Raw genomic sequence first — 72,089 nt, forward strand, 5'->3', positions numbered from 1 at the left:
TTACAAAGTCAATAGTTTTCCTATATACCAAATGGGAGAGGCACGTTCCCATTTGGAAAAACCTCCAAAACTCAATCCAAACTAACCGTCTGAATCCTCCAATTGCCTCTGGAATCAAAATTTTAAAGTATAGGAGACAGAGATTAAAGAAGGCTCTAGAAGATATACCTTACCAGCCCATCTTAATCTGTGCCAGCATATTACAGATTACTGCACCTCCATGTTTATTGCAGGACTACTCACAGTAATTAAGTTAAAGAATCAGACTTGATACCCATCAAAGGATGTAGGAAAATGTATTCATCATTAAAAAAAGTCATCTGAAGGAAAGTGGATGGATCATCCTCTAAAGGAAAATAGCAGGCCCATTTTAACATGTTATCTTTCCCATGTGGAACATATAGTTGTGTGTATACATATACATACATACATACATATATTATAAGCATGTTTTTGACATAAAGTAGAAGGGTATATTTAGGAGATAGAAGACTAAAAGGAAGTAGAGAGATAATGGGAGAGGAAATGGGGGAGTTAATGTAGTCAAAATACATGCTATACGTCAATGGGAATATCTTCATGAAATCTATCACTTTGTATGTACAATGAGTATATATGGATATAGATTGTTTTTAAAGACAGGTACAGGAACGAAGAGATAGGTAAGCAGAAAAAAGTACTTCCCCCACAAGCTTGAGGTAGTTAAGCTGGAATTTTAGCATGTGAAATGTAGAGACAGGATAGTTGGAACAAGCTGGTTAACTAGATTTGTCCAATATGCTGGGTCTGGTTCAAATTAACCTGCTTGCCTCAGTATATAAGGCAGAAAATAATCAGTGAAACACAACGACTGTCTGAGAATTACACACCTACACTCACATGCACACAAGTGCTGTTATATTTTCTTTTCTGCCAGCCTGGTCCCGCAGCTACCTCAACCCCAAAGACATGGACACTATATAGTTATAACACTGTTGGCCAATGACTAGGGCTTCTTATTGGCTAGCTCTGTTTTAATTATTAACACATTTCTATAAATCTATGTATTTCTATGTGATCTTTTATTACAGGAGAATGCTTCCCGGACCTTACTTGATGACTGTCTTGGTGGGCTCCTTCTGTCTACCTTTTCCAGAATTCTCTTTGTTGTAGCCCCACATATCTTCCTGTCTCATTGGCCAGACAGTGTTCTATTCATCAACCAATATGAGAAAAACATATTCAGAAGGATATCCCCCATCACACAAGTCCACATGTACTCGTTCAACATTTTCATATATCACATGCAAACATGCATACATGCATGTGCACTACACACATACTCACCGCACCAAAAAACTAAAATAAATGAAACATATCACACCTCAATTGCTAGCAATGTTTCCTATCCCTAGCAATAGACATTTATTGTTATGTTTTGCCATTTACTTTATGCCCTTTATCTTGTTGATTTTGACAACCTATCCCATAGCTGTTATCATCATTTCCTTTGTGTAATTTATAGTTGATGTTTCATGGGATTATTTTTGTAACAATTAATCAAATTCCTATATGAAAGAGTGATATATTTAAGTATGTGTCATCTTCAAATAACTTATATGTGTAAACATATTTTTTGGCGATTGGCAATATAGTTGAAGATGCTTATAGAAAGAGTTATTCTTTAACACAAAATAAATATAAAATTCCAAGGGCCTTTTGTTCGTATTTCCTGCCTCCAGAGACACTGAGTTAGTGAGTTGGTTGTGATCTAGCCTGTATATGTCTGAAAGAGAGCCAGTACCATCTCAGGATGAATAAATAAGATTAAGGAATGAAGAAATATATTTAACAGTGCCTGTCACAGTTAAAAAGAAAAAGTATAAAAATGTCCCAAGTCCTAATGTCTTTTGTTTAAAATTACATTATTTTCAAGAAATAAACACAACAAAGGAATATACAAACTTCTTTTCTTCTCCAGAAATTTTCCAGACCATATTTGTATGTATTTATGGGACAACTTCCCACAGCCTTCTCAAGATGCCCAGACTCAACAACTTCTTCAGTAAAAATTTATTTATTTAGCAGACTATTTTTATGTATTTTAGTGTGTGTGTGTGTGTGTGTGTGTGTGTGTGTGTGTATGACTGCTTGTGTATATGGATTTAACATGTGGGCAAAGGTGGGTGTGAGTGCACACATATATGCAGGCATTTAGAGACCAGAAGACAACCTCTGGTGCCATCCTCCAGGTGTTGTCTCATTTTGCTTTTGAGCCAAGGTCTCTCACTCAGCTGGCCAGCAAACTCCAGTGACCCCCATGTCTCTGCCTCCCCAGTGATAGGCTTACAGGCATATACCTCACTTGTTTTCTACATAGCTTCTGGATTAAAACCCAAGTCCTTAGTCCTTGTACTTACAAGGCCTTCCCTTTGCCAAATGAATGATATTTTAGCCCTCCATTTTGAAGTAAACTTAAAAGGCAATAACTAAACACTCACCTAAGATAAATCCTTAATGAATAACTACCCAGGTACATGGACCAACTCCATCATCTTATGAAAGAAAAAGCAATAACCAACTGAACAAATGAAAAGGTTTCTACAGAGAGAGGGTGTATGGGAAGTAAAGGTAGTTTTCAGTTATAGATAATGTAGGCATTAAAGTTGCGTTGTAATGGTGGAGTAAGGACTAGGATTTCTCGATTTCCATCACTCTCCTTTTATACTTGGCTGTTTATAAAACCATTGTAGGTTCTTACTTCTTGTCACATTCATGCCTTAGCCTTTGTCTGACAGGCAGGACAAATTCAGGACCATGGAGCTAGAAATAGTCTCAGGAGAGAGACACTCAGGAGTTTTAGGCAAAGGACCAGTGTGATAGAAGAGATATTCTATAAATGAGCAGGAATTGGTAAAAGGAGGCAAACTTCTGTGATGCATAATGTCAACATTTCCAAAGCATTGTGGAACAAAGGTTGCTTCTCTTGGTGTGTGTGTAACATGAGTGTGTGGTGGTATATTGGGAGCCACCCTGCCTATTGTCCCTTACCCCTTCAGTCAAGTCAAGGAATTAAGTATTGCTCCAAGGGACTCCCCAGAGCATACAAGTGGGAATTCTCTAGAAAATTCTCTTCACTCTCCAGAACCATAAACAATGAAAGAACGTGGAAGACTGTGTGGAAAACGTTAGGGGTTAGAGCCAAGCCTCTCCTTCCTGTCTCCTTCTCCTCCTCCTTTCCCCCTCCCTTTCTTCCTCTCTCTCTCCCGTCCTTCTTTTTCAAATTCTGTTAGCCAATATCAGATTTGTGGCCATACCCCACAACAAGGGGGAAATGGAATATAGTTCTAATCAGGTACACAGCTCATGCCTTCACCATAGGGCAATATTGTCAAAAAGCTACTTGAGACAGGTACTGTGTTCCGAAATTTCAGATCAAAATGTCTGTTTCAGGAGGTCACAGGTAACTGATCTTTCCTTGTGATTTAATTAGTTTTGGTATTTGTGCTAAGAAAAAGAGTCTACACTGTGATTTTGTTTGTACATTCATGGCAACTATGAAGACAAATATAGTCTCTTCAGAATGCTCTGAGACTCCAATGACTATGTGTAACTACACAATCCCTGGAAAAGGTCAGCTGGACAATGAGGCCTAGAGCCAGGAACCCAGGTGTCGGGGAGGCAGTACATAGGGAATCCCCAATGGCATCTTTGACAATGACTCCAGGACAAACTATGAGAATCAGCTTCGAGTTCTATCTATTTTTACTGTTTGGGGTCAGTGACAGAATCTGAGGAGATGCTAAGCCAGTTGTGTATACTTCCATTTGACTGGTTGTAACACTTAAGTGACATGAGAAAGATCTCAGTAGGATCTTAAAGCTAGTCCACAATCCCAGATGGCTAGATTTTATGCCAGACTGTGGCCTAGCCCTGGTTTCTTCCGACTGACTGCAAGTGGCTTGAAGTGTCATGCATAGCCTTTGATGGTGGGGGTGGGAGGTGACAGGAGTCAGTGACTCTGAGGCTGTGCCCTCTTTGCTGTGTGCTGCTGAGAATACCTCAGCTTGCCTTTTCTCAGAAGCCCATATAGATAGACTTGTGCTGTGAGCTTGAATGTGGTTACAGAGTCTCTATGGGAACATGGGGTAAACTTTGTAAGTGTGACTTCCTGACAATACCCAAAAGGGAGAATCTAAGAGCTGTCTGTGTGCATGGATACATGTCTGTAAGAGGACTTGCAGGAATCTAACTTCACAAAAGTTCTCTCTTGAGAAGCATATATCACATGTAGATTGAAATGAGTTACAAGGTTCTGTTCTGGGTACCTGAATGGAGAATTAAAACATCATATTGAAACTCAGGCCACTTATGTCCTACTTTTACTTACCTCATTACCACCTTCTTTGGTAGAAGAACCACAAGTAGCATCCAGTATGTGGTAAGGCAAAGAAAATGTGATTCTGCTCCTTAAATATACTTTCTTAATTCTTAATTCCATAGTAGGTCTTATCTCTACTGCCAGCCGGTCACGAACACACATTCACACCTACATGCCTGCAGTTAAATAGAGAGACGAGACAAGTGTGTGTGTGTGTGTGTGTGTGTGTGTGTGTGTGTGTGTGTAGTGTAGTGTATATGTGTGTATGTGTGTGTGGTGCCTACAGGACATTCGCTGGGTTCTTTTGTCTATTTTCATTTATATTCTTTTGGGTTTGTCTTTTTGTTTGAAATGGATGTTTGAAATGGATGTTTCTTGCAATAGTTTCTTATATAGTTTTGGTTCTGAGGAAGGAAGTTGCTTCTTTTTGCCCAAGTCAACCAACATGTGAAAAAGAATGGAGAGATTTTCTACTTAGCTTTCATTATATATGTTTACACATGCACACATGTGGATACACAGATATATGTACAAAAGCACACACACAAGCACTTGTATGCTACAACACATATCCACATATGTACACATACATACATACACATACAGAAACTCCAGATACTCCTCAAGATACCTATTAGAAATGCATTTGTCATCTTTTGTCATGAGCTGGGACCAGGGGAATTAGAAATGTCCAGTGAAATCACTTAGCCAATATTTTTTCTTCCAATAATTCCTTGTAAATCTTTTCCCAGGCTTTCACTTTCTCTGTGTGACAGAGTGATCCTGCTGGGAAAAAGAGCCATACAGGCTACTGGAATGACTCTCCCAGCAGGCCTCAGGATTTACGCCCCTCCCTAATAATATATAAGGAAGATTGGGCTGACTTCAAAGATAGGGAATCTTTGAAGTCAATCCTGGATAACACACATTTTTTTTTTTTTTTTTGATGGTGTGAGGAGTCAGGAATGTGTGACATGATGTTTAGGGCAAACACATGAGATATGGATGGGGTTGTTGAAAGACAGGCCCCTCCCATTACACATTAACCATTCATTTTCTCCAGGGCAAATGGGTAATGTGCCCTGTGAGCAAGGCTATAACCCACTGTTCTGGCAGAAGGGTGAGGAAAGAAACATCTCCAGACATGTCTACTTGTGGGATTATGGGATATGAAGATCCCAGAGCATGGTCAAAGGTGCAGAGGAGTTAGAAAGTCAAAGATTCTAAGTTGTGTTCCCAAAATCATAGAAGAGAAAGTGCCCTCTCCCTTAAGAACCATGGTCTTCTTGCCCTGTTCCTGCCACCCTGCCTAGCCTGCCTCCTTGTCTTTGAGGCCTTGATGGTCATTTGCTCTAAAATGAAAAATGTTAATGGTCACTGGTTCTGCACTCTTCCTGGGGGAAAGCATTTTTACATCATAACGTTTTGCATCAGACTTTACATTCGTTCTTCTGGAAATGTGTTTGGATTGTGTCTTTAATGCTTAGCCCATGCCTGGCATAAAAGAAGGCATCAAATTCATGTTCACTCTATGAATCAGTAATGCAGCAGGTCTTTCAGAACTCCAGGAGATGCTGAAACATGAGGTCTTTGGAGTGCTTTGGCCTCCAGTTTCCATGGAAACACTCTGCTGTGTTTCACTTAATGTGGAACATCTGAGACCAGGCCAGTGGGAGGAGTCCTGGACTTCAAGACAATGAATAGCTCATTAGTGTCAGTGAAACTTCCCTGCATGTGCAAATGCACACACCATTAGCATCTGGTCCTGAATAAGTGGGAGACTCAAACAGATGTTGTCAAGTTACCATGGCTAGCTTTCTCTTCATTCACAAATATGTGTTTCTTGCTCTTCTTTTAAGTGACTATGCGAACAGGAAGTGATCCTTTCAATGACCTATCTCTGTGTCCCTTAAAATAAACCCTTTCTATTACTTACTGCAGCTTCTAGAACAAGAAATGATCCTTATAATGACCTAACTCTGTGTCCCTTAAAAGAAACCCTATCTGTTACTTACTGCAGCTCCTGGAAGTAAAAAGAAAAAGAGATGAAAGGGGGAAATGAACAGATGAGCATTGGTGATGTGTGTGTGTGTGTGTGTGTGTGTGGTGTGGTAGCTGTGTATGTTATGGTGTGTGTATGGTGTGGTTTGTGTTTGTATGTGTGTGTTTGTGGTTTGTGTGTGTGGTGTCTGTGTGTGTTGTGGTGTATGTTTATGTATATGTATGTATGGTTTGTGTGTCTGTGTTGTGTGTGAGTGTATGTGAGTGGTGTATGTGTATATATGTTGGGCACAGATTTGCTGTATATTCTTGTGCATCTGTATGTTTTATGGTTTGTTGGTGTGTCGGGTTTGCTGTAACACATGAACATGAACTCTGTGGCTTAAACAAAAGGAATTTTTTCTTTCGTTTTAGAGCCAGGAAATCCAAGATCAGAGCCCAGAATTAATTCCTGCTGAAGGCTACAAAAAAGATCAAGGAATTTCTCTAGGTTTTTGAAATCCCCGTATTCCTTGGTTTGTATAGGACTGTCTTGTTTCTGTACCTTTACAGCATTTTCTTTGCACAAATTTTCTCCTTGTGTCCAAATTTTTCTGCTTTAAAAGAACATCAATCATATTTGATTTGGGCTATTCCTAATGACCTCATTTCAACTTGATGATCTGCAAAGACCTACTTACAAATAAGATGCACATGCAATCCCTGGGGATTAGGATAGCACAGTTCAATGCATAACCCATGTTAAGTTACTTCATGGAAGCCAAGGCACAGAGGAAATAACAGGTTTGTTGTATTACACAGGCCAGCTCACTACTCATCTCCTGCAGGTTATACTAGTTCTTGTTTGCTGGAAGAGAGTGAGAAGATGTGCTGTGCTACTGTCACTTAGAAGCCTCTGCATTCTTTTGGACTCACCCCAGCAGAAATCACAGTTCTTGTGCTCCTGAGAGAGAAGTCAGAGGGGACACAGCAATGGGGCAAGTGGGTAAGAGCTTAATTAGAGGAAGCAACACACCCCAGCAAAAAGAACAAGTTGCACCAAGCAGCATCTTTGGTGCGGGTATGCAAGTATGGGGACTAGATTTGTCCTCTCACTGCTATCTCTCCCCTGTGCATAGCACAGGGGGAACCCTATCTGAAAAGGGGTTTTATTGGAAGCCTATTCCCAGAAATCAGTATGTTGTAGGTAGATATATGACACAGGAAAAGTTTGCTAGGGGAAATTAAACAGTTGAAGCCAGTTTGAACTAACTCAGCTACTTGGTCAACACTCTGTTCATAACACCATCCTGTTTTGGGGACCCTGAGCTGGTCCATCTGTAGCCACCTCTATCATTCTTTTTATGTTTTGTTTGGGGTGAGGGCTGTACTGGCAAAGCTAAAGAAACAATCATTACATAGTATTATTTTCTTATGTTTAAACAAATTTTTAAGTTTAAAAAAATGTGTGAATGAGTACCTTGCTTTTTTTGATAATTTTTTTAGTTTAAATTTGAAACAAGCTTGATTTACATGTCAATCCCAGTTCCAGTACCCTCCTGTCCTCCCCTGCCCTCCCCCAACCCCCACTCCATCTTTCTGACTACTCTGCTTTAATGAATATATGTGCATGCCTAGTGTTCTCAGAGGTTAGACAAGGCCCTTAGATCCCTAGATTTATAGATGGTTGTGAGCCACAATGTGGGCACTGAGAACAAAACTCAGGTCATGGGCAAGAACAGTAAGTGTTCTTAACTCCTGAGCCATTCCAGTTCCCCAGTTACTGGGCTTTATGTCCTGTATGGGGCCCATTGGCCACTCCTTCCTGACCTAACTTTCTTGATAACACTACAAAGAGGTTTGTCTGTTCACACAAATGACAAACAAAGACTAATCACTGTCACCTGAAAATGGAAGAAGTCATCTCTCTTTTCAGGTTGCTTTCTGTTCAAGATTTATTTCAACATAAAATGAACACTACCAATCATATCCAGAACTGAGTCATGCTACAAAATCTAACACACAACTAAACAGTCTTAGGAATATTCTAGAAGGAAGAAGTACTTCAGTGAACAGTACACATGGGACTTACACTCCAGTGTGCAAAAATAGTCAGTATAAAATGATAGCATTCTTTGGTATTTATGTAACTTGTATATATTTTCAATGAAAATGAACAAAATAGAATCTTCAAGTTCCTGGGAGTAATGAGGTAGCCTGGCCAGAGAAGAGATGTTTGATGAGAGGCACCTCAAGAAATTGTGTTAACAAATGTTATAGGTATGCAATTACAGATTTCTTCATTGTAAATGACAGCAACTAAGAAAACTAGCCCTAGATACCTGTTTTGTTTGGTTTGTTTGAAGAGTCTAGAAGTAAGGCAGGATGTATTTTAAAGATTGACTTATTTTAGTGGTGATTATGTCTTTAAGGTAGCTTGTTTCTTGCAAAAGGAGAAGAAATCACATATGTAGTGCACCGGCTGAGCAGCAAAGAATGTGTCAGTCAATACAGGTGAGCATGTTCAGTCTATGAGAATGCAATAGCGAAGTTATCTTTGTGCTTTCCTGCCTTTGATCTTATAAAACAATAGAGCCACCAAATTTCATTCTGTTTTTTCTAGACTTCTTTTATCCATCTTCTTCTTCTGACCCCATGACTCTGTTCTCTTTAGCTCTTCTCAGATCATTGGTCTGATATCCATCTGACCCCTTACACTTTCCCCATGCATTTCCTTAATTATGGTTCAGTCAAGAAATGCCACAATCTGCCACTGCCAACCCCAGATTACAGTCAAACTCCTTCCTTTTTCAAAAACGTGTGTGTGACGTGTGTGTGTGTGTGTGTGTGTGTGTGTGTGTGTTCATGTGTGTATGCATGCCATGATGTAATGGAATCAGAGGAAAACTTTCTGGAGTCAGTTCTTTTTTTTCCTCCTACCATGTGAATTTAGGGAAATCAAACTGAGGTCTTCAGTTTGGCTGCAAGTGCATTTACCTGTTGAATCATCTGACTGGTCCCTCATGCTCCTTTCTTCACAGTCCAACTCTATTCCTTATGGCAGACAGCATAGTCAAAGGCACAAGGGCCCTGTGAGTGATGAGGATCAGGAGTGCATGTGTACACATTGGGTTTATGTATATATTAGTGTCCCCCCCTCACTTCCCAATCAGAGTCGCATCTTCATGTGGTGACTTTCATCCCCATGGGACTAAGACCTTCTCACTCTGGCCACTATTATTCAATCAGAAGATGGTGCTTGGTCAAATTGGGCCAAGGTATTTCTCTTACCAGGATAATTTAAATAAAGAGCTAGAGAGATTCTGTTATACTTTCCCAAGAAATAAGCAAGAGTAAGTAGACAGGAAAGCACCAGGAGGAAGGAGGGTATGAACTTGCAAAAAACAAAAATTGAGTGACTGGAGTAGTTTCCTGACAGTGTCTCAATCACTAGCTTATATCATTCCAATCCTTCCCTACTTCACTAATACTAACCTCCTCTTTTGGCTTATTTTCAATGGATTTCTGATAATAATCAACCAAATATCTAAATATTTAAACCTTTCTTCCAATTGTGTGTGTGCGTACATGTGTGTAAACGGATGCACACTGTTCATAAATACTGTGCTAATTTATATAAAAACCATTGAATTTTGGCTACCATTTTAGTACCATTGAGAGCCTTGGGAAACTTCATGGATACTAAGGGACAATAGTTAGTCTAACCCACACTATGAAGCAGTGTTGGGTAGGAGACATGAGAGGGTTGTGGAGATGGAAAGACTGCATACTAGAATTCTCTATGTACTGTACATCAGCTTCATTATGTTAATATGTTTGATAATTTAATTCTCTTCCCACAGCTCCTTTGCCTTTCATAGTCTGGCTGTATGCCCAAGTCTAGTATTAAGTATAGTTTAAGATGCATGGGGATATCTAGGACCTGGTAGGTGGTGGGGTGGTTGCAACCCTTCAGCTATATGTGTCAGTTAGTTTACTGGGATCTTATGTGAGATTTCCTCTGGAAAAAAATTTCCATTGTTTTAAGAGGTTTGAAATTATTATCATAAGCTAACACTGGGTCATTTTTGTTGAAAGAACAACTTAATCTTATTAACTCTAGACTTTGAAAACAGCCATGACTATCATAAGAATACAAACAATTGTTTTCAATAGGGCATGTATAGTATGTTCAGAAACTGGATGATATTGTTAACCCATAGTTTAACTACAGTGGTGATTATGGTGGGGTGATAATTACATAACAATCACCAAATAGGAATTTTTGTGAGTGATGGAGTGAGGCATGCCACAATGTATGGAGAAAGGCCTTAGGACAACTTACTGGAGTCTGTTATCTCCTCGTGGATACTGGAGATTGAATTCAGCTGGTCAGACTTAGCAGCAGATACCTTTCCCCATTAAATCATCTTGCTGGCCTCAAATATGACTTGTTAAAATAGAGCTATAGTTCACATCATTAACTCATCTTATAAAAGTCTAGCATTCCTAGCTTCACACTCACTGAGAATAATCCAAAGAAAAAACAACCTCTTGTTTGTTCAATTTTAGTATGTCTTACTAAATTAAGTTTTAAGTCTTTAATTAAAATATAACTTCTTCAATCCTCTCTTCCTTTTCCCTTCTCTCTCCCCCGATCCAGCCCCTCCCATCTCCCCTACTACATATCAAATTCATGGACTCTTTTTCTTTATTATTCACACACACACACACACACACACACACACACACACACACACACACACACACAAAACCTATACACCTTTCTGAGTCTGTTTAGAGTTGCTTTTTGATTTTAGGGTTGAGCACTTAGTACTGGATAACAAATTAGTGTAACTTTCATTTTTACAAGACCAAATCTCACAACAGACTTCTTGGTCTTCTGGCTCTTATCTAGTCTGTGTGTCTCCTCTTCTGCAATGTTCCCCGAGCCTTAGGAGCACGAGTTTTGTTGTAGATGTATCCATTGGGATTGGGCATTCCATGATAAACTGATCTCAGTTTATTGCCAGTTGTGGTTTTCTGTAAAGTTTTGTATCTGTTGTAAAGAGAAGTTTCTTTGATGAGGGGCAACAGTTACCCTTTTCTGTTTATATAAGGAAAAAGTATTTAGAACATAGATATGAATTATGCTGGTCTAGTAAAGTAGTGGCAGTTTATTCTCCTCTAAGATCCATGACCTCACAAGCCTCAGATACTTAGCTAGGTTTCTAGTACCAGGCATGGATTCCTTCTTGCTGGGACCTTAAGTCCAATTAGACAGCTGTTGCTTACTGCCAAGATATGAGTGCCACTATTTCACTAAAGGAATATCTTTCCCTGCTCTTTGTTGTTGTGGTTTACAAGCAACACAGCCAGGTACGATTGTTGGCTGTTTCCTTACCTTGGCAGCTTACAATAGCACCTTTTTGTATTATAAAAGCTAGTCTGCAGGGGAGGACTTTCACATTAGAACCTGCTCTAATCTTCTCAGACATGTGGCCAAAGGATGTGATATCTTCAACAATAGCAACTTAAAATACATGTGTACCCAACAGTCAGGAGATGGCAGTAAGCGAGTGAGCCTAGGGATTCAGTGACCCATGTGGTGCTAACATGGTTTCGACCTGAACTGCTTTTTGGGTTTGGTGGTTTGAATGAGGATGGCTTATATGTTTGAATGCTTGGTTCCCAGTTGGTAAAACTGTTTGAGAAAGGTTAGGAGGTGTGGTTCAGTTGGAGGAGGTATGTCACTAGAAGCAGGCTTTGAGTGTCAAAAGATTTGTGTCATTACCAGCAAGCCTCACCTCACCACCTCTTCCTTGAGGAACAACATGCCAACTCTCAGTGGTTTCTGCTCCACAATTGTGGAGCTTTTTGCTCCACAAATATGGAATCTGACTCTCTGAAAGTTAGTCCTAAATTAAACACTTCCTCCTATGATTTGCTTTGGTTACAGTGTCTTATATGATATAAAATTGACCAAGACACATAGTTCTGGTATAGCCTGTGGATACCTGTATTCACAGCATAAATAAAAATCTGGTATTTAGTTGGACTTGGGTCAAACAGGCATTGAGTAGGAGAAGCCAGGGACCCTGTGTTATAGAGAGAAGTGAAATGCCACAGTTTGGTTTCAGTACAATGAAAATGGGGCCACACCTCAGGACATCCATGTGGAAGGACAATAAGTTGACAGTGTGTTGAAGTATTGACAAGAGAGTGACAATAGCACAAGAAATGCAAGTAGACTAGCCAGGTTACAGTCTGGACTTCACCCTTAAGTCTAAGAACACCTGTCCATGAGCTCTGTGTTCATAATAAGCATTAGGTAAATAAGAAAATTCAAGGTGAATCAAAGTCACCCTGCTGAGCAATAGAGCATTATCTATAGAAGCTTATAGGATAACATCTACAGAACACTAGGAATGACTTCACTAATCTAAGTATTTTGCAGGTGATTATCAACTTCTGTCCTCTCTTTTCTCCTCCCTCTTCTCTCCATCCCCAGGTAACAACTAGTTTTTCTTTTTTAATATCCAAAGGGAAGTATCTTTATGTAGAAAAAAATAATCAAGTGTAATTTTCTTTTTTAGTACATGACTTATTTCCTATCCCATCATACCTTCCTGTTTGATGTCTATGTTGTCACAGATGACAGAACTTCCTTTTTTTATTTGGCTGAATAGAATTTGAATGCACTCAGTCCAAGGACCAATGTATGAGACAATGGTGATGCTGAATACACCAACTTCATTATTATAAGGTATATGTTTGTTGCAAAGTGTGTGAAAATGCATTGTTGTCATATCAATTAAAATTAATCTAAAGGCAATTAAATTTAAATAACACCAAAAAGTTTATATTTACAAAATAAACCACATAGTATGTGCTCGTCTCCTTTTCTCTCTATTGTATTCCTCACACAGTTCTTTTATTTTCATCTCTGTTTCCCTCCCATGCTGCTGGGGTTAGGAACAGTGCTTACAGTCTTTAATACAGAGTCCAGTACATGTCACAGTGATTTAGCTAGACTAGATTTATCTGCCTGAATGGGTGGATGAACGAAAAAAATGAGTGAATGAATGTATTTGACAGGACTTGACTAAGAACAGCATCATGGCTTGAGTCTTTTCCAGTTTTCAACTGTGAATTGGCAAATGTGTCATCTGTGAGACTCCTCCCTACTCCAAAGCTGTTGCTAGGACTTGTGCACTTGAGGTGCCTTCCTGTGATACGATGTTTACTTGACACCTTTCGCCCCATGGACAGACTTCTTACTGTGATCGGGACTCTGGGAAACACTCTGGAGAGCAGCTAAGACTCACCCCTTCTCACTCCCCAGCCAACCTTTCAGGTGCAGTTCCTCAGCCCATCATTTTCTCTTTTATGCTGCCTCAGCCTGTGGGAGATCCCAACCACTGTTTCTTTGTCTTGTGTAATTTATGAGCCCAGTGACACGAAGGTCAGAACACAGATGGTTCTGCAAGTATTCCTGAAGCTCCTGTATAGGACTGGAGAGCAAGCCTACAGGGACAGTTTGCGGGACATTGGAATGAGTTAGCAACAAGCAACTTCAGGTGGTCCTGGATGTCACTGAACCGTCCAACCAGTTATTTTCTTCCTTCCCTTTGACCAAGACCTCAATCTACAGCAGATGAGAGCCTCACACCTTTAGATAAACACAGAAGAAGACAATTCCAGAAGGAATCTAACCCAGGGAACCCATTGACATTTCTGTAGCCTATTATTGCCTATGGCTATGTTTACCTAAGCAATTGGCAGGGTATCACAGGAATCTTACAGAATTTGAGCTTAGAAATGGTCAAATTGTGGCCAATCCCCTCAATTACTTAAGTGGCAACTGACATTTAGAGAAACTTCTATATAGTAGGCACTAGGGTAGAGATTGAGACAAACAAGGGGGAGATGCTTTATAAGGGGGATTCCTAGTTAAAATAAATTTAGATTCAAATTTTATTTCTCCCTCTCTCTCTAAACAACTACATAGAGCTTGTTTAGTTTCATGGAAACAAGTGTGATCTGATGGGAGATGTTATTCTGTATATGTTTCTCTTATTGGTTAATGAATAAAGCACTGTAGGCCATTAGGAAAGCAAGATAGGAGGGACTAGGAGACAAGGAGGGGAAAGGAAGTAGTAATGAGGAGTTCCAAGATGGAAGACCTACAGGGTAGGACACTGGTCTCTCTCTCTCTCTCTCTCTCTCTCTCTCTCTCTCTCTCTCTCTCTCTCTCTCTCTCTCTGGTAAGATAAGACCACGTGGAAATACTTAGATTAATAGAAATGGGTTAACATTTAAGACAGAGCTAGCCGATAATAAACTAGTAACTGGCCAACAACATTATATCAAATACAGCCTCTTTGTATGTTATTGGGGGCTGGCATGGCTATGGCTCAAGACCGGAGGGAAAATCCTTACTCATAACAGTGATCATTAAACCAAGATGATGTACACTAACATTCAGGAGCTGGGAAATGTAATGCACAAATATACTTAAATATTTGCTTTTAAGAAGTCACTTGATAGAATTTTCTGGAGCAAGCATTAGAAGAGTAAATGCCTAGCTAGGCTCTCAGACCTCTAGGGATCCCAGAGCATTGCTGAATTTTAGAAGTTTCTAATGTCAGTCTAAAGCATAGCTGGGTTTGAGTGAACTGTTTGATAAGGCAAAATTAACATATGACACAGAGAAAAGTTTATTACTAAATGCCTGAAGCAGCTTTTGAATAGATTCCCTATGTTCACATGACAGTTTATGTGCCATAAACTCACTAAGCATTAACAGTTATGTTTAGGGACTTCTTCAAAATCCATGTTGAATCTATTTCCTTTAAAAAAAAAATGCCCTTTCTAGCAAAAGTCTTGCTCTTTTTTCTCTTTCTTTTTGTGTGTGTTTTTGGTGTGTGTGTGTGGGGGGGTCTGTGTGTGTGAGTGCGTGTGTGTGTGTTGGTGTCCATGAATGTGAGTGCACATTTTATTTCACATGTAGAGATCTAAGTGTGATGTTGGGTGTCTCCTTCCCTTGATCTCAACTTCGTATATTGAGGCCAGGGCTTGCCCATTTGACTAGTCTGTTTCGCTGGCTAGTTTTATGTCAACTTATACAGGCAAGTCTATAGAGCATTTTCTTAATTAGTGATTAATAAGGAAGGGCCCAGCCCATTGTGCATGCTGGTCTTGGGTTCTATAAGAATGCAGGCTGGGAAAACCAGAGGAAGCAAGTCAGTAAACAACATCACTCCATGGCCCTCTGGATCAGCTCCTTCTTCCAGGATCCTGCATGTTTGCGTTCCTGTCTTGATTTTCTTGGGTGATGAACAGTGATGTAGAAGTGTAAGCCACTTAAACTCTTTCTTCTCCAAGTTGCTTTGGTTTTGGTGTTTCGTCATAGCAAAGTAATTCTAACTAGGACATTTACCTAAACTCCTTGCTGAAGGGATCCTGTCTCCACCTTCTATGTGCTGGGATTATAGCTCGGTCACTACACCCACCTGACATTTGTATGGGTCCTGGGGACCTGAACTGAGTCCTTGTGCTTGACTAGCAAGCATTTTGCCTTCTGAGCCATCACTCTAGACCTAAAGTCTTGGCCTTTCTTTTGCCCCCTGTTCCCCTGGACTACTAAGATGAGGGTGGGGATCTGACATTCAGATGTTTTTTCACTAAGTACAAGTTCCATGCTCTGACCTCAAATGCAAACCCAGGCTCACTTGATTCCTCTTATACTCACATCAATGTCCCTCAAGTCTTGGGCATTTGGAGACATTGCTAACAACATAGCTAGCTACTTCATGGCTTTAATTCCCCTTGCTTATCACATCCTTGTTCCAATGTGCCACCCAGCCCTAACTCTGGCTACTGAAAAAAGCATGGCTATCAAATGCAAGAGTGCTTTATATCCATGATACTTTGAATGAATGACTCTCCTCCAGAAATACCCCTCCCTCTGCCTCAAAATAAATAAATAAATAAATAAATAAATAAATAAATAAACTCCTTAACAAATACCAGAAAACCTATCTTCCTGGTAACCTAGATTAGGGAGCATCAATTAAACGTAAAGATGTGAGTGATTATCCAAGGCCAATTGAAGGAGAATCAGGTGCTCGAATCTCCCACTCCCAGAGCCAAGACCTAACTCTCTATTTACAGAGCATAATGTTGCTGTGATAGCCTAATTGATTTATAATGTTTTTCCCCATATTGTAGCATGTGTGCAATTAGTTACTGAAAAGGAAACACAGCTCAGCTCAGTTGCTGCATCTGCTTCTAGTCAGGGACTTACAATTTCATGCCCTGTTTTCCAGATGGCTTGATTAACATGCAAGGAAACCTAGTGGCTTGGCCAGGGCTGCAGATGAAGCTGGGTAATCTCAGGTATAATTACACCAGGGAGAAATGACCCCATTGGGAAGAAATCACAGCAAAAATCTCAAAATAAACTAAGTAAAATGGCATGGGGGTGGCAACTGGGAGACACATGGAATGTGGGGCTTTTGGTTTTGCCTTTTAGTTGTTATTCATACATTATTGAATTAGTTTTTCCATGGAGCACATACTCACTGAACACTTAGTAGATGGCAGTTTCTAGTTTCTTGTTGACCTTTTAGTAGTATGTCAAGTGATATTTTTTGCATATGGTGTCATTGGCAAGTATGTACTTGTATGTGGGTGTGCACATTAACTCAGTAGTCACATGGAAGAAAATACGAATGTAGGTGTGGCATGTTCTGAGAAGGGCACATATTCTTGTTCAGAAGAAGCATCTCTGGGGGGTTTCCTAAGGAGAATAGATTAGTTTCTAGGGCTAACAGGACTTTAGACTTAATGAGCAATAGATTAAGAAAAGATCTTGGTGAATTCCAGAAGTTTTAGGAAGGCCAGTGTGGCTACTCTGGAAGGTTATATATGATGAGGCTGAAAACCTCAAGAAAGAAGTTTAAAAAAATAGAGGCTTGACAGTTCCTGCTAAGCCTTACTCATTTGTTTTAGTTGCTCCATTGAGAACAGGAACAAGACTACAGCAACACTGAATAGAAGCAAGGAGCCAGAGGCATTTAGGTCAGTAATGGCTGTGGGTTGCATGTGGATATTGGTGGTGGAAATGCAACGGAAGCTTTTAAAAGTTATTGAGAATGTATAAGTAGGTAGTGTTTGTTTAGTGGTACATTGAAAGCAGAGAGGAAGTTCCTAATGGTAAGGATGACCTGTAATATTCTCATGTGATAGAAAATGCCATCTCCTGAACTGGAAAGGGGCAACATGAGTGATATTAGCTCTGGACCCTTATATTAAAGATAGTATTTACTACAAGAGGTAATGTAAGTAATTTTGAAAGAATAGACTAAGAGGAAAATTGTACTAAAGACAGATACTTTGAGTGTTCTGGCTTTAGATGTCAAATAGGAAGAGATGCATGTAAAGAAGTGTATCTAAAGGATGTGACATCAAACAGTCTAAAAGGAAAAGCCACATCAGGTAAGGGGAGTGAGTTTTGGATGGTGCTAAATTATCACACACCATAGAAACTGTGCCAATTGAAATCAGGAGAGGAAGTGCATCAGTTACCTATGGAGGAGTGCTCTATACCATATGGCATATTTACTAAAATATAAGCTCAATAGCAGACTGACTCCAGGTATGTGATGAGCTGCAGTATCCACACTGATGCTTTCCTGTATGGATGCTGAAATGCACAACTGGATAGTTGAATGGCTCAACTGGTACAGTTTTCCCTCCATGTCCATTTTGTATTTTCTCTTCGTTGTTAGATGGTCATAATAAAGGATGAAAACACTGCCCATGTGGAGTAAGGAGTTGTGGGCTTTTCTTTCTGGAGAAATTATTGCCCACATCTGCTTAGACTGCAACACTTACCAGAAACCAATATTTAGCCTCCATCTAGACCAGTCATTCTCTAGCCTGTGGGACAACTGGAACAACCTACAAAGTTTTAAAAGAGACAACCCTAATAGGTACCTTTGAATGTCATACTTCAACAGGCACTTACTCAGTCTGGATATTATCCATCTATAAGCCCCATAGGTAACTTTGATTGTAATTCCATTTCTACCCTAAAGATCCCTGAAAATTAAAAGAAAAAACTATTCTGTCCTCATTGTTTGTAAAGTATGGAACCTAGGGTGAACATACTCTTCACAGTATACCAACAAACAAGTACTAAACATCTTGCTCCCATCTCTATCTTTGTCTCAATAGACCTTCACAGGGCACTTGATTTGCAAAGTGCAAGACTTTGTTGGGTTAATGTTGGGAGACTGTTAACAGTACCATTTCACAGAGGAACAACCTGAGTGCCTGAGTTAAACACACAACCTTTTAATGTTTGACTTCTGTGTTACAGTTATTAGGGAAACATGAGCATCACATGGATAATTGAGGTGGAGACACAGTCACCAAGAGGTAAGACCATTTTGCTGATTTACTGTGTGTGCAAGCACACACACACACACACACACACACACACACTGAACATGATCAGCTCTGTATTAAACACAGACAGCAAACTGTGGTAGAAATGTATGCTTTCTATCCTTAAATGAGGCTAAAATCTCAATTCTGAGGTGAGGTGTAAGATCTGTTATCTATAAGGCTCAGTGAATAAAATGAAGAGCATTAACTATTGTGCCAACTCACCAGCAGGTGGCATAAACACGCGGGGTTGGAACTCTCCCTACATGCATGTCTGTACCTGGTAGGTGTGTGTGTGTGTGTGTGTGTGTGTGTGTGTGTGTGTGTGGTGTGTGTATGTGTGTGTATGAGTGCGTGTGTGTGTGTGTAATACTTAGTGACTATCTAAATTTTAAAAATTAGACACTAACTGCAAAAGATAAATTAAAATATTTAATAATTCAAGTTTATATATGAAGAACACTTGACCAATCCCACCCCTCCCAATTAGAGAGTCATCTTCAAAACAATTATTTTTGAGACAAGTTTTCTCTATTATGTAGTTCTGGCTGTCCTGGAACTCACTATGTAGATAAGGCTGGCCTTAAACTTGCAGAGATCTGCCTTTCTCTGCCCCTGGAGTGCTGAGATGGAAGGAATGTACCAAAAGCCTGATTCAGAAACAATTTGAAAATCAATTATTTACCCTAGAAAAATAGCAAGATTTTTCTTCTCCTTATAAAAAGTGATATTATAAAATTATTGTTTTCTGAATTGGTAATCAGAGTATGCAGAGTAAAAGTATGTTTTGATGTTGTCTCAGTCTATTAATACATTTGATTATATAATACTTACAGTGTTTTCTAATTCAAGTTATAATAAATTAGTATTTTTAATTCTAAGGAATAATTAACTTCAACCTAGATTTATTACATATTTTATATTTTTAAAGTGTGGAATATCTGTATCTATATCTATACTTATATAGATATAGATAGATAGATAGATAGATAGATAGATAGATAGATAGATAGATAATCTGCAAAGCCTCAAACTTCTAAGAGAAGAGGAACATTCTGGGTAGGTACAAGAATTTTACATATATAGTTGTCTGTGCTATAAGAGAATCCCTGACACTGGTTACTTATAAGGAAGAGAAAATTAGTTTCTTACTTCTGGAGGTTGGGAAGTTCAAAATCAAGCTTGGGTGAATGTCCCTCATAGGTTCATGTTTTCCAACTTGGTCCCTGGTTAGTGGAACTGTTAGGAATGGTTAGATGTGAACTTGTCGGGAAAGGCATATCCCTGGAGGCAGGCCTTGAGATATCAAAACACTCATGCCATTCCCATTTGAGGTTTGAGATGAAACTCTCCATTGATGTTCTACCAACACACCTGCTACTTGTTACCATCCTACCGTGTCATGATGGACTCTGAAACCAACCATAAGTCAAATTAGAAGTTTCATTTATAAGTTGCCCTGGATATTGCATTGTGTTTTTGAACTCAGCAATAGAAAAATAACTAATACACACTGATTGGAACCTCTTTATAAGAGGAGGGAGAAGGACCCTTGTCACTTAGTCTTCCCTTACAGGTACCACCTAACACTATCATACTGATGATATCCCACAATTGGGGAGGACACATTCCAACCTCCTGAGGACTTGCAGAGGCAATTGAGGAATGCTGCTCTGGGTATAGCCAGCCAAGTCTGAGCGTATGGCCCAACTCAGACAGTGTTGATCATCTCTCAGTGGAGACTGCTCCTGGGGAAACTTTCTGTATGAAAATCAGATAGTACAGAAGCTCAACCATAAACAGTTTCTCAAAAAGACAAATGCAAATTAGCATGGGGGGGAAATTCTAACATCTCCTTAGGGTTTCACATTTTTTTTCCTATAAGTTTTACTTTAAGATTTAACTTTCTGTTAAACAATGCAACATTTATTTATTATCTTTCTACTTACTTACATTTGTGTGAGTATGCACAAATTCCTATGTATTTTTTCACATGTGCATAGGTATACGTGTGTTTGGCTGCATTCATGAAGGTATACATGTGTGCATGTGTATTTGACCAGATGACAACCTCAGTTGTTTTTCCTTAGGCACAGTTCATCTTACTTTTTTGAGGCAGAATTTATTTGCCTGAGAAATTGCCAGGTAGATTTTGTTAGTGTGGATTCTGGTGATCAAGCACTTTCCTGACCAAGCCATCTCCCAACCCAAAGGAAAGAAGATTTAAAAAAAATAAAGATGAAATGTAATTACACCTGCAATCCTATCACAATACTTTGAAGGCTGGAGGATAGTGAGCTGTAGGCTATGCTGGGCTGCACAGTCAGCCAGAGGCACATGCGAGGAAAATGCTCTATATAGAGCAAGTGATGGGAGATGTCATTCCGTAAATGTGATTCTCTTATTGGTTAATGAATAAAGCACTGTTGACCAATAGGAAAGCAAGATAGGCAAGACTAGGAGACTAGGAGGAGAGAGGAAGGAGTAGGGAGGAGATCCAAGATGGAAGATGGAAAGAGCAGAACGCCAGCCCCTCTGTCCAGTAAGATAAGACCACGTGGAAGTACTTCGAGTAATAGAAATGTGTTAATAATTAAGACAGAGCTAGCCAATAAGAAACTAGTAACAGGCCAACAGAATTATATCTAATACAGAGTCTATGTGTGTTATTTGAGGCTGGTGAGGTGGTGGGACCAGACAGGCAGGGAAAAAACTACTTATTACAAGCAAGTGTTCTAGTTATCAGCTATCCTCAGCCCTCTTCTTATTTTTTACCTTGTCCATATGTCACTAATTTTTCCAAGCTGCCATTGAATTTACTTTATAGCTCAGGCTGGGAACTTGTCATTTTTCTGTCTTAACCTCACATGTCTGATATTACAAACCTGTGCCACTAGGCCTGGGTTCATCAGAATAATACAATAGTGAACATAGTTCAGAAATGGAATGACCATATTCAGAGATGAGTGCATCTGTCAGACACCAGGTGAACATTTGGTGAACACACTGGAAGATTACTGTAGTACTTGTGTGACTTTGGATTTGATGTGATGATTTTTCAGACCTGAAACATTATATTGGTTATCCTTCCTTTTTGTTTTTTTCAAATTGTTAGTCAGTGGAATCCCATAGCTGTCAAACATTACAGGTTATTGCCATTGTTCTTGGCTACCCTCCAGAACATGAAGTTAAGTCCCTGGTGTTGAAGATACCTGATGCTTGAATCATAGGACATGGAGAAATCAAGCTGATATTGACCTGGGAGTTTCACTACTATTGAGCTTTCTATAATGCTACAAGGTTATATTTATGCAACATTGGGAGAAAATGCATGAACAATCTTACTCAGCTTTGAAACCTGTGAGCTACAGTCACAACTGACCTGGCAAGATATGCAAACTAGTTTAATAGTGGCGTGGATATTATAGAAGTAACCTACCACTTTTTAGTTGTATTTAAAGTCTGATCCACAAGGTGGAGCTTATGCCTAATGCCTTTAACCAGACTAGAAATCAAAGATTAGTTATGTCATAGGCACCAGGAGAGAACCTAGTACTATTATTTTGCTAAATGGGATAGTAATAAATTGCTCCCCAAGGTCATACATTTATAACTATAGATTAGTACATCTTTCAGCCCTCATTAGAAAAACTTGTCATTATAGCAGATGTTTATTAGCACAGAGACCCATAATAGGTTAACATTGCAAAGAATAAGAAAGACTATGGAGTGCTCATATCTAAATGGTACACCAGTCTTACACAGATTCCTCACAAGACTCAGGGATCATTGCATAAGAGTGAGAACATTTGTAAGAGACAGAAAAAGTAGCATTTTTAGTGAAATGATATTTGCCAAACATGGCTATCAAATTGAAAACATTAATAATGGGCAAGACATAAAATCTAAAACAAAAATAGTCAAACTTCCATCATGGATGAAGGAGGCATTCATAATGTCCTACCCATATCTGTAGCATCGGTGGCAGTTGACGGTTACTAAGGGAGAGTCAGTTATATTGAGAGACTTGGGCTCTGAGAGGCTTCCAGTGCTCCAGTAAATAGGTGGCTTCATGCTCATGCCCATTCATGTGAAGGCAGTGCTAGCTAGACTCAGTAAGTTTGAAGTAGGGAAGAAAAATGGGGGTGGACATGGAAAGGTAGGTGAGACATTAGAAGGGAGAGATTGGGGTGGATTCCATCAAAACAAGTTTTATGTAAATACAAGAATTAAATAATATATATTGTAAAACCTGCATGGTTCAGTCTAAATTCTAGAATCACAAGGAATTATATTCAAATGCAAGGTTTTGTCTTTGATTAATTTAGAACTATTGATGAAAAAAATTGTTTTCTGACCCCTATTCCTTTATTTGTAAAAAGCCACTACAAAGACTTAGACAGTGAACATAAAGCAGACATTGATGTCACATATGAAAAAAAAATGTCCAGGTAAACCAGACATTAGCTACTATTTTGGTCCCTTTGTGGGTCTGAGATTGTGCTCAGATGTGTGCTCCAGCCAGAAGAACCCAACTCTGGGGATTCCTGGAAGATAAGGCACTGTGCTCATGAAAGGGCTTGGTTTCATTCAGTTGTCTTAGCTCTTGCTGTGCTGAGAAGGTCTGTTCCTGGGCATTTAGCTCTGTCCTTCAGAGCTGGTTCCAGGAGAACCAAACTGGGATCGATTGTGGTGTTTCTCTTCTGCAATTGGCACCACATTAAATGCATATTTGATGCTCAGGAAATGTTTGCTGGAGAATGTGCTCGCCTTTCCCACTGATGGCAGCAGGGACTTTGATGCTTATCCCATGAAACTCCTCGATGAAAATAAGGAAAGCAATTCAATTAAGTGGACACAATGAGGCTTTTCTAGTCTTCAACAGTATTTAAAAATGGTGGCTGGAAGCTTAGCTGTGGTAGAAAGAATGCCTGCTTACATTTTACATAACTCTTTGCAAAGGTCTCTCACTTTCTGAAGATGTAGCAACAAAATTCCAGTTAGAGTTGCACCATGACTCAGTGTTGTGTCAGCACAGGTTTAACACTTATAACTGCCTGAGAAGTTGCTTTCTCAGAATTTTGCTAACTCCTTATCTTTGTCCAGAAGTTATCTTGATTGTTTGTTTCTGTCCTTAGATAGCAATGCTGTCCAGATAAGCATCCAATACTGGATGGACTTGACATAGAGGCCTAGTGAAAGTTATTTCATTTCCTATCCATGCCAGGAATGTGTTGTCATGTCTTTGCCTCAAACACGGGAAGCTTAGTTTCTGTGAACTCTAGATCTATTCAAGCACTGAGGCAAGCTCTAAAGATGCGCTGACTTCTACTCTCCCCTTCGCTTCTCCTTTCTCTTCCTCTGCTGCCTTGCAGGATTTCATGCTAAGCACAATTCTTCCAGAAGCTTGAGACTAGGGAGAGGCCTCCATGTTATTCTCAGTCTCATAGTGCCACCTTTTGGGGCATGCTCTCAGTTGTTTCCTGAAAGTGAATTCCAGACAGGCGGTTCCTGGGGCGAGTTTTACAATCCCACTTCCTTGGTTATGGCTTGACATAATTTCCCTAGAGAGTTCAGGCTTAGGGTATGATAATATACCTTGGATCTGCAGAGCATTAAAAGGGAGGATATTGTCAGATATACGATCTAGCCATGGACACAGGCCAGACACAGTCCTTACTGCAGGAGAGGGCCGGCTTGTCCAGGCCTACCCTTTCCTGGTTTGCTTTCTGCTGTGATCTATCAACGCCTTCTTTCCTCATGTACGATGCTCTGTTAATATCTTTCTTTGGCCTTGCAGACAGGAGCTCACTTATGGCCATATATTACAGGTGACAACAGTGTCTTTTCAGAGAACTAATACCAAGAAAGCCATAAAGGAACCTCATGTTCTTTTTCAAGACAGCTTCCCTGACATATTTCCCCCAGTGTAGAGTAAGCATGCTGTAGGGCCTCCTTAATAGATGGGGTCAGCTTTGATTGTTTGTTTGGTTGATGATTTGATATATATTTCTGGCATTAACTGAAAACAGATGAGTTAAATATAAAAAGGAAACCTCATCTAGGCCAAACTGTTGGAGGGAACATCAAAATGGCTGGAAATGAGATGGCGTCTTGAGTTTGGAGGATTTTCTCTTGAAGGGAAAATCTTACTGAATAGTCTCCAGTCAGGCTTAGTATATGCCAGGGCTTCTGAATTCCACTTCAGCCATGTGACCATGTGATGTGAGTGCATCTACGTTATACTGAAGCCCATTCATTCACTGATGTACCTGTAGTGATACATTTAGTGCTGTAGTAAATAGAGACTACTGTTGTGTTGCCCTATTTGTTTTTAACCAAAAATATCGACCTGATAGATCTCAGTCTAGATCTGATAGATCTCTGTTTTTATTCCGATGTCTATGAGGCAAAAGGTGGTTGCTTTGGGTCTGGATTTTAGTGCCAGGACAGGCTCCAAAGCTACACAGAGAACCTCTCTCTGTCTCTCTCTCTCTATTTCTCTCTCTCTCTCTTCCTCTCTCTCTCTCACACATACACACACACACAAACCATACACACACAGGACATTTGGTGATACCTGAAAAGTGATTCAGTTCTTTATACAAACATTCTTAGTCTTTGTCAGACTGAATCCTATTGGAAATAAATACACACGTTTTAAAAAAATAAAAGGTTATTTTCTTAGTTGACCTAATCAGAGGTCTACAAGGGCAGTGAGTTAAGGACTGAACTTCCAGCTGCTGTCACTGGACTTGTTTCACTTAATGCACATGGTTGGAAGGGGTGGAATTCCAAGCGAAATGAGTGATCCTTAGCATACTTAAGCATCTACTCAATAGTCTTTACATATAACTGGCATGTCAAACTTCACATGGCATAAACTCAATTCTTTATTGTTCCATATGCCCACAAGTCATGTCCCTACTCTCTATATGAATACCATTGTTATTAGTTTATTTATCAGCTAACAAACACAGAAAGCATTCAAGATTCCTACTGTTCACTCCATCATCTAACTCCATCTGTCCAGCTTCCATGGGTTAGATTTGGTTCAAGTGTTTCTTCAAAGATCCATTGTAAGCTTGGTCTACCATATATCCTTGATAGGATGTGTTAACAACAGGGTCTAGGGGAAGTTTCTAAAGTCCCTTGAGGGGGCTGCCCTTCCTAGTTCTTCCCGGAGGGTTCTAAGACCAATCTTAGTCTCATCTGTTCTCTCTGAGTTTTGAGATGTGACCAACTGTTATTGCTCCTACTATGGCCATCTGCCAGGATGGGATGAGATGGAGTTGATGTAAGTTCCATACTTTTGAACCTCTAATACTGTACTCTGAATCATTTCTCTCTCTCTTTTTGGTGTAAGTTTAGCTATTACTATTTTATTATAGTAACAAATGCTCTGAGTATCACAACAATGAAGTTCATTTTGATCCAATCACTTTTTATTCTTTCGGCTACACCAAGCAACCATTGCTTCCTACATAGATTATTGCAAAAGCTCTTGAAGTTTGATCACAATTTCTTCCATCATATAGATTCTGTTCTACCCAGAGTGGTCAAAATGTTCTTTCTGACATGTAAATCATACCATCGTCTTCTAATGCTTAAACATCACTATACTTTCCAAAAAATAGTTTAACTATGTGCCAAACCTATTTTCACAGCTTAGCTTACCAAACATAATTTAGTTTCACCAGAATACGCAGTTTAATATTTCTGTGCTTTCTCTGGTTTGCTTTATTTCCCTTTGGGCTCTTTTTTTTTGTCTCAGGTATCGGCCAAAAGAAAAAAATGATATTTGTCTTTTAACATTCATATTTACAGTTCTTTCTGTGCTAGATACATTGTACATCTGGTGACATCTTATGATTTAGGTGTTAGATTCCATTTTCTCCTCATAGAGAACTTTGGCCCTACCAAAACCAAGCCAAAACAACAAAAAGTCTCAACTAATCAACCAACCAACCAACAAACAAACAAGCAAAACCTTTCCTGTTAGAGTCATTTGATTTTGAAATTATCCTATTTCTTCTTCTTAATATCTGATACCACTTAAATTATCCTATTTCTGGATGAATTACTTTCATGTCTTCTGGTCCTCTCTATCCCTTATGCCACTGCCTTCAAAAGGAAAGTTCCCCCTGTCAAGTGCTTTATTCTTCACTCTCAGAACATGTTTAGCATGTCATAGAAACACAGTAAATATTTGTTAACTAACTCACCAATTAAGATTTTTCTGCTATAATGTATGAGCATTAAGGAAATAGCAAATCTCAATTAATTAATAAGGACCTAACATTACCCTAAAGAAGAAAAAGTTTTTGTTTGTTTGTTTGTAAGAGGAATTTGTTTTGCATAGCTCAAAATAAACATATGTGAGGCTCTTTCACACTGTCTGTTTTTCTTCTTTGACAAGAAATACAAGGGTGAACCAGTCATAAACTGGTTGTCATTGAAGAGAAGCTTGATGCCATACACAAAAGCAGATGGATAGGAGATTGCCTGCACATAGGGCTTTCCTTTGGCTGAGTTGATGACACTTTTCCACTTGCAGAAAGCCAGTGGAGACCAGTAGGAGTTAGTTGGCCTACTGTCAGGTCTACATGCGTCATAAACACATGGCCAAGTTGTTCAGTCCCCAAAAGAACATTTTAGTCAGAGCTTCATATGAAAGAAGTAAACAGAATAACACCCCTTTGAAGCTAAATCTAGGGAAATGTGAAACCCAAAGGACCTTATATCATTAGATGTTGCTAACCAGAAAGATTCCAAGCATTGAAATTCAGATTCCATATGAAGTTAGCCACAGATTTCTTAGCCACTCTTGTCACAGATCGGATTGTCAACAAAACCTCTTGGATAATTATTGTAAATTTATGTCACACTACTCAGAAATATTGATATGTTACTCTATAGCGTGACAAAGAAAACATCAGAAAGAAATGATATGGTAATGCATTTATTTCTTTTTTAACCCTCAACAAAGTATTGACTAACTGTCAAATAGCTGACCATGAGAACAAAGTTTCTTTTTTCTCCCTCCAGAAACTGTTTTGTTTATTTTGCCAAAAGACATTTGGAAAGAATGTTGTACAGTAATTTGCATGTCTTTTGTGAAGCTGGGTATGGATAAGAGTGAGTGTGGAAGAAGGGCAGATGCATATATAAGAATGGAGATGCCATCCACCAGGCCTGAGAGAAGTAAGAGGGAACTAATGGAGCCCATGCCCTCCAAGAACTTCCAGAACTCGACCTAGTCATTCTCAACAGTGAGGCTGCATAAAAGAATTCACAAAATTTATTAAAAGTTTCAGAAAAGAAGTAAGTTATAAAGGGAGAGGAGGAAGAAGAGAAGAAAAAGCAGAAAGCGGTATAATGTAGGATGAAAGAGAAGAAGAGGAGAGGGGAGGAGAGAAGGGAAAGAAGAGAGGCAACAGAAGAGAAGGGAGAAAAATGGCATCTAAGAAAACAAACCCTTTTCTGGGTGACATGCTCAAGTGATATGAAAGCTGTGTTGATCCTTCTTTGAGGCATGAATAAGAATGAAGTTGCAAATAGGTTTTAATAGCACAATTTTTAAGGTATGTCTCTCCTTCTAAGAAATTTAAGACAGCTAAGACAAAACCAATTTATTTTTATAAATGCTTCTTTGGAAAAATAAACTACCAAAAAAAAGTGTATCACATGTGTGGAATACATAAATTATTAATATTCATAAGGGAAGAAAATCTTTGTATAGCCCTGTGTGGTAAAATGATCAATTTATTAAGTTGTGCTTTCAATGCCTTTTTTTTTTTAATTCAAAAGTTTATGTTGACTTACTTGGTTTTGTGTGCATGAATGTTTTGCCTAGACGATGGAAGGTTGTACCTTACGTTTGCCTAGTGTGTGAGAGTTGAGAAGAGGCTATCAGATCCCTTGGAACTAGAGATATGGACAATTTTAAGTTACCATGAGGGTACTGGATCCTCTATAAGTACAACGGTTCTTAACTGCCGAGCTGTCTCTCCAGCCTGCTTCAATGTCATTAAAAAGAAAATGAATGAATAGGAAGTGAGCAGCATAAATGGAAGGTAGGCCACAATAAATCAAGATGATAGAAGGATTCACAGTTTGCTTCCTTTTCTTTCTGATATTTTTACTTTTCCCTTCAATATGCAATAACACTTTACTAAGAACAAAATCCACACATACACACATACAGGCACACTCTAACATACAGACAAAGAGACTGGAGAGAGTGGGGTGGGAGAAGAAGGGAGGGAGGATGGAGGGAGAAAGGGAGGGAGGGGACTGCTCTAAAGAGGAGGGCCTTTTGTATGATTATAATATTTTTTAGAATTATTTAAACATTTCAGACAATATATTTTTATTATACCCCCATCCTCCAAGATTCTCCCTACCATGCAACCTCATGCTCTTTCTCTTTTTTTTTTTTTTTTTCTGTAAAAACTGATTCTAAAAACAAAAGCCAAGGAAACAAACAAAACCACCAAAGGAAAAAAAAACTACTAAACCATAACAACAACAAAAGCATGTGAAAAAACACAACTCCCCCACCCCCAAATCAAGGAGTCCATTTCATATAGATCAACTACTTCTGAGCATGAAGGCTGCCATAGAGTGTGTTTGATATTCCTGGTGTAACCCCATTGGAGAAGATGATTTTCCCCCTCCCAGCAGACATCATCTGCAGGTAATTTCTTAGTTATGGGTGGGAATTTGTGTCTATTCAAGGAGGGGACCTTTATGGAGCTGTTCTAAGTATATGGATCTGTCAGTATCTGGGAATGTAGTTTGTCTGACTAGGAGGACTGGCACATGTTTGAGTGTGTGTGTGTGTGTGTGTGTGTGTGTGTTGTCAAAGAAGGAAAAAGAATATAGTATTCATTGCCTAACTCTGAACCTATGACAATAAGAAATGGGTCTCAGCATCTCTTTTCAATTACCTTAAGATTATAAAACCTCCTTTGCTCTCTTTGGGGAAACAATTCCATAAATAATTTGTTCTGCGTGCAAGGATGTGTTTCCTAACACTGAAGTCTGAATTATTTTTGCTGTGTTTAATTCATTTATTTCATTATATATTCTTAGGATTTTCTGGGGGAAAAGAATTTAATAGTAAATCATTGGAGTAAACAATTGGAGACTGTTCTGTTCTCATATGTATTTTCTGGGGGAATTTCAAACAGTATGCAGCTTGACTGTGTGGGATTGCAGTATAAATACTGATAGAATCCACTGGGAAAACGTAGGGTTGCCCTAAGGTGTGATCCTACAAGGTAGACAGATGGGTCCTGTGCCTGAGGAAGTTCACTTGTAGGTAACAAATCTTCACTGCAATGGAAATATAATTGTCTGATTGGTGTGCATTGTTGTCTTTACTTTCACCTTCCCCTTCAGATAGCTATGGAATTTTTTTTTTCATGGAGTGCCACATTTTTTATGACTATTAGAATTAAATGCATTATTTTGCTTGTGTGTGTTTCAAAACACTTTTCCAGTTGCCATGCAGATATCATTTCCATTACTTAACTTCATTTTAAGCTTCAAAAATGTGGAGGGTTTTAAAAAGGGGTATTTATATATTCTGGAAAGGATTTAATGTTTCTCAAGAATTATAAATATGTTTTCAATCTTTGATCCTCCAATCCATTCTATTGCAAATTAGTATTTTAAGAAGATATTCAAGATGCACTAACAGTATTTATTTAGGTTTGTTTATAATTGGAAAACAAATACTGAAATTGAAATCAATTATGAAAGTGTCAGTAACGTAAACAGTTGTGTATCAGTATGGAATATTACAATTACCAGGAAGAATCATTGCCAATGTGTTTACTGATATAACAATGCATATAATACTTTAGTAATAATATAATTAAGTTCTTAAATGTATGTAGTGAAGCCATTGCAATATAGTTTTAATTTTAGAGAATGTGTGGTATTACATATGATATATATAATTATATATGTACATAACTGTTACAGCAATAGTAGCTGAAATTCTGGACTCTGGCCAGGAACAGATGAACAAATAGCCGAATGAGAAAGCAGATTTGACTTTTAGGTAAGTACACATATACATATGCCTGGAAAATGATACTGACCATTTCATTTCTTTCCCATGAAGCTTGCTTTTCAAATTATGCTCATTCAACAATTCATTCACATCTGAGATCCCTTGATCTTTTTTATGCTTTCCTCTTTCTCCTGGGACACCATTGTATCCTGGAAGATGAGTGTCAGCTCCTTGTGTTTCTGACATCAGATATGACTCATCTTGACAGGATGGCGCTTCATTGCCTTCTGAGGGGCTTAATATTTATAGCCTTAAAACTAAGTAAGTTATTCCTAAACAAATACTTCTTTTTGTATGTAGTCCCTGCTCCGGGTTTCTTGCTCAAAACTTCCCCCTTCTACAAGGAAATACAGAAGATAAAGACAATGTCTTTAAACATACACAATTAAAAAGACCATACTGGAATATTATCAATACTTTCAACTGGGTGTGGTAGTTGTGACTGACTTCAGTGTTCTTAGTTTTATTTTCATTTGAGTTCAGGATTTTAGGGCTTGAACCTATTGCATAAGCAGAAGAGAAAATTTTCTTTAGAATACCCATTTGCAAGAGAACATAAAACATCACAAGGTGCAAAATAATGATAGCAATAGTTTCCAACTTAATGCTATTTCTTCTCATACTCATAACTCACCCTGTTACAGATGCAAAATGACTGACAGAAGCAGGAAGAAAGTAAAAAGTGGCATCCATCCTAATGAAGTACTGGCTAGTAGAGTGTTGCCTTTGCCTCTGAACTCTTTATGTATGAGCTATTTGTAAAAGCAAACTATAGCAGGAAATCTAGTCAGAAAGGATGTCAGCTTCTGGCATCAAAGTAAACCTTTCTCCAACGGTTCAAATGGTGACTCTGAGAAGCAACTGGTCCCTGAAGGCTGTCAGGGTTCCCTGCTATGACTGTAGTGAAGGCTCACAAAGGTAGATTCTGACAGTTGCAGTCCCCCTCCTAGTCCAAAATGTCTCAAGCCACACTCTGGCTTACAGTCTTTTCAGGGTGGCTTCACAACATTTGTGTTCATAAATGACATGAAATGCATTGGTTTCAATGAGTGAATCAGGCCTCTGGAGATGAAAAAGTTAAAGGAAACCAACCATTGAGGCTTTGAGTTCAAATTCTCAAAGGTGTCACTCATCATGACCCACACGGATGTGCAAATGTTAGCTGTGCTCATTAAACTACTCTCATTTCAACTGTCCTGGCAGGCTGAGCTACAGGAGATGGCAAACTGTGAGCAACACTTGGGGTTCACTTGTTTGCTGTGTTTCGCAAATGCAGGCAGTGTGAATTCATCTTAATGACAAATGTCACATTCCCTTCCCAAACATCATCTGTACAAAACTGTATAGTTGACATCTGCTTTGACAACTCTAGCAAGCAATTGCTGAGATGGAACACCATCTGTGTTGAACAGTATGCCCAGAGTCTACACAGACAGAGTAGGAAAGGACAGTGCTTAAGGAAGAAGAAAAAGAAAAAAGAATTGTGTAAAATGACCAGGAATTTTGGGATTTAGGATTGTAGGGGAGAATGCAGGCCAAGAGATGAACATGAGACAGATTCCTGCCTCGAATTGTCTCAAGGGGCCAAGATTCTCTCTTGTGGATGAACTGATGAAAGAGTATTTAATAAACAGCTCCTGTTACTGGATTAAGCAGCTGGCTCAGTTCTCTCTTTTCCATTAACTATCTCTGTTTACTGGGATAAGCTACTTGGCTAATCTTGCTCTTTTGTGCATAAACTGGCTATATGTTTCCCTGCTTAAGTTATTCATTATTTATTTGTTCAAGTAACAGGCCCTGGGAATTTCTAAGAATTGTCTCTCCATATCTTCCACGAATTTCTCATCTGTACTCAACACCATGTGCCTACACCCTTCTATGTCTTTTCCAAATCCAATTTGATTCTAACACTTGTGTTTGGAATGGGACTGAGGATTCCAGCTCATAATAATCAGTTTTCTTGAACTGAGATGTAAACTTGAAAACTCTTGGCAGTGCTATTTTTCCCATCACATGTGAAAGGGTCCTAAGAAATGATCCTGTACAAAACAGAAACATAATAAGCAGATTTAAAAATCAAAGGAAAGCTCCAATAATCTCCTTGCATTCACTGTTTCCTGAAGTTCAACCCACTCCTTTCTGGCTTTTGTGATAAAGTTTAGTAACTGCAATTCTTTGCTTTTTTTTTTTTAATTTTATTTCCTTAAGCAATTTTGTCATTTTTCAACAAAAGGAAAGTTAATTCAACATGCTAGGGGAATTTGGTATCTGATGTATTGCTAAGTTCCTTTAATCGGATGCATTGCTTAAGAGCCTTTGTTAACATGAAAATTAAACAGCTCTAATAAAATATCTAGGTGTTGTGTTATAAGAGATAGGTCACCCCATTCTTGTCTATCCAGAGTCTATGTTTCTATTAAGATTAAAGTTTTTGATCTGTGAGGAACAGACACAAAGATGAGATTTATCATTTCTTCCTTCACTGATGAGTAATAAAACATTTACACAAATAGCCATAAAATCCATCAATGCCTGATGTCAAATTCAGATGAAACTTAAAAAACAGGATGTGCCTGCGCTGTCCTGGCTTTGGTAGGTGGTTCTGAAGTCTCACATTTTGATCACATAGTGTCACCAGTAAAGATAAGAGGTTGCACAAGAAAAATACTCAAGCAAGTGCTTCACATTTGTAAGTAGCAGGCAAGATCTGACTCTTGGATCTAGAGCTGTCTTTGCCATGAGAATTAGATGCTGAACTTGTATAATGAAAGAACTGACTAAGACAGTTTTTTTTGGTCCAGAATAGCTTAAGGTAACAGTGAGGCAAAAAGTATGAATGGGTGATTGAGTGATAATGAAGGACACTGGAGCTAGAAGAGTCTTGATAGGCCAGTATGCTTTATCTGTGTTTCCTCTTTCAATGTGTTTTCAATCTTCTGAGTGGTGCCTTTACTTCCATACCTCCATCCACACTGTCTGTTGCCTTGGCTCTGTGAGTTACTGTTCCAGTTCTGCCTCTTAAAGGAAGCCGTTTGAGCACTTTATCACAGAACCATTGTTTGCTTTTTCTGAGTGTGAAACATTTGATACTGGTGCTTTTCAGTTAAAAAAAAAAAAAAAAACATGTGGTAGTTTGCCACAGCCTGTATTAGTTCTGATGATGCTAGCTACTCTACACAATAAATCCCAAACTATTAACCCAGGAGAAAATTGAGTTCTGTTTCTGGAGTTTTCTAGGCAAGATATCCAGCTTTTAGACATTTTTTTTTCTCACACAGAGTCAGAGACCTTAGCTCCTTCTATTATGGGCCCCTCTAATATCTTTCTGAGGCCTTGGAAACTTCTGTGTGCAGGTAGATGAGTGGAGCCATCCCATCTAGCCTCAAAAAATCACCTATCAGAATCCCTCCCTTTGCATTATGTGGAGGTAAGCACATGACCTAATCCACAGCCATGATGGGCATGTAGCCCTGGGTAGTGAACCCAATCTGAATGGAGCTCTGAACTATGAACTTGAGTTGTGGCTCATGGCTAGCTGTCTTTGCCACAAGCTTTATCCCTTCCCTCTCATTCTTTCTTCCCTTCTTTACCATATTTCTCTCTCTACTTCTTCTCTGCAAAGCTCAGTTTGGCCCCCAAACTCACTTTACTCCTTTGCTCACAAACGTCTTATACTGGTTCTTAGTTTTCTTTTTCTATTTTGGTAATTAAAACTCTCAATGGAGAGTCATGCCTGTTATGCAATAGCACTATCCTCTATACAATACTTCACCTACTTTGAATATATTTTGTTCCCATTAAATGTATTTTGAGTAGTTGTAAAAATTTTAGGAGTCCCTTAGAATTATTTTGATGCCAAATATCTCCAAAGTGCCCAGATATTTTTCTCTTCTCCAGCATGATGACTCCTTGAAACAAATGCACACTTGGACTAGAGCCATCATCTTGAAGAATTGAAGCAATAGTTCTTTATGTGACAACATTTGCTTTTCAGACATATTTGGAACAACTACAAACATGAGAAATGCTTTGATGACAACAATGAGAATCCTCCAGCCTCTGCCCATGAGAAATTTGGTTAACACTGACAGGAAGAAAATCAAAAGTTTGGACCTTTCATATTAACTTGGGCATAAAGATACAGATAAGAATGGAATGTGAGTAGATGCATGTGGTGCAATATCCCTCACATCAATCACTGTTTGATCCACAGAGATGAGCTCAACACAGAAGCTATTCTTCATGGCAATAATACTAACAATGTTAATAGAATAACCTACATAGCACAATATGTTTTATCTGATGTTGCCATGATCATGTGGTTTGCCATCCTCCCTATGGAAGTCTCTGATATAGGTGTTATCATTTCATTCTGGAAATTAAAAACATAGGATTCAGGGAAGAAAGTAAAGTTTCAAATATTGTAACATACAGAAATAGTAGCACAGGACTATTAGAGTCATTTATGAATGTAGTTATTGTGTACCTTAAATTCCCCTGGCTTTGACAGAGGAATCAATGGCAGAGCTGATGGTTTGCATGCACTTTGTGCCTCTGAGATATTGAAACAAAATAAGTCTTAATGACTGGGTAGATGGTATTTTATAAAGCTGCATAGAACAGTTTAAACCTATGGCTAGGAAGGAATTGCCAAATTGTTAACTTGTACTCTGATTCTATATTTCTCTGGTGATTTCCAAACAGTAAGACTAGATTCTGGGTCCTAACTGACTAGGTTTTCTTGAGACTCCCCAGATTTCTGATTGAGGCAAAGATCTTTACTAGCTGAGAGAATATAAACAAAAGTCTGGAGTCCACATTGGCTCCAGACCACCTAGCCAGTGAGGGAACTATGTTGAATTTGTGCAGTGTAACAGCGACACCTGCTGGACTTTCTCTTGCTAGCAAGTGCATTTCCAGCAGATTAGGGTTCAGTACAATCATATAAGGATAGGATCTAAAATCTCACACATGTGAGAAATAAAATAAGTTTCCATGGAAAAATTCAACTGTTATCTCATTTTTCATATGTGAAATGAAGCCTTTCCTGAGGTAAGATGACTTGACATTAAACACTTAATTTTAGAGTAAAATTTGATAAGAATTGTGTCTATCTCACAACAAGAAGGAAAGAGAAATTGTGATGTATTGGAAATGTAGCAGCATCAGAGTCTGTAAAACCAAGTGCACTTACACAGCACCTTTGTCTGAAGAGCATTTTTTAATCATTTCTCTTTTCTGGCTCAAAAAATAGATGTCATATTCTCACATCATTGAGGTTTCTGGGGAGAATGCTAGCTTCAAGGATCTACTCAGAATATGGTTTATACTTCTTGAATCTCTCCTTTCCTGTCTCCATCCTCCCCTCTCATCCAGATTATTGTATTCTATCCCATTGTTCTCCTTACCCTCCCATACTTGGGGCAAGCTGTAGTGCAGAGCAGCATTACCTTGAATTTCTTTAGAGCCTGGCAGATGAGCTCAAACACATATTGCAGATCAGTCTTGAAGTCATCACATTCAAGCTTGTCACACTTTTCTGGACACAGTGTTCCAGACATATTTTATTCATTATCTGTTCTCATCTTTGAAGTAGACACCTGAAACTCATTTCAAGGTCGGAAGATAGCCCAGAAGTTTTAACCTACCATTTATAGGTGGTTTGTTTTGATTTCTGCTTTGGTCAGTAATCTCAGAGATGTCATCTTCCCTACTTTATAGGCAATCTAAGCATTTGGCTCAGTTGCTCATGAGGGTGCCCTCCATATTAAAATTGGAAACTAACATTAGAACTCTCTTTCATTAGTTTTTTAGCTATATGATGTAAGCTCTAAACCATTTCCTCAAGTTTGGATGAGGAAGATGTGGAGAAACTTAGGTATGTGGTGTGTGGAGCTGGCTTGCTTGCCACTCCAGTGTCTAGAGTACAGGTCCACAACATTATGACTCTCTGATACTGAGGGTTAGGAGGGGAAACACCAACTCTCAAGACAAAAGCAATGATTCTGGATCTTTCACTGAATTCCAGGGAATTTGGGGCAGTATTTGCACTTCTTTGTTTGTTGTGTATTTACTTTTGAAGGAAGATAACTGCTTTTAATTACTAACTTAAAAAAAGAATTTCATATATGAGTACTATATTTACTATCCAACCCTCCAACTCTTCCCATACTTCCTACCCTTCTCCATCTAAAAATAATGACCTCTTTTTCATATATATGTCCACATACAACCTGCTGATTCTATGTAGTGTAATTGTTCTTATATGTGTTTTTAGGGATAACAACCTGGTACTGCATAGCCAACTATGGGGCTCATCCCCAGGAATTACTGATTCCGCTTTCTCAGGAGTCACTGCCTAGATTTTCATCTAGAAGTGGAACCTCCTGGGATTTTCCCCATCCACATCAACATGTCAACTATTGTCATTGTGCTGCTCTTCTTAATTAACCATATTGTAGAGATTTTTGTGAGTGCAGCCTTCCTGTCATATAGAGAAGACAAATATCTCATTATATACCTAGGTCCCTAGGTTCTTAAAGTATTTCTATCCCTCTTTTTATAATGCTCCTTGAGCCTTAGATGTAGGGGTTGTGTTGTGGATGTAGCAGTTGTAACTGTGTACCACACAGTCAGTTGTTCTCTGCATTTTGATCAGTTGTGGCTGCTGTAATGATGTCATGTGCTACAAAAGAAGTTTCTTTGATAAAGGGTGAGCTACATTTATTATGTTGGATGGACGAACAGATGTGTGTTGCAGACTAGGCCAGACTGGACCTGGGCACAAGATGAATGTACCAGATAGAGCCTGGAGGTTGGATGAGGTACAGACAGGCTAAAGACAGGCTAAAGTCAGGCAAGCTGACTGGACTTGGCTCATGTACAGGATGTGTGATCTAAGATCACTGTAAATTGATCTCATGTGTTTGCACTTCCTAGTATTGTTTACTTACTCATGAAGGAATTGTTTGTTTGTTTTTTTAATTATCTGGTCTATATTTACCTGTTACACAGGTGACAGGATAAATCACTGATGCAGGAAAAATGCAATTGTCTCAGCATCTTTGGGGCTCATTCCAGGACTCCCCCACATACCTAAATCTAAGGATGATCAAGTCCTTATAGAAAATAGTACAATGTATATAGCCTTTACCATTCTCATTTATACTCTAAATAATTTCTAGCTTGTTCATAAGAACTAATACAAAGTAAATGGATATGATGCTATATTATTTAGAAATAAGAATAATGCCACAGTTCTTCACTATGGACACATTGTTTTTTGCATATTTCTTGTCCATGTTGTTTGAACTGATTGTAATAAGCATATATAGAGTTTAGAATGTGTACCTCTAACACTGTGCTACTTACACAGGTAAAATGCTGTCTGCAAGAATCTTCAGTGGCCTTAAAAAGTTCAATACTGGTTTCCCAGTTTCTGTGGGTTTCTCCAGTCTGGTCTTGACCCCTTCGCTCATCACTCCTCCCTCTCTGTAGCTGGATCCCAGGAGTTAGGCTCAGTGTTTAGCTGTGGGTGTCTGATTCTGCTTCCATCAGCTACTATGAAGACTCTAGAATGGCATATAAGGTAGTCTTCAATTTCATTAGGACTGACCCAGCCCCCCTGAATGTGGGCATTAGTTAGGAGGACTGGAAAGTCCATGGGCCTCTAGTAATGGATCAGTATTTATCCCTAGTATACAAATGGTCTTTGGGAGCCCTTCCCACATAGAGGGATGCTTTCTCAGCTGAGACACATGGCGTAGGGCCTAGGCCCTGCCCCAAATGATATGATAGACTTTGAAGACTCCCCATGGAAGGCCTTTCCCTCCCTGGGGAGCATTGAGGGGGTGGACCGAGGTTTGGTTGGACTGATCGGGGAGAATGGGAGGGTGAGGGAACTGGGATTAGCATGTAAAACAACCTTTTTTTCAAATTTAACTAAAAAAAGGAAAAAAAAAATGTTTGATACTTTTGTGCTAACTTGAAATGTTGGAAAGAAACATAATTGAGTCATAGTTGACAAGAATATGTTGCTGATATTTTTAACAGGCTTCCATACATGTTCATCTCTCTGTACTGTGGTATAGCTACTTCTAACTCAACAAGCGTGTAAGTAAAAACAAAAACAAATCAAGAAGGTTAAGACATAGTCTTTGTAAAGGGAAATTTTTGAAGAGCACTGTAAATGATTACTATTGTCTGTTCCTCAACCCACAAAAATTCCAACTGAAGCATAATTCAGAAATCACTTGGCTAGTCAGAAAATAACTCTATAGGACTTATTATTTTAGAATAATCCAAAGCTTTCAGAAGTTTTCACATGACATGCCAGGATGAAAACAGAGATAGTTTGTGTAGAAAGCTATTTTTACTTTTACTTCCCATGTGGATGGCTACATAGTAGATGATATCAATTGCTTCCTCCTTATCTGCAGAAGGATTTAAACTTCATGTCCTGTCTCAGACAATTCCTTCCAAATCATGACTAAGGATGAAGTGTGAACAGCTCAGTAGAAATTCATGAGAACATACAATAGGTTTTGATTTTAGGGTTATCAGCATGATATATTAACTCTGTTGATTGATAATTTATAACTCATAGTTAGTATAAGAAGTCCCTTGGAATTTGTACATATATACATATAGATACAAACATATATATATATGCGTGTGTATATATATATGTATATATATATATAGTGTGTGTGTGTGTGTGTGTGTGTGTGTGTGTATGTGTATGTACACGAATGTGTGTATGAATGTGAGTATGGCTGTAGAAGCCAAAGACAAACTCAAGCATAAGTTTTTCCATCTACCCTATTTCAATCACTCTTTTTTGTTGTTCATCACAGTATGTACCAGGCCAGCTGCCTTTAAGCTTCCAAAGTTTTTCCTATTTATACCCCCATCTCACAATAACAGTACTGAGTTTATAGACTTATACTGACATGCTAGGCTATAATGGGTTCTGGAGTTTTGAACTCGGGTTCTTTTTTTTGTATAACAAGCATTTCACCTACTGAGCTTACGGATATATATTAAAAGACAACTCTGGTTGTGGTATTCAAGATTTGATAGGGGTTAAATTTTATATAGTATATATATATATATATATATATATATATATATATATATATAAAACAAAGCACAACAATAAGACTTTTAAGATGAACTATGTTCAGCGACAGGAAGACATTGTATCTGGATTCAGTAGCACAGGTACTCATGCCCATGGTTAAGTGTCTTGTGAATTTCAGTTTTGAATTTTTGTCTCATGAGTTACAAAACCCTGAACTTAGTTCCTCCTCCTGCCTCTTTTTAAATTTATTGCTCTAATTACTGAGTATAATAGCAGTCAAGCAGTCAGAGGACAGTGTTCTGACAGGATAATGGCTGCCGGCTTTGAAAATAATGTCTCAGTTTCCCTGAGATCTCTTCCTTGGCAGCAGGAGACCATTAGCTTGTCACACTGTCCAGTCCTATTGATATTATCTTTTAATTGCCCCCAAAGATCCATCTCCTACTCAACATGTTTGATTGAGGTTCTCAGAGAGCTAGGCTCTCTGGACTGACATTCCAATCCATTCTACCATTTGAGTTCAGAGGTCTAAGAGGAAAGTCTGATGACTTAAAGACAGAGAGCAGCATTTTAAGGATATACAGAAAGCTCTAATTGGGATAACAACTGAAACTAAAGGAAAGTGACAAGGAAGGCAAACTATCCTGCAAGGATTCTAGAATCACTATAAATGCTGTGCATACAAAGACAAGTAAACAATATTGAACAGAATGGTCAAGACAAATTTCTTTTAAGATTAAATTGTATTTTTAACTATGTGTATCTGTGTTTGTGTGTGTGTGTGTGTGTGTGTGTGTGTGTGTGTGTGTGTGTGTGTGTGTGGCAAGGTGGTGTGAGTACAGTACTGGGGAGGCTAGAAGTGGGTGTCAGGTCAGCAGGAGCTGGAATTTCGGGTGGTTGTGAGCCACCTCACATGGGTGCTGGGAAATGAACTCAGATTTTCTGAAAGAGCACTGTGTGTTCTTAACCACTGAGCCATCTATCTGACCCCAAAATGAAATTTCTGACCTGAGTATTTTTATATTCTTGCATAGTATGTAACTAGTGCTTCCCAGGCCTTAGTTTACTTATTCTGTCCTCAAATTTATCGGCCGGTAGATATGTATATTCAGGAGATCCTTTTTCTTGCTGTTAAACATGGAAGAACTGATGCCTGGGAAGGTGGTCCACAGTTTCTTGTGTACTGTATACATGGTGGACATTGTGTGACATCAGACTTAACCTGCAAAAAGAGTTTAGGAAAGAAGAGGGAAAACATGATTGGGCCACTCAAAGTTTGAAAGCCTATCAGAGAATGGGTTTCCTTAGTTACTGTTGCTGGTCAGGCATGGTTGTGGCACAACTAGTCAGAAGTTCCCCGTGGTGTTTGAAGCTTGAGGATAGAGCTTCTTCAGGGTGCAGGTTGGCTGAGCTGGCTCTGATACATGTCATAAAGGATAGCTACTTCTCTAGGCGACACAGGTCTGGGACAAGAGATGGCCTCTGTGTCACTGAGATGGATTTAGTTTCTTAGAGGTTCCTCTTCTCCTTCTTAGACTTAGGGTTTCTTGTTCCTCATCTTAGTTGCTATGTGCTGCCCTTGGAAGTCATTTCTTAGGAAAATGAACTTGACATAAATATTTTCTGTCCTTACAGCCTCAGGACTCAAGTCAACATTGCTTCTACTGAAAGCTATTTTGGGAAGGTACACTCCCCGGTGTCAGCTTCAGAAGACGGTGCTCCACCCTTGTTTCCAGAGCACAATAGACCTTGGCTGCCAGGGTCTGATTAGGAGCCTCCCTGAGCCTTCTCCTGAGGCTACTCCTATCTCCTATCCTTTTTCCTGTTATTGTCCTGCTCACTCCTGATAAGATACATTTGTCCCCATGAAGACAAATTTTCTTTCCTGTACGTTAATGTTTTCCAAAGACCACCAATGAAAAGCTATCCATGCTAATGTCAGATAATTTATACTAGGGATTGGGAGATCCAAGAAAGGAACAGGAGGTCCCAGAAGGAGCTTACAAAACATCTGACCCAGTATCACCAAACTTCAGATCCCGACTTCCAAATGCAGCTCTGTTTTGGCTGCAGAGCAGGGCATTTCATTTTTACTAACTGGTGTTCTTAGTTGATCTGTCAAGGTAGAGTTGGGTGAGGTGGGGCCCATACTTAATGATTGGTGGGTTGCTTATAGGTAAGTTAATTCAGAGTAAGGCTTCAGCTTCCTCATTTGTAGAAGGCAGACTTTTTTTTTTTTAACCTGACTTTTGATTCTTGTGACCATTAGTGAAACAGTCTGTTACCCTCTCTTTCTTAGTGAAAAATAGAAAATATAGTTTGAATAGAGGAAACAAATTCCACACAGGGTGTTACAAAGTTCAGACATCATCCTTGTTCGCATGGTAAGCTCCCAAGCCCTGAAATTGAAATCTGGTTTCAAAATATTGTAGAAATTTGTTTAAACTCTGCAAGTGGGAAGTAGCCCCCCCCCCAGCAATCATTTTATAGAAGATAAAATCGAGACCTAGGAAGGATAAAACAATTGTTCAAGGTGATCTTTTTCTCATCCCTCTCCCCCACTTCCTTTCTTCCCTTCCCTTCTATTTCCTTCTTCGCTTTCTTTCATCTCCAAATAATTCCTTAATAAATGTATTCACAACAAAAGCAGTACCCCAATCAAGCAAATGAACACACCCATCACTGCAGCACCCCACAGCTACTTTTTAAATGTATGCTGTAAGAAAACTGAGATCTAGTCACCACAGACTTGGATTTCAACACAACCCGGTTAACTAGTCTGGATCTTTAGACTTAGCAGTAAAGATAGCAGTAGAGTTGAGCTCTGGCAGCTTTGCAGCCCAGCATGCAGTTTCCCACTGAGAATGTGCATATTGAGGTGGTCATTATTCTTTAAAAGTCCAGTCCCTATAAAAATAGGCCTACTGTGAGCTACACAGCATCAAAACAAGGGCCTCTGGTTTAAATTTCCAGCCTCTGGCTGTCAAGGCTGTTGCTGGTCTGCTGGCCTTTTGATCTGTTATGTGCAGGGCCAGCCAGCCCTTCTGTTGGCTTGGCTGACTTATCCTTCTCCTGGACACTAACTGAATATGGCTTGCTGACATGACCAGAAATTGCTGGAGGGCAGTTGGCTGTTGGCTGTTGGCTGTGGCCCATTTATCACTGGCATATGGATATAGATGCCACCCTTATTTATATAGCCCAAAGATACTGCTAGCTGAAGGAAGATAATAGCAGGATAGTATAACAGAAAATCCCAAGGTTACTACCTGGTCGTCCTTCAGATCATCAACTAGCAGGCCTCTACTTATGAAGACATTTTCATGAAGCATATAATAACTTCTCACCATCTGGAAGTTATGGGGTATTATCTCTTAATATGGAAAAAAGTAGACATTAGTCTAGCATTTGGGCATGAGTTACAGAGAATTAGTAATGACTAATTTTCATTAAATCATTAAGCATATTGTCTACCTTCATTCTCACAGCAGCCTCAGGAGACAGACACTGAGTTTTGTTATTTTTAGAGGTAGTACTAAAGTTTTTAGAGGAAACAATTTTCAAAAGTCCTAAGGCTAGGCTTCTCATTCAGATCTACCCTGCTATGTCACTTAGAGTTGATGATGATGCCCATGCAAAGGATTTTGTTTCTTTTGTAGTTTTGTTTAAGGCTGAGTCTCCCTTATGTAGCCCAGGTGGAACTGAATTCACAATGTCCCTTATCTCAGTGTCCCATGTGCTGAGGTCACAGTATGAGTGTGTGCCATATTTGGTCAATATTCTGATTTCTCCTGAGCTTATTTCATTACACTGTTTGCAGGTGCTGCAGTTAGCAAACTCCCTGATTCTGAGACCCCAACAACCATCCATTTGTCCTCTTTATACAGCACAATTATAGCAACATATATTCACGCAGCTTGCGAATTACAGATCTCCTAAATTTTAATGTGAAAATTCCTTTAATATTAATTTATTATTACTCATATTAATATTGATTTAATGGGTCTTATGTCTTCATTTTGTTAAGGCTGACTGTTGATGTGTGTTATTAAATTACTCTAGGGCAGGGCTTCTTTTGTTAATTTCCCATCAGCATTGTCAGGCTGTTTATTTGTGTCAACCCTAAAACTGAATATTAATATTTCTAAGCACTAATTGGAAGGGTAAACATTTGGCACTACAATCACCTTTTAAACTAATATTGCATTGTCTCAGCACATCAAAAAGAAACACTTAAATCAGTTTTTGCTTCCTCCCTCAATTCTACTGTATAGAGAAATAACATCTGAAATTATCATTGAGGCATACAACACACTGTCTCCCTATGCTGACACATTACATAAGTCTTCATGGCTCTGGGCCTTCTGACTTAACAATCCTAGACAGATGGACAGATGGATGGACAAACAGACAGACAGACAGACAGCAGGTATATGGCTGGGTAGGTCTTTTTCTCCAAACATTTTGGGTTTGGGAACTGAAGAAAGGACTTTACCCACTTTAAAAGGCCAGAATCTCTATTTGCTCCCTCAGTTTCCTTCCGACTAACCCAGGCATCACAGGGTTTTTTTTTTTTGGGGGGGGGGGAGACAAAACAGAAAGCTGTACAGACAATATATAATGTTCCCATGAGGGTGTCAGAATCTGACAGCCTTCAATAGGTTAATTTTTCAAAGTGGTAAGCTGATCTTTCTGTAGAATGCACATCTGCAGGGTGAGTGGTATTAAGTGTTGGTGAATTATGGCCCCAGCCTAGGGGTCACTTGAGCCTCAGTGCTACAAGCACCTTAATGTTTTTTTGAACGAAGGCTCTGCTAATTGCTTCCATATGATTCTTTCTATTTGGAGGCCCCTCCTCCAAGCCTCCAATACTGTCCCCACCCCCTCCACAGTTGTGCTGTGACACATACACAGGAGTAATGAGCTATGAAATTGTACCATTCTGATTAGGGGTGTGGCTTACAACAGAACCTGCCATTTTCCCCCTGGATTTTCTTTGACTCTTTAAGTTCAGACAGCTTTAGGGGGTCAAGTCCCAGAAGCCTAGGTCTTCCCCTCTGCTCTCTTCTCCTCCATTCCTTTAAGCCACTGGGATTGTACACTTATGCTGTGAAGGGGCAGGCAGACCATTAATTAGTTTGACTGCTAAGCTGTTGTTGGAAGGCCAAGCTGGAGACATTTTAAAGGGTGTGTTGGCATGTTGATGGAGAGATGGGAAAGGCAAGGAGTTTCAAGCGAATCTAAAATGTACCCCAGGAAGGTTACTTTGTTTAGGAAACCATCCAGACAGGAGTCTCCTGAGGTTTGTCTATTCAGCATTCTAAGAATACTAGAACTGACTCAGAGTAGTTTCCAGGAGGTTACCTTAAAAGCTGTTTTGTATTTGACTAAAAGAGGGCCAGCCAAGGACTTGCCAACTGACAAACAGAAGCAAGACATTCTATGTCTCGGGTACCATGGTGTGGCAGGCCCCTCCAATAATCACCGTTTGTTTTCTAGGTGTGAACATGCCCACTTGCAATAAGGAAAAGAGGGCTCAGCACACTCAGCTGCTAACTTGTGATTACTACTCAGTCATGCAGATGGGCCACTTAGTATAAACTTGTACAAAATGAGGCAAATATTTCTGATAGCCTTATAGAGCTATTGTGAGAATAAAATAAAAACCCCAAATGAAACAGCAAAGGGTATATCATCTATTTAAAGTTCAAGGGGATTTCAGTTATCAGTGGCTGATGTCACATAATCTTTGACACTCAGCTGGATCTGAAGCTTCCATTCCCAGCCTTCACTAGTTCTGGACACCATCTTCTCCTTTCTTCAGCTTGAAGTGATATCATACATCCTTGAATTTTTCTAAAGCTACCTGTCCTATTCTCTTGGCAAGAAAGCACACTGCCCTCTGCCTTTAATTAGATAGTTGAGCTGGTATTTGTATTTTGTAACTGTTTAATTTACCCCATGTTATTGACTCTTTCTCCTTTTGCTAAATTATAGTGATCCCTGTAGGGCAGTGGTCTTTTGTTTCCTAATGTACCCTGCTTAAAAGTGTGCCAGCATAGCTTCTCAAAGAAAGCTTGAGAATCACATTAAAGAAAGAGTACAAAAATCCCATGAGATTTACTTTTGTTTAACACATTTGTGGTCTGATCTCTACTCTATACCCAACTGGGCAACTCAGAATTGTCTGTGTGTAGAGCACACAACTGCTGGTACTGGCACCTCAGTGTGATTCAAGGTTTGGTAACACAATTCTCTTATGAAAAAGTCAAATGAGGAAACATAAGCAATGCTATAGCTCCGGCAAAATGAAACAATTCAAAAAGGAAAGACACCAGATTAAACTTTACTACCCCACCAAATGTATTGAGCTTGTAGCAAAATTGTGAGCATATCTTTGATGGGGTATGTCCTTCTGTATATATGTTTCTCTTACTGGTTGAAAAATAAAACACTGTTTGTTAATATCCAGGCAGGAAAAATAGGTGGGGCTATGAGAGGAAGGAGTGGGGAGGGATAGGGAGGCCATGGAGAGACACCATGTAGAAACTCACCAGGTGTTCTCTGGTAAGATAAGGCCATGTAGAAACACATAGATTAGTAGTTATGGGTTAATTAATTAAGGCAGGACTAGCCAATGAGAAGCTCTAGTCATTGGCCAACTAATTAATGTGTCTCTGAGGGCTTATTTGGGGCTAAAGGGCGGTGAGACCTGGTGGGACAGAAACCTCCATCTGCATATCTTTACACATCACATATTCACGCTGAATGTGCTTGTACTTAGGGTTCATCTAGACATATTATTCAAAATACCAAGACAAACTATTTTGAGAAAATATATACTTGGATAACTGAAAACCAATATCTCAAATTAATATTTCAATGATACAGTTTACAGTCTTACAAAACTGTAAACAAGCTAGACTCAAAGAAGTTCATAGAGAGAAAAAATATGGAAAAACAAAACTAACTTAGAGGTTTTATCTTACCCCAGTCAGAATGGCAAATATTAACAACAACAAAATGGACATCGGATGCTGAAGGAGGTATGCAGAAAGGGAACCCCCCATTAACTTTTGGTAGGATTGCAAGCTATCCCAGCCACTCTAGAAATTGGAATGAAGAATTCTAAAACAACTAAAAATATATCTAATTTATGACACAGCTATAGTACTCCCCGGCATATGCTTAAAAGACTTGACATCCGACTCAAGAGACAGATACTTGCTCAGCCATGTTCACTGCTGGTCAATTCACAAGAGGTAGAAAATGAAAAATAATTGTCCTTCAACTGATGAATATATCATGAGAATGTGGTACATCTACACTATGGAATACTATTCAACTGTAAAGAAAAGTAAAATCATGAACTTTTCAGGTAAATGGATGAAACAAAAGATCATATTGAGTAAGGTAACCCAGGTGCAGAAAGACAAACATCAAATTTTCTCTCTCATTGGAGACTGACCTACAAATTGCCAGGTATGAGTACATATTCTTGAGTAACTGAAAAACCAGAGGTAGGTGTTCTTAGGGAATATATATATATATATATATATATATATATATATATATATATATATGAGAAACATTGTCTCATCTGGGGTGACAATGGTCGTTCCAAGAGTAAAAGACTATGTCACAGAAATCCCAATACAGGCATGAAAAGCTATTTTTTTTTTGAGCTGTTGGCAAGGTTTATTCAAGAGCCTCCCAAAACATTATAGACTTATTCTATCGCCCATGGTTGTTCCTCAGAGGAGAAAGGTAAGCTCCTATTGCTGAAGACAATGCACTTCAATGGCAGGGTCCCAAGGCCCCTGAGATGGAAGTGACTGAATGTCCCCTCCCTAAGAACTAGTTTTCATGGTACTAGAAGGTACCATGCAGGCTTCCAAAGGAGGTAAGTAACCAACATCCTACCAACCTATGATGTCTATGAACCACAACCATTTCTAGCATGATACAGTAACCCCAAAGGTGTAGCAGTGGGAAACACACCTTACTGACAACCAACAGCTCCAATATGACTTAAGACTTATTGAACAAGAGAGAAATCATGTCTGGTACTGGATATGAAGCGAACTACCCATGGCTAATAAAGTCATGAATCAAGGAGAACCTACAACCACCACTTTACTGAACCATCATAATCCCTAACTACATTCTAAATATTTGTCCTTAGACTCATAGATGCATGTAGTCTTCACCCTTATAAAGGAAACTTCACTTGCCAGTAGGTAGAGACCATTACAGAAAACCACAACCAATTAAAATGCATAGTTGTGGAATCCAGTCCCAATGAGGATATGGCTACTGAACACTCCCACATTTGAGGCTTAGTAAACATTGAAGAAGAGGGGTTAAGAATATTGTAAGAGCCAGAGAATCTGGGAAATAGTTGAGAAATATGTAATCTAATTTCAGAAGCTATACTCATAAAAACTTACCCACCTGACTGTTTAAACATGAATGGAACAAACTCAACAACAATATACGTACCAGAATAGATGGGGAAAACTCCAGGAAACCTCAACTCTACACAAAAATCTACAAGCAACTAAGAAATGCTGATAATGGAGAAATAATTTCCCCTAGGAAAGTGCACATCAGTTGATTATCCAATACCCAGAGACTAGGCCTAAAAATGTACATATAAGTAACATTGTTCAGACTTCGCAGGCTACACACACACACACACACACACACACACACACACACACACACACACACACAGAGAGAGAGAGAGAGAGAGATATTTCCTATTTCTTTAGTCACAATAAGACCTATGTGAACAATCTGTGCCTCCAAGCACCAAATAATCACGAAATATAAGATTACAGCTTGCAGTCTATGAAATCAGAAAAGGGGATTCTAGAAAATAGCATTTTGGAAAATGATGAGGCAATCATTTTGGAAGGAAATACTAACTTAACTTGATTGAATTACTGAGACTGATAGCTGCCCCTCCCCATCTACATGTGGAGACCAATACAAAAGACAAGTCCAGGGGAGAAACACCATCTTTTTACTATGTAGAAATAATGACTGTGGACATGATTCCTTCTATTATTACAATTTATTTATTTCTCAGTATTTACACCTTAGTATTTTAATTGGTTGTTTTCTTTTAGTATTTACCTCATAGAAAGGCCTTTATATAATTTCTCTATACCTACTATACAATACTTTCTCTAATACCTTTCATACCCCTAACAGACATACTTTCCTCTCATTATTATTTTGCTCTCTTTATCCTTGCCAATTCATTCATTACTTTATTCTTTAAATATTAACACTTGTAGAAAAAAAGAAAATGTTACATATCCCCCAAACATATCATATGATATTATCAGTAAATCTTATAGGAAACACAAGTTAATGTGGGGACTGCTACAAGTCAGAATGTCTTTTACTGGAGTTGGCTTCCGTAAACCAAGTAGATCCAAACAAAGACAACCTACCAAGAAGACTCCTGTAAAGAAAATGAACAAAGCAAAACACCACACACATACAAAATGAGCAGGTAAAAGACTCAACACAAAATCTGGTAGACATATAACCTATTTGATTCACTTAAGACAACCAAGAAACACACAGAGAAATTATAGACAAAAATCTATTTCCATTACAACATCTCCATAAGCTTAAAATTTCTCAGTAACAGCAACAAAGATGAAGTAACTGAATTAAAAAAAAAGTCAGTAGAGTACTACTTTTGTAAAATAACACCACTTATTAGATGGAGAAGTCAAATAAACAAATATCCATCCATTCAGGATCTAAGAAGGAAGTTATCAAAGTGCATGAAATGGTCAAACTTTAAATTTATGAAGAAAAAGTTCTTCACAAAGAAACAAAAGTGCTAAAAGAAAACCAAACATAAATTATGGAAATGAAATAATGCAACAGAAAACATAGTGGAAATCATTATCAAATAGATAAGACCAATACATTATTTCAGTGTTGGAGGACAAAGTGAAGACAGCAATATATTTATTTAAATATAAATAACAAAATATGAATATGAATAATAAATATGGATTGAACTTCTAGGAATTATGAGAAACATTTGAGAAACCAAACCTTGGAATCCATGGAGAAGACAAATAGGAGCTAAGATAAAGTCTAAAAAGTTCTAGAGAATTTATTCCATAAAATTATAGTAAAAAATTCCACATGTAAAGAAAGAAACTAACACTAAACAGAAATAGATTAACAGAAGAGAGCTGAGAAGTAGCCCCAATGTCTAGCATGGTAAATCAGTAAACACCTAATACTAATAGAGGAGGGAAAAAAGAAATACTAATTAATCAAGAAACCAGAGAAACCACTGACAGTACATAGGAAATAATAAAACCTTCTTAATAAGTAACTTAAATGCAAATTAACTCAATGTACTAACATAAAGATAACTTGTTGGCTTAAAAACAACAAGATCCAATTATCAGTTGTCCTTAAGCAATTCAACTCATGGATGAGTTCAAAACCAACGTGAAAGGATGAAAATTCTCCTTTCAAGCAAATGAAAGCCATGGAACCACAGATCTGACATAACAATTACTGCACCTGATGAAATAAATTTAACCTTAAAAATAGTCAAAAAAGATACAGAAAGCCATTATGTATTAATAAATGTAACAATCCATTAGAAAGATATAACAGGTGTGATTATACATAAATGTTAGTGCTCCCAATCTCATAAAACAAGTTCTAAAAGCTTTGTAAATAAGTTGTGTCATGATACACTAATGATGAGAGACTTCCATATCCCACTCTCATCTTCAAAAGTCAGCAAAATGCCTTTATTGTTAAATCATGTCAGATAAACTGGATTTAACAGATACCCAGACTACTCTGCCTAACAACCATATAACATTCTCCAAAAATCTGTCATATGATAAGCACTTTGAAAAGAGTAAAGTTAGAGATGAAACCGGAATCACTGCAATAAACTCATGAATCCAGAGGCTTATTAGGGAATACTTTAAAAAGTTGTAATAAAGAAAACCTTGAAAACATATAGAAAAATTGATAACTTCCTAAATACATCTAATCTACCAAAGTTAAATCAAGAAGATATAAGCAAATTAAACAGACCTATAACAGGCAATGATATAGAATCAATAATTCAATCATTCTAGAAAAGCTACGACTGGTTGAAATCATTGTCAAGTTCTACTAGACTTTTAAGAATTTAATGCTGATAGTCCTCCAACTAATCCACAAAATAGAGATGGAACGAACACTACCAAACACCCGCAAAGCTGGTATCACATTGATACCAAGACAGATAAGACACAAGGAAGGAAGAAAACTACAGGTAGACCACATTCCATAGAACATTAATGTAAAAATTCTCAATATAAATTTAAAACAAGTGCCAGTTGGCTTCATGCCAGAGATTTTAGTTGTTTAAATAACAGAATCAATAAATGTTGTATCTCATATAAAGACAGAAACTTTATTATTATCTTAGTAGATGGAGTGAAGTCATTTGACAAAGTTCAATGTAACCTAATGTCAAAAGTCCTGAAGAAATTATGAATAGAAGGAACATAGGGCAAAACTATAGCCAACATTTACCAAGCAGAAGAAAAATGAGGAAAATCTTTTAAAAATCAGGAATAGATAAAGGTGAACACACTCCCCACATTTATTCAATGTAGTGCTCAAAGTTTTAGTTAATGTAATAAGACATGAAAAAGATACAAATTGGAAAGGAAGAAATCAAATGATTCTAATTCTCAGATGACAGGATCTTGTACTTAAAACATGTTAAAGACTGTGGTGTAATACTTAGATCTAATATTTTCAAAAATGTAGCAGAACATAAAACCAACATGCAGACATAAGTAAGTTTTCTATATGTAAGGATGAACTGGACGAGAAAGAAATGACAAAAAAAACTTACGATAACTTCAAATTGTAAATACCCAGGAATAAACCTAATCAATGTGGCGAAAGACTTTTACAATGGAATCTACAAGCAGACACACTGAAGAAATGGAAGAAATCTAAAATGGAAAGTCCTTCCTTGCCCATAGATTGACAGAATTAATCTTGTGAAAATTGCTACATTAGTGAAAACTATCTATGCGTTCACAACAATCCCATCAAAATTAAAATGACTTTCTTAGTAGAACTAGAAAAATCAATTCAAAAATGACGTACGAGCATAAGACTCAAATAGAGAACTCAATACTGAGAGAAAAGAATGATGACCCTAACTTCATTTCATAACACAGAGTTAGAGTGACAAAGACAGAATTGTAGTGGTATAGGATGAGACACACAGACCAACGTAACAAAATAGAGAACCCAGAAGTAATCCCACACACAGAGATAGCCTGTCAAAAGCATGTAGTGGTAAAAATGCAGCATCTTCAATAAATGATGCTGGGAATACTGGATATTCACATACAAAAGAATGAAATTAGCCCTTCATCTCTCTCCTTGTACAAAAATCACTTCAAAATAGAACTAAGTCCTTGATATAAAATCAGAAATTCTGAACCTGCTAGTGTAAAACAAAGTGACATACACATAGATAAGAATGTTCTGAATGTGATTTCAGTAGCACAGGAAATAACTTCAATTGTTGGCAAATGACATTCCATGGAGTTAAAAAAACTTTTGCACAGCAAGTGAAAGTAATGGCAGGCTGAAGAGACAGGATAGGTTATAGCAGAAAAGTTTTTGCTAACTGTCCTACTGGGTATTAATTTTCAGTTTGACACAACCTAGAATTACTCTAAAAAGAAGTCTATTGAATGCTTTTATCAGGTTCATCTGTGGGAAGGTCTGTGCACGATTGTCTTCATTGCCTTAATTGATATAAGAGGCAGGCCCAAACAACTGTGGGTTGCTCCATTTCCTAGGCAGGTGGTTCTGGACTGCATAAGAAACCCAACTAAGCACAAATCAAAAAGGGAGCCAAATATAGCATTCCTCCATGGTATCTGCCTATGGGTTTCTGCCCTTACTTCCTTTAATGGCAGTCTATAACCTGGAAGTATAAGTCAAATGAAGTCTTTCCTACATAAGCTGCTTTTGGTAAAAGTATTTTATCAGAACAAAGAAATGAAACTTAAATACCAACTATTCCACAGTCAGAGCCTAAAATCTAGAGTACACAAAGAGCTTCAAAAAAAAAAAAAAAAAAAAAAAAAAAGAACAAATAAACAAGAAAAAATTAAACTATAAATCATCTAATAAAAATGGAGGGGGGGATGAAATGAACAAACAACAATCTCATGAAAAGAAATATAAGAAATGTATATAATAAATTGTTGAAAAATATACATCCAGGAAATTCAAATACAAAGTATATTAAGATTCCATATCATACTTGTCAAAATGGTTACATTTAAGAAAAAATAAACAAGAAATACTAGATGAAATGTGAGGAAAGAATAATCCTTCTATGTAGTGCAAACTGTGGAGTCAATATGAAAGTCAGTATGGGTACTTCTCACAAAACTAAAATAGAACTACCACATGAACAGGCATACAAAACTGGCACAATGACACTTGCATGGACTATGTTTATTCTGAATATGTTTATGTGAATAGCTTCATTATTCACAATAGTTAGAAGTAGAACTAGTCTAGCTGTCCACTATCATATGGATTGATAAGAAAACGGGGTTTTGTATAGAATGGGATTCTATTTTATCTTAAATAATCATGAAGTCTTCAGGAAAAAAATGGTTGGGACTGGAAAGTATTGTTTTAAGTAAAGCATTCTAGGATCAGAAACACAACTACTGCATGATTTTTTTCCCAATCTGTGGATTTTAGATTTTAATTTTTATATGTGTGTGAGGGGATGAATAAAAGCCATAAAGCTAGAAAAGGGAAGTTGAGAGGGGAAGTTGAAGAAAGGTTATGAAGGTGGGGATGAAGAATAAAGATGGTAACAAAAATATACATGGCATGTAGAAATAAGGAGAACAAGGAATTGAAGAAGGTAGTAAAGAAAGAAAACCCAATATATATGTAGAAAAATCCATTATGAAATTGATGACTGTGTATATTAATTTAAAATACCACTAAATAAAAAATTTAAAGATATGAACACATCTTTAACAAGCAAAAACTTTGAAGCAATAATAAAATCTCACACCAAAAGTAAACAGACTGCATTTATTTATGACTAAATTCTATCAAAGTTTTAAAGAGAGATAATATCAATACTCACTAAATACAACCAAACTCATTCGGCAATGATTTTCAATCTGAGTAATCACATCAAAAAAACAAAACAAAACAAAAGACTGTAGACTAGTTTTTCTGATGAACAAAGATATAAAACTATCTCAATAAAATTCTTGCAAGTATATTTCAATGACACATTAACAAAATTATCCCAGGGAATGCAAGGATGATTTAGCATGCAAAATTCAAGAAGTGTGAGACAGCACATTAGTATACTGGGAAAGAAATTCCAGGATCATCTTAATAGATGCAGTAAAGGCTTTGGCAGCATCCCTTCAAAATAAAAGCCCTAAAGAAATTTGGCATAGAAGGGACATATCACAACATAAGATGGTATATACAACAAGCTTACAGGCAACATTATACTGCACTGGAAAAGGTGAGAACCATTTCCTCTGAAGTTAGGCATGAGACAAGGATTTTATCTCTCTCCATCCTTATTCAAAATTGTTCTTGAAGTCTTACCTATAGCAAGAAAAAGAAAAAAAATTTTACAAATATGAAATCAAGAAGTCAAATTATTTTTATTTGAAGATGGTATTATCTCATTATTTAAAATGCTAAGCCCATATCAGAGAATTCTTAGATTTTATTAATACTAAGTAAAGTAAAGGAATACAGAATTAACCTGCAAAATTTAATAGTTTTCTTCTATACAAATAATGAGTTTTTGAAAATGAAATCAGAAAATAATCCCATTTTTAAAAACAGTTTACAGCAACCCAAAAGCCAACATCAAACAAAATGGAGAGAAATGGTATTCCTCTAAAATCAGGAACAAGACAAGGCTGCCCACTTACTCCCTATCTCTTCAATATTGTATTTGAAGTGCTAGCTAGAGCAATAAGACAACAAAAGGAGATCAAAGGGATAGAAATCGGAAAGGAAGAAGTCAAACTGTTACTATTTGCAGGTGATATGATAGTTTATATAAGTGACCCGAAAAACTCTACCAGGGAACTCCTACATCTGATAAACACCTTCAACAAAGTGGCATGATACAAGATTAACTCAAAAAAAAAAAAAAAAAAAAGAAGAAGAAGAAGAAGAAAAACTCAAAAATATCAGTAGCCCTACTATATACAGACAATAAAGGGGCTGAGAAAGAAAGCAGAGAAACATCATCATTTACAATAGCCACAAACAACATAAAATGCCTTGGAGTAACTCTTACCAAAATGAAAGACCTGTATAATAAGAACTTTGTGTCTTTAATGGAAGAAATTAAAGGAGATACCAGAAAATGGAAAGATCTCCCATGCTCTGGGATAGGTAGGATAAACATAGTAAAAATGGCAATCTTGCCGAAAGCAGTCTACAGATTCAATGGAATCTCCATCAAAATCCCAGCACAATTCTTCACAGAACTTGAAAGAACAATCCTCAACTTTATATGGAAAAACAAAAGATAGCCAAAACAACCCTGTACAATAAAGGAACTTCCAGAAGCATCACCATCCCTGACTTCAAACTCTATTATAGTGCCATAGTCCTGAAAACAGCTTGGCATTGGCACAAAAATAGAAAGACCAATGGAATGAAATTGAAAACCCCGATCTTAACCCACACACCTATGAACACATGATTTTTGACAAAGAAGCTAAATTTATACAATGGAAAAAAGAAAGCATCTTCAACAAATGGTGCTGGCATAACTGGATGCTGGTGTGTCGAAGACTAACTGGATGCTGGTGTGTCGAAGACTGCAGATAGATCCATGTGTATTGCCATGCACAAAACTTAAGTCCAAATGAATCAAAGACTTCAACATAAACCCAGCCACACTGACCCTCTTAGAAGAGAAAGTAGGAGGCACCCTGGACTGCTTCCTGAACATAACAGCAGTAACACAGACACTGAAATCAACAATTAATAAATGGGACCTCCTGAAACTGAGAAGCTTCTGTAAGGCAAAGGACACAGTCAGCAAGAAAAACTGCAGCCCACAGAGTGGGAAAAGATATTTACCAACCCCACATCTGACAGAGGGCTGATTTCCAAAATACACAAAGAACACAAGAAGCTAGTTACCAAAACAACAAATACTCCAACTAAAAAGTGGGGTACAGAACTAAATAGAGAATTCTAAATGGAGGAATCTAAAATGGCTGAAAGACATTTAAGAAAGTGCTTGACATTCTTAGCCATCAGGGAAATGCAAATCAAAGCAACTCTGAGATAGTCCTGTAAGATTGGCTAAAATAAAAAATACTAAAGACAGTTTATATTGGAGAGTATGTGGAGAAATGGGCACACTCCTCCACTGCTGATGGGAATGAAAACTCATACAGTCACTTTGGAAATCAGTATGGTAGTTCCCCAGGAAAATGGGGATAAGTCTACTTCAACATCCAGTAATTCCACTCTTAGGCATATACCCAAAAGATGCACATTCATACAACAAGGACATCTGTTCAACTGTGTTCATAGCAACATTATTTATAATAGCCAGAACCTGGAAGAAACCTAGATGGCCCCCAACTGAAGAATGGATGGAGAAAATGTGGTACATTTACACAATAGAGTACTACTCAGTGGAAAAACACAATGGAATCTTGGAATTTGCAGGGAAATGGTTGGAACTAGAAGAAACCATCCTGAGTGAGGTAACCCAGTCACAAAAAGACAAATACAGTATGTACTCACTCATATATGGATTTTAGACATAAAGCAAAAGATCACCAGCTACAATTCACAGTGCCAGAAAATCTAGGAAACAAGGGGGATCCTAAGAGAGACATACATGGTCTACTGGATAAGGGGGAAAAGGACAAGATCTCCTGAGCAAATTGGGAGCATAAAGGTAGGGGAGAGCAAGTTAGGAGAAAGAGAAGGGGAGAATAGGAGGTTTCCCTTTTCCACCTTTCCAGTTGGCATGAGGGAACAGGAAGATTGAGACAGGAAAAGAATAGAGGAGAACAAGAAAGGAGACACCATAATAGAAGGAGCCATCATAGATTTAAGGAGAAATCTGGCATTAGAGACATGCCCAGATATCTACAAGGATGAACCCAACTAACAATCTAAGCAATAGTGGAGAGGCTACCTTTAATCCAACATAATGAGATTGACAACTACCTTTTATGCCATCCTAGAGCCTTCATCTAGTAGCTGATAGAAGCAAGCAGAAGCAGATACCCACAGCTAAACAGAGCCGAACCCCTGGAATCCAGGTACAGAGAGGGAGGAGTGATGAGCAAAGGGGTCAAGATCAGACTGGAGAAACCCACAGAATCAGCTGATTTGAACAAGGGGAAGCTCATGCACCCAGTCTCCTGTATGTGGGTGTTGGTTAGGAGGACTAGGCAGTTTATGTGGCCTCTAGTTATGGATCAGTATTTATCCCTAGTATACAAATGGACATTGGGAGCCCATCCCCCATAGAGGGATACTCTCTCAGCCTAGACACATGGGGGAGAGCCTAGAATTATATGGCAGACTTTGAAGACTCCCCATGGAATGTCTCACCCTGCCTGGGGAGCAGAAAAGAGATAGGCTGGGATTTAGTGGGGGTGGTAGGGGAGGATAGGAGGGTGAGGGAACTGGGATTTACATATAAAACAACCTTGTTTCAAATTGAAATTAAAAAAGGAAAAAAGAAAGAAAAATAATCCTAGAATACTAGAAATAAAGTCAACCATGGAAGCAAAAGAAGTCACTGATGGAGACATTACATGATGGCAATATCTCTCAAGACCCTCCAAACACAGGGAAGAAATCCTAACAGGTATGTATGGTAAGAGATATGGGAGGAAAGTTGTTGAAGATGTTTTTGGAGTATTCAACAGGAAACCGTCAGTCTGCAAAAAGAAGAAATTGAAGATAAGTTGAGGTCTAGAAAGATTGGTAGATAGCCCTACCTAGGGTGAGAGAATATTTTATATCTATTAGAATTCCAGGAGAAAAGAAACTTAAGAATAATGTAAAAATTACAAATAAGAAGGGTCATGTGAGAAGTGGAGTGAGAATGAAGCCCTAGCTTGGTTCTTAGTGGAAGAAATTCCTCCATTACCAACCCATGGTCTCACACACACAGAGTCTTGACCTGAATTCTGGAGAGCTATGGTCAACTAACCTATCTGTGGCATGTTGTGTTTGACCTGAAGAGAAGATGGGAAGACTTTCTCTTCAGTGCTTCCTGCCACAAATTCCTTCTGATTATCAATTCACAGTACAAAAGGTAACGTGCCTTAGAGTCTCTGTAGCACATGCATGCACACACATATGAGTGGCTGTAACAAAGTAAAAATAAAAGACCCAGAGACTGATATTGATTGACTTCAAGCTAAAGAATAGAAAAGCAAAATAGCAGGCCACTAACTCTTACCACTACACCAGGCTGAATGGGCTGATCCTGCTGCCTCTACTCAGTGTGGCTGGAGAATCAGTGCCTCCTATCATCAGTGTGGCTGGAGAATGAATGCCCCCTGCTCATACTGAAGACTCTGCTTCTATGTTTTATATCCCTCTAGTGCTGAGAGTAAAGGCATGTGATCTGTTACTCTTTTAGACTGATTCAATCTTGTGCATCCCTGGGTGGCCTTGAACTCTGAGAGATCCATCTACCTCTTAATCCTGAGTCCTAGTATTAAAGGTGTGTACCACTACTTCCTAGATTCTTGTGGCTAGGATCTTTGGCAGCTTAGGCAGCTTCTAGGCTGCCTTGCTTTCTGAATCCTCAGGCAAGCTTTAATAAATCATAAATAATATATCACCACAGGTGGCTTTAATAATATGAAGGTTATGTTCTCTTCCAAACTACTTTTAAATTTCTTTTATTTATATCCACTGATGAAGTTAACTTCAGCCTTCTTTTAGCTTCATGACTCAGATGTTGAATTCACTCTTATCCACATTTTGCCCTATTAGTGAGTGCTTCCTGAGACAAAAACCAACCACACATTGTTTATTTGTGTGTGCTTCCCATAGCTCAATGGTGGCATTAATGTGCCTGTGGCAATTAATGTACCTGTTGCTATTCTGTGCTTTACTAATTAATTCGTGACCACCACAGAGTCATTCCATGAGGTAGTCAGTATTAGCAACAGTTTTCAAATGAGTAAACAAGGGCACAAATGTTAAACGAATAGCCAATACTCCTACAACTTTAAATTCTAATGCCAAAATTTGATAACAAGTAGTCTAATACTAGGATCCAGGATCTTATCCTTTGTGCTGTACTACTTACAGGGTGCCAGAATTAGTTAAGTAATTAGTAAAACCAAACTGGAGCTATGGAACTCTGGAATTTTCAGGAAGAATGTCCAATAAAATTCCCAGGGGTTATGTGTCTCTTGGAGAAGCCACAGAAGTTCAGCTTGTTCATTACCAACATTGTAAGATTTGATTGGGAAGCTCAGATAATTTATAGGGTTTTAAAGCTGCCCTCTCTGTTCCAAATTACACTGACTTCCTTTGCAATATAGACCTAACCAAACTGCAAACACAGAATTTGTAGTGGATGAGAGAAATCCCGAATTCTGCCCTGTTAATCATACAATTGCCATTCCTTACCATATTTCCAGGTTTCTCAAATCTATCTACAGCATTTTCCCTTCACAGTGTAAAAAAAAAAAAAATCGCAATATATCTATCAGAATTTAAGGCACATTTGAATGTAACTCTCCCTGTCATTTTGTCATGCTTGTGACAATATGTATGACACAAACTAGTTAAGAGAAGAATGATTTATCACTGGGCCCCATGAGTTTGGATAACATATCTGGGCATCTGAGGCATGTGATAAAAGAGGTTCTTCACCTCACTGTGGCTTAGAAACAGAGTGGGGGGGTGGTTGGGACTGAAGATTTTAAAATTAATTAAAACCTGTCTTCAGTTTGGCTATACCCCCGAAATTTTACCACCTAACAAATGGCACCACCAGCTGGGGGCCAAGACCTCCACCAGCTGGGGGCCAAGACCTCAACAGATGAGCATATTTAAGTCTTAATGAAATAAGTGTGTAAGAAATTAGAGATAATGTTAGGGAAATATTTGTTTTGTTGAAAAATAAATGACTTTGGTATTTTGCCTTAAAAATTATTGAAAATATATTCTTTTCTCATACAATATATCTTGACTAGAGTTTCCCTTTCCTCTACTCCTCCCAACTGCCCCTTCTCCCTTCTCCCCCAGATCCATAAGACCCTCCATCTTCAGAGAAGAGCAGGCCACCAAGAGACAACAGCCAAACAAGATAAAACAAGATGCACCAAGACAAGGTAAAAGCCCTCACATTGAGGCTGGACTGGACAACTCAAAGCAGGGAAGAAGTTCAAAAGGCAGACAGAGTCAGAGAAACCCTCACTCCCACTGTTAGGCATCCTGCAAATTAAGAAAGTCCAAGCTAACAGTCATAACATATGTGCAGAGGTCCTGGTGTAGACCCATGCTGGCCCTGTGCTTACCACTTTGCTTCAATCTCTGTGAGCCCATGCAAGCCCTGCTTAGTTGATTTGGTGGATTGTGTTCTCCTTGTGTCTGCCATTCTTCTTACTCCTCTGTTCCTTCCCTCTGCCTCTTCCCAGTGGTTCCCACATCTCTGACAGGAGTGTCTATATTAGAATTCCATTGTCTAAGAACATTCAATTGATTCTTCAGGTAAACAATGAATCAGAAGGATGATTGTTCATGAATATTTTGGGGGTAGTTATAGTGTATTATCATCCATGACATAGATTTCTGTTCTCATATCTTGTACTAATAGTCACTCAAATTAATTTACAATGTCTTTTTCTTCTGTTTTAGAATAAATGTGCTGTGAAGCCTGCATGCTTAGAAATGACATATTTCAGAAAGGAGCCTTCATGCCTAGAAAATGACATATTTCAGAAAGTGACTTGTCCTATAGTGCTTTTTCATTTTTGAAATTTTGATTTATAAAGTCAAATAGCTTAATGATTTTTAAGCAAAAACAAGTAGGTAGTTAAATAAACGCCTACAGTAGAATCTTGAAATTTAAAAGGAAAGGTAAAATGGATAGTAGTGACTTATGCCTACGGTCCCAGCACTTGGAAGATAGAGGCAGTAGGGTCAGCTCTAAGTCAGCACATTTATGTTTAGCTAGGTTTATATGTGTCCCTTGCTTGAACAAAGAAAAAGATAGCTTAGATTTAACTCATTTATTTTTAGGCAAACTGACATATCAGAATCTATGTTATAATAGTACCCACTACACTACCACATAGCTCAGAGAACAGATTTCTCTTTCTGCTGTTCTCCAAGTCGGACATCATTTCTTCCTCAGTAAGTTCTGCTTGCTCTGCTTTGCCCCCATTTAGCTGATTTCCCCTGTATATCCAGAGAGAAAATCCCTCTTCTACATTTTCAATATACTATACTTAGGTTTACAATTTTATCACATCAGTGTACATCACTGAACATTTAGTGGTTCTTGTCCTTCTGTGAACTATTCTGTATTTATTTTCTGTAGACTGCCATTTTCATTAAGCACCATTTATAAAATCTATCAATAGTGGCAGATCCAGCTGTGATTCAGTCTGACCATTTTAGTTTTCATTTTTGTTCAATGTCATTGGACCGTAGTTCTCTGTCTAGTCCCTTCATTTTCTTTTTAATATATATTTATTATTTTTTATTTTACATATATGTTCCACTTCCCTTTCCTTCCCTCCATTCCATGCCTCCCCTCCCATTCCATTCCACCCCAACTCCACATGGATCATTATGCCTTCCTAGAGGGATCATTAAATGGCCCCATCTTAAGCACAACTCTGTCTTTGAAGGAATACTTTTTTCTCTCACAGTTCACTTTATGAAGAAATAAGCCAATGTTTGATTACTTCTAACCATAATTATTAGAAAAATTTCTGATTGGTTTGACTGGCAAGACATGTAAGATAAAAGTCCCTATCCAATAAACCATCATTTTCACTTGTGTGTCTTACATTCATAGCCTTCAAAATCTAAAATAGGAACAAGACTTACTGGGTACATCCGGAATACTTTTGTACATGGAAAACACAGAAAGAATAGACATTATATCTTCGAAATGTAAGGTAAATTATCAAAGCAGTGGTGCAGTTGTTATTTTAGAAAATATAATTAATAATGCAGGTATGCATAGTATAGATCTTTCACATATATTAGAGTTGATCATTACTTTATCATCATGCTTGTAAGGACAAAGACACAAATGAGTCATTTTTTCCTCAGTTGCATTGCCATTGAGCATCATGGCTAAGACTAACTCTCGGATATGCATACGATATGAGAACAAAAATAGCAGTGATTATTAATACACTATGTAACAATGACTAGGATTTATTTCTTTGTGGGAAAAGTTGATTTGAACATTTTAACTATTGAAAACTAGAGTTCAGTTTATTTACTTTAAGAGAAAGGGGTATTTTAAGAATATAAGGAAACAGCCATACCTCAGGAAAATTTTCTCCCTTCTAATTGCTTCAATTTTCATATCCCCTCTGTCTCTGATTATCTTTTCCTGCCTCTCTCTCCTCTATTCAGCTCTCGCTTCTCCTTGTACCTCACTTTTCTTTCCCCCCCCAACTCATTTCTTCCCCCAGAAGATACCCTCTGCCTCAGTGAACATGGTGACACAGGATTTGCTCTCTGCCTCAATGAACATGGTAGACACAGGATTGCCTCTGAGTTTATAGGGTATAGGCATAGCCTCTCCCTAAACATGGAACCCTTTATCCCAAGCATTAACTCTTATTTTCAGAAAGGATAAACTTGAATTGGATATTTGTCTTCTGTTTGATTGCAATCTCCTGCAGAGATGTCCACTGTGGTCATCCATATCCTATTTTTGGCAGCAAAAACTTTGCAAAATCAAAATCCTAAGGACCCTTCAGAAGCACTGTCAGACTTCATACTAAACTGGGAACTTGATATTCAATGTGTCTTGTGCAGAGGTTGACCCAGAATGGTGAACTCACTCTCAGGCTTGGGCTGGCAGAATAAACAGACAGGGTCCATATGTGAGAGACAGTGGATGGAACAGGAAATGAAAAGAAAAACTTGAGAAGCTGACAGTGCTTCAACATGGAAGTAATGACTAAAAACTGATGACATTCAATGTTTATTAGATACCTACATTTTGAACCACAATATCTTTATGCTTACCTGGCCAAATGTACTCTTAATTATTTAGAGAGTGGGAATCTTACATTATAGAAATGCAGAGCATCATATTCTGAAGCGTTTTATCTTTCCTCTCTTCATCAAATGTGTGTGTGTGTGTGTGTGTGTGTGTGTGTGTGTGTATGTGTTTGGTTTTTGTATTTGTCAATATGCAATAAAATGTCCTGTCTTTTGCTCTTTGAACCAAAATAAGTAAATAAATTAATAAATAAATAGTCACTCAGAAGTTTCTTCAGCTCCATCTTACTTTGGCATTCTGGTTTCTAACATTGCCATGGAGTGTATTCACGGAGTGCTGGGATTTGGTTTCCATGGTTATTATCAAGGCTGTATGCACCTGGCTTGGTAATAGCACCAGTTCACTATGATGTTAAACTCTACTCACCATACTGTAGGCCAGATCATTTGTTATTATGTGTACATGAATACAGAGCCCTTTCTACTATCTATGTTACCATACCTGATGAGTTAGCAGAGAACTCACAGAGTGAGAAGAAAAAAGATTTAGTGGAACTTTCCTAACCATATCCATTAGAAGCCACAAATTTAAAACACTCCTGAAAAAAATGAGACATCAATACTCAGATGACAGCACACCAGAATGAAACTGAGGCAGGAGATTGCCATAGTCCTGCTGTTTAGTTAGTATCACACTCTGCCTTTTCATCTTCATTACTAGAGCATAGAGTGGTCTAGTTAAATCATTTGTATGTAAGGAATCACATATATTTCCATGCAATTATGGACTTGAGAGCCATCAATTTTATTTTTAAAATATTTTCTTGTTAAGATAATATATTTATTTTTATGAATATGTCTCCATAGATAAAATTGTAGATCACTGACTCTTATTGGCTGCTGCATATTTTAATTCATCTGCCATTAGTTAACTTTCCATGTACCATGTCTATTTTGCCACTGGAATAATAGTCCTACCCTTTGATTTGTAGGAGCATCTTATGATTGTTGTCTATTTAGGACACATCTAGTATGTAATTTTTCATTTCCTATGTCTGTTGAATACCATCCATGCAGTTAATACCTGATTTTAAATAAAGAAAAACTAATTAAAGAAAAGATGAACATTTTTGGTGGCATGCTCAGGTATACATGACATTGTTGGTTTAATGTTTTTACATTGTTTGCTAAAGCAATAAATGGCCTAATTTTGTGGCTGGTGATAAAATTATTAATTTCCCAATTCATGGACTTCTTTAATTTTAGCAAAAATTCAGGAATCAATATTGTAATAATTTCCATATATATATATATATATATATATATATATATATATATATATATGAGTCATTTCCCAAGATAATCTGTTGTTCAATTTTGATAATTTAATCATAATGTATTAAGATATTGACTTTGGTTTTTATAATCTTTGGAGTAATTGGAAGTCTTGAATATGCAGTTTTTATCTTTTTCATCAAGTTTGTGCCACTATTTCTGCTAATATTCTTTTTATTCCTTTTCTGTTTTCTTCACTACAACCCATATAGTATCCAGGTAGATGCAATATTTCTGTAGGTCTAGAGATGCTGCTCATTTTCCTCATGCTCTTGATGACTCAAGTCTACTGTCATATCAATGATGGGACTTTTTAACTCCAGAATATCCAAGTTGGTGGTTATGTTAATGTTTACTATGTGCTAGCACTTATAAATATTTTCATTTTGAAATAGTTATAGACTCACAGGAAACTGCAGATACAGCCAGAGGGTCTTAGCTGTCATCCAGAAGCCTCAGCAACTAAATTTTTATAATCATTTCATTTCAAAAGTAGAAATTTGATGATGAGCATTTGTTGATTGGTCTGTTTTTCTTTCTCTTGCTTGTAGATTTATATAATCTACAAGCTACTGCTACTATCAAGATATAAAACTGCTAGGTCATCTCACAATATATCAAGTATTTTCTTCTGCTTCATTTACTTATAACTTTTGACAGTTGCTTTTTTTCTATATCTATACCATCTTTCGTTTAAACATCATTATCTAGATGAAATTATATGTGACAGTTCCTGATGGGAGATGTCATATCTAGTAAATATGTTTCTCTTATTGGTTAATGAATAAAGCAAAATAGGTGGGACTAGGAGGCTAGGAGGAGAGAGGAAGAGTAGGGAGGAGATTCAACATGGAGGACGGAGAGAGCAGAACACTGGCCCCTCTCTCCGGTAAGCCAAGACCACATGGAAACATTTAGATTCATAGAAATGGGTTAATATTTAAGACAGAGCTAGCTGATAAAAAACTAGCAACTGGCCAACAGCATTATATCTAATATAGCAGATCTGTGTGTTATTTGGGGTTGGCACAGCTCTGGGACCAGGCTGGTGGGAAAACATGCTCATAACAAGTTCCAATTTTCACACTGCTCCTTTTCTCTGTATAATGCTCTCCAACTTAAAAAAAATGCCTACATCAGTGTTTGATTGTTTTATCACTGAGGATAATTCCATTGCATGGAAATATCTCTCAGACCTCCAATAGTCTTCTGTTCAAATGCATAGTGGTTTGAATGAGAGATGTTTCCCCATTTCTGAACACTTGGTCCAAGTTGGTTGTGCTGTTTGGGAGGTTATGGAATTTCTTGGAAGTGGAGACTTTCTGGAAACAGTGTGTCTCTGTGACCAGGCTTTGAGAGTTTACAGCCTGTCTGCCTCTCTCCCTGTCTCCCTGTCTCCCTGTCTCCCTCCTCTGCTTCATGTGAGGATGAAAATGTTATCATCCAGCTTCCAAATTCTGGCCCCTGCCACCATGCTTTCCTTGATTATTGACATACCTTCCCTGCCATGATGGACTGTATCCCTCTAGAACCACAAGTTGTCACCTCTAAGTTGTCTTTGTCTTTTGGTAATGGTGACTGCAATATTCTAGTATATATACATACACACATACACCCACACACACACGCGCACACACACACACACACGTGCACACATACACACAATTTCATTGTGATCTTAATTTACATTTACTTAATGCCTAATGATGTTAAAAGTTTCTCGTATGCCTATAATCTACTTGTAGATTTTGGTGTAGTATCTGTTTTATCCTCTGTTCCTTTTCTACTGTATTTTTTTTAATACTAGCAGGTTTTCTGAGTCCTATATTTGTATTTTCCAGTTCATTGGTGGTCTATCCAAAAATCTCCTGGTGTCTAGCTTCTACTTATCAATGAAATTCAATTTACCTTTTTCCTTTTATGTAACATTCTTTGGGTTTTATGTCTAAGACTTTCCTCTGAACTCCAAGTTTTGAAGCTTCTTCTTCTCCTTCTCCTTCTCAAAACAAAACAGAACATAATACCTTCCAAATGTTTTATAGTTGAAAGTAGTACAATTTCATCCAGAACTTAACTTATTTATAATGAATTTTAATGGCCTTAATCTTTCATATTGTGACAAACATTGCTTTAGGTTTTTCCATGCCTTTTGGAAGTGAGTTCATTATTTATTTATTTATTTATTTATTTATTTATTTATTTATATCACTGAATAATACTTGTGCCAGGAGTTACCCTGTTTATTTATTCATTTGCTCACTGAAGGGCATCTTGATTACTTTTAAGGCTGGAAAATTACAAATAAAAATTACACTAACATTTCCGTGCTAGTGTTTATGTGAAACAAAGAATTTAACTCATTTGATAAATACCAAGGAAAACAATTTCTAAATGTGTAATGGGATCATTGTAAGAAACTGACAAATTGTCTTCCAAAGTAGATGTGTTATTTTCTGTTTCTAGAGAAATGAACAAGTGTTGTCCTTTATGCACATTAACATTTGAAATTATTAGAGATTTTCATTTTAACTATTCCAGTAGGTGGTAGTGGCACATCATTGTTATTTTAATTTACAATTTTCTAATACATTTATTAATATGATTCTTGTTGAGTTTTGAATGTTCATTACATATTTGGATAATAGTTCTTTGTCAGATATGCATTGTATGTTATTTTCCCTCAGTTGTTGGTTTTCAGTTTATCTGTAAATAACACATTATAGAACAGGAATCTGTTTGGTCTCTTTTTAATGTAGTTCAACTTAAATCTTAAAATTACTTCATAATAACTTTAATGTTTATATAAAAAGACACCCTCTACACAAGGTTGCCTATGTTTTTGCCCATGCTGTACCCTAATTTATGGTTTTTTTTAATTTTACACTTATAAAAACAAATCTCATATGAAGATTTGTTTCTCGATTCAAGTATAACTTGAAAAGATGCCTCATTTCTTACTAAATTATTTTTGTTCCTTCATCAAAAATCAGTTGACTATATTAGTTTGGGGCTTTTCCTATGCTTTCTATTATGTTTCATTAATGTATTTGTTTTTAAATATTATTTTGGTTATTTTGTACTTTTCAATTTCCATATTAGTTTTAGGGTTAGCTAGCCAATAAATTAGGAACAGCAACAATTATTGAAATCTTGACTGAGATGGCAAAATAGAATCTATAAATCAAGCTGGGAAAAACTAACATCTCAGTAATATTAAGCCTTATACCCATGGATATGAAATATTTCTTCATTTCTTTAGAGTTTTATTTCTTTCAGCAGTACTTTGAACTTTAATTTGTTCTGCATATGGGATTCATATAGATTTTGTTATATTTATACATGTATATGTACTTTTTTGATGCTAATGTAAGTTAGTGTTGTGTTTTTCATTTCAAATGTCTCTTTTATTATATAATAGAGGAAAGCAATTGGCCAAATATATTGACTGTGTGCTCTACAACTTCCCCATCATAAGCTATTATATTCATTATTTACTAGTTGGTTTTCGGGGATTTTTTTATGTACTATGTCATGTACAAACAAAAATTGTATTATGTTTTCTTTCACAAGCTATATGTCTTTCCCTTCCTTATTGCCTTAGTTACAGACTCAAATGAAAATATTGGCTAAGTATGGTACTAAGAGTACATCCTTGACTTGTCCTTATTTTTAGCAGAAATACATCTATATTTAATACTTTGCATATGGTGTTACTATGCAGATTCTCTTTTCTAAGCAGAAGACCTACCTCCTATTCCTCACATAATGAGTTTTCATCCTTGAGTGGGTATTTGAGCTCAGCTGCTTTTTATAGATTTTCTTAACAAGACAATAAAACTTTTCTCTTTAACTTACTAAATAATGCTTTTTTTTTTCTTTTGAGAGAGTGTCCTACTTTACACCCCAGCCTGGCCTTGAGCAGTAGTAGGCAATGCTGACCTTGCAGTAATGTGCCACTATGACTGACTGTGCCCTTTGCATTTTTAAAATGGTTCTTCTCATATAAAGTAGGCTGGTCACCACCTTGGCTTTATATCCCCAGGTAGCCTTGGATGCATGTTCCTCCTGCCTTAACCTCCCCAGTGAGCACTTCATTTATAAGTAGGCAGCACTATAGCCAGACTAACAAATGATGTCAACTTCATATGCCCAGAAAAAAAATCTCACTTAGTCATGGTGCATAATTATTTCATACCCTGCTACATGCAGCTTGCTAATACTATGTAGCATCTGTATAGTTTCTCGGGATATTTTTGGTTTTGTTGTGAGGATAATGTATGCCTTAATGTATGAAATATGATTTATTATTTCTATTTATCTTTACAAGAAAAGAGTATAAAATTTTGCAGGTATCAAGTACACTGCTTTTAAAATTATATTTTATAATATATATTATTTATATTATGTATATTTACAATGAATCCATTTTCAGTTTTAACTAACAAGTAAGAGATATATCTATAGCAATATATTCTTAATTCTTCTCATTTATTCCTTGTTCTCATTCATTTCATTAATAGCTTATACTAACCTATTGTATTTCTTCTTGTTTATAAATTAATGGTTTATTGTTGCATTCTTTAAAGCAAGGAACAATTGAAAATTCTGTTTAGCTATTATTCATTCATTTTCTTGTGATCTCAGGGTTTTCAAAGATTGTGTGTGTGTGTGTGTGTGTGTGTGTGTGTGTGTGTGTGTGCTCACACGTACGCCTATATGTATGTGAACCACATGCATGCAGGTACCCACAGAGGCCAGAAGAGGGCACCATTCCCCTGGAACTGGAGTAAATCAGTTGTGAGCTACCATTTGGCTTCTGGGAACCAAACCCAGATCCTCTCCAAGAGCAGCATGTGCTCTTAATTATTGAGTCATCTCTATACATCACTTATGATTAGGAATATATAGATAATTATTTCATTCTCATTGTTGAATAATTAAGGCTTCTGAAATCTATGTGGATCAATGTGTTTTTCCAATGTTATAAATATTTTATTTAATTTCTTCTTCCTTGCATGTTTCTTCTAGAACTCTGTGTGGGTGTTAGCCCACACAGGTAAAGTTAAGAATTTAATTTTAGCTTATTTTTCTTAAATTTAACCCATATGTTCTTCATAGAGTCTAGTACACATAATGGGTATATGTAATCATTTGTCACCAGTTTTGAAAATTTCTCAACTATTACAACTTCAAATAATTTTTATTTTTCTCTTCTATTAATATCTTTAGGTTTGTGTTACACATCTGTAGTTATCCCACAATCCTTTGATGTTTCTTTACACTTTTAAAACAACTTTTGTTTTGTTTTGTTTTGCTCCACAGATTTCAGTGTGCAAAGGTTCTGCCAACATATCTTCATTGCAACTGCTTTAGTCTTTGCCTTTGTGTGGACACGTTGTTCATGTTTTCATGGTTTCTCACTCTGTGGCATTTTTCTCTTCCTTGTTTCTTAGTGCTTACATTTCCTGATTCTTAGTTTTTTGTTCTTGATTGGTGTCCATTTTCCCCCAATAGGGACCTTACTTTATTAAAGTTATTTTAAACTCATAGTGTGATAATTGCAAAATTTCTATCATGTCTGTGCCTTGTAGCTTTCTCCTCCTTCTCCTTGGTGAGTTAAAGATATAATGTTTGCTGCATGCTAGAAATTATGTGTTGGGTAGAATGAACTGAGCCAACTAGAGCTCCATTTTATGTGTAGGAGTTAATCTATGTTCCTACTGCTGTAGATACTCATGTGAACTTCCTTGCTTGTTTTTGGCATGTGTTTCTGTGAAGATTTTCCTTAAATGAAGTGTGAGACTTGCAAATATTCAGATCTCATGCTTGCTACTGTATGGAGCTCTCCTTCTGGGGTGATGAGTGTGGACCAATTGCAGATCCCTGCAGCTCAATAGGTGCCTGTGGCCTTTTAGCAAGCAGGAGCTCTAGGCTGTGACCTTTATATGTATTTCTGTCTTCTTATACATTAAGTGACATGAGAAGTGCGGCTAGGAATGCACTTAGTTATTTCCATTTTCTTAGTATTTCTCTGATGGGACTCTGGTAAAGTGCTTAGTGTTCAGGATCATGTTAAAGGCTTTGCTTTGAAAGGAAGCATTGTTGAAGAGGACAGTAATACTGTTGGCATGTTCCAAAAATGGTTACTTTCTCTTTTCTCCCAAATGAAGCATATAGAACATTATCTCTGATTTTCACCTTAACAGCCCAATATACAGGTGGTTCTTTATATATATATATATATATATATATATATATATATATATATATGCATATATATATATAATTTTTTATTTAATTTTATATAACAAAGTCCAATTAAATGAAAACAAACATTTATACACAATGTTTGGGAATTTGGGCGTCATTCTTTCCAAACTACTTCCTGCTGATAAGGGGCGCTGTCTTGGGGGATTCGAAGAAGATTCAGATATCCTAGCTGTAGTCATACAGGTGGTTCTGTGGGTAAAAGATGGTGTGGGTTTTTACCTAAGGATGTCCTTTGGGATCTTAACACTTAACCCTGCCCTAGAAAACTTTCTAGTTATAATTCTTCTGTCATGGAACCGACTCTGGAGCGGGCCCTGTTCCTTCGTCTCCTCTCTAGGCAACTGTGATTGTTGCCATTCACTCTTCTCTAATTCTGAAGCAAGAGTTTGCCCATAACTTAAAAAAAAAAGTCCTATTCAATTTTGATAGTTGTCATTGTTGAAATTGAAAATTTGAAGAGATTTAAGCTGAGACCCTAACTATTTTAACTTAGCTCCACTTTTGATAGCTGGACAGTAGAGAGTTTATCATGGATGATTTGGACCTGAAGACAATGTCAGCCATGTAGCATCTGTCACTCACTGTATTAAGCACCATGATTTGGTGAGTGTTACTCTGGTCATTCCACTTGGTCTTCAGTGTTCTGTGCTGATGCACAGACATAGTAGAGAAAGCACTGACCCTGATTGTGTTCCCCATCCACAGACAAATATGGCGGCATTAAAGAAAGTACAAGTAGATAACAGGATGACACACGGGAGTGACACGTGCATAAACTGGACTTCCTGTCTCAGGGTCCTGTGGGTACAGCATTACTCAGTGAATAATTCAGAATGCTTAAGATCGATTTTACTTTTTTAGCTCTAACCTCACAAGGATATATTTCTTTTAATTACATTGAAAGTAATTGAGTTTTTCCCCAAAAAACAAAAGCAAAACTCTGAAGTCAGACTATGCCACACCAGGAGTGATGTGAAAGTGGACCATGCCATTGGTTGTGAAGAGTTTCATGTTCAGGGCAACCCTGGCTTAGCAGAGTAACCTCATAGGACAGAAATTGTCATTTTGGTGATTTTTTTAGAATACCACACAGCACAAGTAAGTGTTCAAATCCAAAATGTGTGCAAGATTTTATCCACAGAATGAAAAGCAAATGGCATTTACGGAACCATGGATCTCAATAAAGTGTATGAATGGGCTCTATAAGAGAACAAGGA

The sequence above is a fragment of the Phodopus roborovskii genome, unplaced genomic scaffold (assembly GCF_943737965.1).
Source record: "Phodopus roborovskii unplaced genomic scaffold, PHOROB, whole genome shotgun sequence".
Lineage (NCBI taxonomy): Eukaryota > Metazoa > Chordata > Mammalia > Rodentia > Cricetidae > Phodopus > Phodopus roborovskii.